Below are 72,089 nucleotides of genomic sequence, written 5' to 3' on the forward strand. Positions count from 1 at the left end.
TTGATAAGTATAACGCTCATATTTCCATGGTGTGGAAAACCATGTTTCCTTTGGATCAAGCACCCGAGACTTTGGCTGCTTTATTCAATCGATTCAAGACTCCGGAGAGGATTCGGTTATTGGTGCGGAAAGAACTTCTTGATGGGGCCGAGCTTGCGCTTGCCTTAGTTCTGGCGTGCCACCCGACCTTAGATTTGGAGGCCATAGCCAATGTGAACAGAAGATTAGACCAATATTACTCCATAGCCAGGCATCCTGCATATGTCATTATCTCTCGGATGGAGACAGGAGTCGAAAGAGATTTGAAGGCTCGAGAAGATCAAGAGGCCCTGCAATAAAGTTTTGTGTAATTTTATTAGGTAAAAACCCTTGCGTTGCAAGGAATATCCATGTATGCTTTCGATGTGTCTTTAAACATCATTTGTATTCGAACTTGTTAGTTCAATTTTTGAAAGGGGTTTGTCGATGGCAACTGAGTGATCAAGTCAGCTTGCTCGCTCGACGACTCTGTTGTAAGTGCATTATATGCAGAGTCGATTTGTAAGTTCTGTAAGAGCGACACCCTTCGAATAAACGAGGGATTTAGGCGCTTTTATTTATTTGGTCTCGTAACACGGTGCACCGGTATGATCCTTATTTGCAAGAAATGTTAATTCCATCGACTGCAGCACTCGAGAATACTCCTAAGGCTTGGATGGTTCAATGTTGTATCGATAACCATAGCTCCCGATGGGAGTATTAATTAATTATCGACACTATATGTATTTCTTTCAGCCCCCGAGTATTATCGAGTTAGCCACATAATGAATAACTTTAGCCAAAGGTCTCGATGGGAGTAGTAATAATAATAATAAGCTCGAACATCCGTTCAAGTGTAGAAACAATAATAATGATGATGAACCAGCAATTTTCATTCATAATAAGCAAAGCCTCTATATATCGAATAAAGGAAAATAGAACTTTAAGCATAAAATCGTCGGAAGTGTGCAACGTTCCATGGGTTTCCAACATCTTTGCTCGAAGCAGGATTTTTGAGACGATAAGCTCCTCCTGGTATTACTTCAGTAATGATAAACGGTCCTTCCCATGGAGATTCAAGTTTCAAAGTTCTCTCCTGCTTCAACCGTAGTACCATGTCACCAACGCTGAAACTTCGGTTGCGAATTCATCGACTGTGATAGTTTTGTATCGCCTGCTGATATACTGCCATTCTGGCTAAGGCAATGTCTCGAGCTTCATCAAGGAGATCCACGGCATCTTGCAATGCATGGATGGAAGTTGTCTCTGTGTATGCCGTTACTCGAGGAGCTTCGAAACGAACATCGGCTGACAAAACTGATTCGGCTCCGTGAACAAGGAAGAACGGAGTGTACTGGGTCGATCTATTTGGTGTAGTCCGCAGGTTCCATAATACAGATGGTAACTCTTCAACCCAGGCTCCAGTTGCGCCTGTAAGGTGTTTTTTGATACCATCACATATTAATCCATTGATCCTTTCTACCTGACCATTGGTTTGAGGATGTGCCACGGAAGCAAATTTGAGTTTGATACCACTATCATCACACAATTTATGGAATTCCTTGGAATCAAAATTTGTTCCGTTGTCCGTAATGATGCTATGAGGCATACCAAAGCGACAAGTTATTCCTTTGAAGAATTGAACAGCAGTTTTAGCTGCTTGGTCTCTTACTGGGACAGCTTCAATCCATATCTAGTGGGTTGAGTTTGAAATGTATGGAGTGATCCAACATCACCACAGTATTAGGGTCAATATGCCTAAATTCACATTTTGCTATGTTACTCTCGATGCACATGGCATCCTAATCTTTGAATTTCTGAGTCCCCACTTGCGCGAATGGGCCGATAGCCAATAGGTATGTGTCATTAAGGTCCGACCTGCTAAGCGCAGTAGCAAGGTTTTGGTGCAAAGACGTTGAAGAATAGCAGGTACATACACTTTTTCATCAGTTCACTGGCGTCGGATTTTGCTAGGTTGGCCAATAAAACCGTGCGTCTTAGAGCTTTAGGCTATTTCAAGAGCCCTACTAACAATTGATCATGGCAATAGCACCACAAGTTACACGTTCACTAGGTATCTACGTCGTCTAATAGAGCTTTTGTTGGTTCCAAATCTGGCAACTAGGCAATACACTTGCTTTGTAAAGAATACTCGAGATGCTGCGCTTATAAAGTTCACCATCCACTATGGTAAAGGCCTTGGATCGACGCACGGTATGATTAGCCTCCGTTGGATCGTCTGGTAATTTTCGCTCCATTAAGTATGATAGAAAAGGCTCTGTCCAAAGTGGTTCAAGGAGGAGAACCTGCTTTGCAGATTGCAGCGTAAGATCTTCGACATCTTCCTGGAACCCAGCTTCTGAATCAGCAGTCGACACTTTTGAAGGTGTCGAAACCTTTTCCTTAATTGATCGTTGGGAAATAACTTCATAGAAGACACAATCTGGAATAGGGGAGCAAGTGGATCCTTTGTTCGCCAAAGCATCGACTTCCTCGTTGCTGGCTCTGCCGATATGTTTTAGCTCGCAACCTTCGAACTTGGCTTCCATGGACTGGTACACTTGTCGATAAGCGATCATGTTGTCGCTGACCGCGTCGCATAAGTTCATTGACTGCTGTACCACAAGATTCGAATCTCCATATATTTCCAAACGAGTTGCACCGCACGCTTTAGCCATGTGCATCCTGTGTAACAGCGCCTCATACTCCGCTTCATTGTTTGTCGACAGTGGAAAATTCATCCTTAGAATATACTTCATCTTGTCCCTTGTGGTGAGATCAATACTACCCCTGCTCCTGCACCCGTACTCCGCTTCGATCCATCAAAATACATCGTCCAGGATCTAGACATATCGGGTGCCACTGGTATTTGCGACTGTATCCAGTCAGCCAAAAAGTCAGGGAAAACCTGAGATTTAATTGTTGTCCGATTGACGTAAGTTATATCATGTGGTGCAATCTCGATAGCCCATTGAGATACTCTACCCGTAGCTTCTGGGTTGGTGAGTATATTCTTCAATGGTGCTTCGGTTACCATGATGATCGGATGCTCTGCAAAATAATGTCGTAGCTTGCGCGCTGTTCTCCAAATGGCATATGCCAGCTTCTGATGATGGGGATACCTCTGCTTCGCTGGTGTGAGTATTCGCTGAGGTAATAAACAGGTCTTTGTACGCCATGAATTTTCCCTGCTTCTGCTCGCTCCACAACTAATACTGTGCTAAAAACCTGCACCGTTGCGGCTATGTACATAAGCATTGGTACTTTTTCCTGCGGAGTTACGAGTACTAGGGATGTCGACATAATCTTCTTAAGGTTATCAAATGATTCCTGTGCTTCAGTTGTCCACTCGAACTTTTCTGACTTCTTCATAAGCTGATAAAAGGGCAAGGCTTTTTCCCCTAGCTTGGCAATAAACCTGCTAAGTGCAGCCAACCGACCTGCCAACTGTTGTACTTGGTGCAGATTCTTTGGCGGTTCCATGTCGAGGATTGCTTTGATTTTCAGAGGATTGGCTTCTATCCCTCTAGCTGAAATAAGGTACCCTAGTACTTGTCCTCCTGGTACCCCGAATAAACATTTTTTCAGATTCAGCTTTATCTTGTACCTGTCGAGATTGTCGAAAGTTTCCCGCAAGTCGTCGATGAGGGTAACTGCATTTTTAGTTTTGACCACGATATCATCGATGTAGACTTCGATATTCCGGCCAATCTGCTCTCCAAGACATGCCTGCATACATCGCTGATATGTTGCACCCGCGTTTTTTAGTCCAAAAGTCATAATGTTGTAACAATAAACTCCGTGCGGAGTTATGAACGCGGTTAACAACTGATCCTCCTTCTTAAGCTTGATCTGATTATATCCTGAATACGCATCGAGGAAGGAGAGACGATCGCAGCCTGCTGTGGAGTCGACTATTTGATCGATGTGAGGCAATGGAAAGTGATCCTTTGGGCTATGCTTGTTGAGACTTGTGTAACCGATACACATGCGAAGAGCCGTCGTATATTTCTTCGGCACCATGACTGGGTTAGCTACCCACTTGGCTTCCTTGAGCTCCCGAATAAATCCATCCTTGCAGAGACGATTAACTTCTTCGCCAATAGCTTTTCTTTTTGGTTCTAAGAAGCGACGTAATGTCTGTTGTACAGGTTTAGCTTTGGGGTCAACATTGAGGGCGTGCTCAGCGAGTTCCCTGGGAATACCTGGCATGTCGGATGGTTTCCATGCAAATATTTCCCAGCGCTCACGGAGGAACTCGATGACCGCGCCTCCCTATGCGACAGCGAGATCTGCCAACGTGTTGACCGTTTTCTTCGGGTCAGAGGGGTGTACTTGCTATTTCTTTGCCTCCTTTGCGACATCAAATTCATCGGATTTCACGTTCCGATTATCGGCTGGAGGCTGTGTGTGATCTGTAACAACATCGATTGCATTGAGCTCCTCCTTAGCGCCAAACTTTGAAGCAATCTTCTGGAACTCCCTGTCGCAATTATCAGAACGAGAAAAGCTGCCGTGAACGGTTATTGTTGTCCCGTTATTGCCTGGCATCTTCAGCTTCAAGTATGCATAATGAGGTACCGCCATGAATTTGGCAAACGCTAGTCTGCCGAGGATTGCATGGTATTGTGGCTCCCAATCGACTACTTCGAATTCGAGTTTCTCCTTCCTGAAATTGCTAGGCGTGCCAAAAACTACATCCAGTGATATTTTACCAAGGGGATAAGCGGGTTGGGTCGGGATGATGCCGTGGAAACCTGTATCAGATTCATTTAGCATGTCAACCGTTAGACCCATTGCTTTCATTGTGCTTGCGAACAACAGGTTCAGGCCGCTTCCTCCATCCATGAACACCTTTCTCATACTGTAATCTCCAATCTACGCCTCAAGAACTAAGGCAGCATGACCATGTCTTGGAACGGCCGTCGGGTGGTCCGCCTTGCTGAATGATATGCTCTGGTCTAACCAGTCGATAAACTCGGGTACTTCAGCCATAGCAACCTCTGTGTACTTCACCTCTCGCGAGAATTTCTTGGCTTCTCTCTTCGAAAAACTAGTTTTATGGATCATGTTGACCTGTCCTCGAGACGCTGGGTATACTTCGGTTGGTACGTACACATCTCCTTCTTCCGGTACGTACTGTTGTGGTTGATGATTATACTCTACCGCCCTCTTTTCTGCCGAACGGGTTTTCGCCGCTGTCTCAGCCCTGAGGTCATTGCAGAAGCTCTGGAATTCAAGGAACTGCCGACAATTTCTAAGCAGATGGGTGGCTTTTTCGAGGTTATCCTTCGGGTCGATGTAAGAGTGTAAGTAACACGGTGCTTCAAGTTGCTCTATGGCTGATAAATAAGGTGTCCGAAGGCGGTTCTTGCTTGATTGCATACTACAGCTTCCCCGTTCATACTACCGAGGGCGGCTCGTAGCCCGCTCTTCTTCTTCACTGCGTGAATCCCTTCGTCTCTTCCTTTGCTCCTCTCTGCTACCGAAACTGCTTCGGCTGCTCTCGCCATTACTCCTTGGCAAGATTGCCAAAGCTGCTGGTGGTACGATGTCATCTGGAACCGAAGTTCTTGGGCTTGGTGCGCTTGAACTAAGTAGTCGAAGAAATCCTCTAGATTCGATGATGAAGTGAACACCACCGAAGGTTGTATCCATATTGCCGCGCGGCTCCGAAGAGATCGGATGCGAAGCCTCAGTGCGTGGTGTGAACTCGAAAGATCCGCAAGGAACCGAGTTTCTTGGACTTGGCGGCGTTGGCGATTCCAGTACGAACGCCGCAGATGTGACCGGAATTGCCGATGACATGCCTTGTGCCGACAGGTTTCCCACAGTCGGCGCCAATTGTCGAGGGTACTCCCCGGCAATGCCCTCCGTAAGGGGCTTAGGGTAGATGGAATCCTATAAGTTGACACGTTACATCGGTGATCAAACAAGCGGGGAGAGTGATTTACCTAGGTTCGGGGCCCTTGATGAGGTAAAACCCTTACGTCCTGCCTGTTTGATCTTGATTGCTTGAAATACCAATTACAATGGGGTGCCGAAGGTTTCGACTATGACTTTCATCGAGAGGCTAAGTTTTACGGCAACCTAGCTCTAGACTTATGGTGGTTCAGATTACTATGGTGGTTCAGATTACTATGATTGTGTGTCTCTCGGCAACCCCTCTCTTGGCCCTTATATTGGGAGCCAGGACTCGAGAGGTCTGTCTGGGTACGACTAGGTTACAAAGAGTCCTAGGTCTAAACGTTTCTTGTATTCTTCATCTTCTTGCCTTGTCCTTCAAGAATCCTTCTTTGGAATCGACGTAGTGGCCCACCTGGCCATCGAGTGCCTTCATGGGCCCCTGGTTGGGCCGCAAGAGGTAGTGCAACATTAGTTACCCGAAGGGTAATGCCCACATCAGGGGGGTCGGCCAGGGTTGCCCCCTTGGCCTATCTCTTGGGGCTAGCTGGCTGGGCCTCTTGGGCCTGCTGCCGCTGGCCCATGTGGCCCCTCCCGAGGTGATGGGCCCACCGGTGGACCTCTAGAACCTTCTAGAAGCTTCGGTCAAACACCAAAACTTTTCCCGAACCCCGGAAGATGACTTCCATTATATGAATCTTGTTCTCCGGACCATTCCGGACCTCCTCATGATGTCCTGGAACACATTCGAGATTCCGAACAATATTCGGTCTCCATCTCATATTTCATATCTACTTAAACAACATCGAACCTTAAGTGTGTCACCCTAAGTTCGCGAACTATGCAGACATGATTGAAACACTTCTCCGATCAATAACCAATAGCGGGAACTGGAGATCCATAATGACTCCGACATATTCAACGATGACTTCATGATCGAAAGAACAATTAACATATGATACTGATTCCCTTTCTCACGCGATACTTTACTTATCCGAGGTTCGATCATCGGTATCTCCATACCTAGTTCAACCTCGTTACCCATAAGTACTATTTACTCGTACCGTGATATGACATCCCTTGTGACCTAGTCACATGCTTGCAAGCTAAGTGGATTACATTCCACCGAGAGGGCCCAGAGTATATCTATCTGCCATCGGGATGGAGAAATCCCACTCTTGATCCATGCGCTTCAACTCATACTTTCAGAATACTTAATGCCACCTTTATAACCACCCATTTACGAAGTGGCGTTTGATGTCATCAAAGCATCTATCCGGTGTAAGTGATTAACACGATCTCATGGTCGAAGCATTAGGTTACTATATATTTGAAAGCTTATAGCAAGACGAACTTAATGACTTGATCTTATGCTATGCTTACTATGGGTGTGTGTCAATCACATCATTCTCCTAATGATATGATCTTGTTATTAATAACATTGAAAGTGCATGGAGCCCCCATGTGTGGTTTTGGTAATTAATGACAATCCCTATGGACTAATGTTTGTATTGAGTTATAATTGTAGGAGTTGTCCATAGGAAATCTTGGACCATATGTTGGCTTCAAGGTTGCAATAAGAAGAAATAAAATAAAAGTTCAAGATGATCCAACTCGAAGAGATCATATGCTTGAAGCTTGCATTTCATATGCTGATCATGGATATTTAAAGATGCGCCGAGGAAGAAGCTCTCCCATAGTGGAGTATGGGGAGCAATTAGCTAGACTTCATCAAGAAAGCACAATCAATAAAGGCATTCCATCTCGTTGCGGTCAAAATCATCATCACCGAGCTCAAGTGGAATGTGCAAGGTTAAGGTTTTATCTTTATAGGGTTCTTTCGTACCGGTCTCATGGTTTAGTTGGGAGACTGGGTTATAGCTTAGTTGCTGCACTATCAAGGTGCCCTCGAGTGAGTAACTTGATCGTATCGTTCGGACATAGTTCAAACCTTTGCATCCTTGCATCATCTTTCTTGCTTGTTATTTGTATCTTATCCATATGGTGTTTTAGAGCTTGTTCTTATTCTCATGGCAATCTTTAGTTCATCGAAACCGGATTCCACATGAAATACTTGTTGTGTTTTCGATATTGGAGTTTCTACCGGTTCTTCGTTTTGAGAGGTTTCACCTCTAAATGCATGGAAAAATCTACCCCACTTATTTTTTATGTTTTCACTCTTTGTGGGTGATACGTCTCAAACGTATCTATAATTTCTTATGTTCCATGCTGGCTTTATGACAATACTCACATGTTTTATATACACTTTACATCATTTTGATGCATTTTCCGGCACTAACCTATTAACAAGATGCCGAAGCGCCAGTTCCTGTTTTCTACTGTTTTTGGTTTCAGAAATCCTACACAGGAAATATTCTCGGAATTGGACGAAAGAAAAGCCCACGGTCTTATTTTGCACGGAGCCTTCCAGAAGTCCGAAGAGGAGACGAAGAGGGGCGACGAGGCGGCCACACCCTAGGGGTGCGCGGCCCCACCCCTGGCTGCGCCGCCCTATGGGGTGGGCCCCTCGAGCGTCCCCCGACTCTGCCCCTTCGCCTATATATTCTCTCCGTCGCGAAAACCCTATTACCGAGAGCCACGATACGAGAAAAGTTACTGTGACGCCGCCGCCAATCCCATCTCGGGGGATTCAGGAGATCGCCTCCGGCACCCTGCCGGAGAGGGGAATCATCACCGGAGGACTCTACATCATCATGCCCGCCTCCGGATTGATGCGTGAGTAGTTCATCCTTGGACTATGGGTCCATAGCAGTAGCTAGATGGTTGTCTTCTCCTCTTGTGCTATCATGTTTAGATCTTGTGAGCTGCCTATCATGATCAAGATCGTCTATTTGTAATGCTACATGTTGCGTTTGTTGGGATCCGATGAATATGGAATACTATGTCAAGTTGATTAATTGATCTATCATATATGTGTTGTTTATGTTCTTGCATGCTCTCCGTTGCTAGTAGAGGCTCGGCCAAGTTGATACTTGTAACTCCAAGAGGGAGTATTTATGCTCGATAGTGGGTTCATGCCTCCATTGAATCTAGGACAGTGACAGAAAATTCTAAGGTTGTGGATGTGCTGTTGCCACTAGGGATAAAACATCGATGCTTTGTCTAAGGATATTTGTGTTGATTACATTACGCACAGTACTTAATGCAATAGTCTGTTGTTTGCAACTTAATACTGGAAGGGGTGCGGATGCTAACCCGAAGGTGGACTTTTTAGGCATAAATGCATGCTGGATAGCGGTCTATGTTATTTGTCGTAATGCCCTAATTAAATCTCATAGTAGTCATCATGATATGTATGTGCATTGTTATGCCCTCTCTATTTGTCAATTGCCCAACTGTAATTTGTTCAACCAACATGCTATTTATCTTATTGGAGAGACACAACTAGTGAACTGTGGACACCGGTCCATTCTTTTACATCTGAAATACAATCTACTGCAATCTCTGTTCTCTGTTGTTCTTTGCAAACAAACATCATTCTCCACACCATACGTTTAATCCTTTGTTTACAGCAAGCCGGTGAGATTGACAACCTCCTGTTAAGTTGGGGCAAAGTATTGTGATTGTGTTGTGCAGGTTCCACGTTGGCGCCGGAATCCCTGGTGTTGCGCCGCACTACACTCCTTCACCAACAACCTTCACGTGGCCTTCATCTCCTACTGGTTCGATAACCTTGGTTTCTTTCTGAGGGAAAACTTACTGTTGTGCGCATCACACCTTCCTCTTGGGGTTCCCAACGGACGTGTGCATCACGCGCCATCAAGACTGTTTTCTGGCGCCGTTGTCGGGGAGATCAAGACACGCTGCAAGGGGAGTCTCTCACATCCAATCTCTTTACTTTGTTTATTGTCTTGCTTTACTTTATTTTATTTTCTGTTTTGTTTGCTTTCTTTATATCAAAAACACAAAAAATTAGTTACTTGTTTTACTTTACTTAATTTAGTTTGCTTTACTTGTTTTTATTATTGTTAAAATGAATACTCCTGAGAACACTAAGTTGTGTGATTTCACTAGCACCAATAATAATGATTTTATATGCACTCCTATTGCACCACCTGCTACTACAGCAGAATTTTATGAAATTAAACCTGCTTTACTAAATCTTGTTATGAGAGAGCAATTTTCTGGTGTTAGTACTGATGATGCTGCTGCCCATCTTAATAATTTTGTTGAAATTTGTGAAATGCAAAAGTATAAGGATGTAGATGGAGACATTATAAAACTGAAATTGTTTCCTTTCTCCTTAAGAGGAAGAGCTAAATATTGGTTGCTATCTTTGCCTAAGAATAGTATTGATTCATGGACTAAATGTAAAGATGCTTTCATTGGTAGATATTATCCTCCTGCTAAAATTATATCTTTGAGAAGTAGCATTATGAATTTTAAGCAATTGGATAATGAACATGTTGCCCAAGCATGGGAAAGAATGACATCTTTGGTGAAGAATTGCCCTACCCATGGACTAACTACTTGGATGATCATCCAAACCTTTTATGCAGGACTGAATTTTTCTTCAAGGAACCTATTGGATTCAGCTGCTGGAGGTACTTTTATGTCCATCACTTTGGGTGCCGCAACAAAGCTTCTTGATGATATGCAACTACTCTGAATGGCACACCGAAAGGACTCCTCAAGGTAAGAAGGTAAATTCTGTTGAAGAAACATCTTCTTTGAGTGATAAGATTGATGTTATTATGTCTATGCTTGTTAATGGTAGATCTCATGTTGATCCTAATAATGTTCCTTTAGCTTCACTAGCAAAAGTGCCCGTGCGTTGCACCGGGAGAAAAAAAACTCAATCGCTCCTACAAATCATCTGTGGTGACACTTTTTCCTTTTCTCACAATCATCTGATATATTATAGGTATATATAGGAAATATTCTTGTGTGTTGCAACTGAGAGAAAAATAATAATTTTCTAATGGCACACAAAATAAATTATCATCATGACGGAAAACCCAGCCAGTTTAAACAAGTTCACAGCGTGCTTCGTGGACATGTGTGCCACCACTTTCTACTCCACCCGTCGATTCACCCATGGCCAGGCCACCTGGCCTATTTGGTATTTCATCATGTAGGTGCCCTTACATCAGCTTCTTCAAGTTATTTTGTGAAAGAGCTCCTTAGATGAAACTTATCCAAGGGTATTTTGAAGATAATATCATTGCCAAACTATTGAATACCAATCTGCTGAATATAACTGAATTTCAGCGAGGTAAACTTCGAGTATGAAAAGTTGTGAGCATCAAAGGTACAAAATTCACTATATAGCAATTAAATTTCCTTTTGCTGTCCTCACCTTGGGTTAGCTATATGTTCTTCAAGCAGTAGCTATAGCTAGCTAGCAGACCGCATTCGCATCGATGAACATCCTCAAATTCTTACAGTAGCTGATTGTTTTTTTACTTCTCTTGAGAACTAACATTCTCACGGTTCTCTGGATAAAATAATTCTGCCCAGTCACCGGCCTCCTTGAGTCCCTCCATCCTGAATTCTTGGAACATCCTCCAAGAATGAGACATTAACATTTGCATGTCAATTGGAACAACCAGTGTGTATTCTATTTTGCGCGAATTTTATTAACCATATGAGCCCGGGGACATGTACCCCCAGGTGCGGGTGCTTGAACGAGTTGTTGTTGGCAGCATGCATAACCTACTCACCCGACCTATACGGACTTGCTTGAAAATATCCGCATGCATTTGAATCAAAGTATGTCATAAATATGCAACGGCTTACCGATTCTGAACCTGCACGTAAGAGATTGATAGCCTAAGAAAACGCTATCCCCGGAGCAGCGACATGTCCTCTCCGAACTCCCGATGCCGGCCTCGCGCCACTCGCAGGTGATGCGGCCAGCCTCACAGGCACACCATGATCGATGGTTGTCGCGGTGGGCGGGTGTGCACCGAGGCGTGCATGCTGCGCCTATGGCCAGAGATCATCGGCTTATGAGCATTCGATGGCTACTGTCACAACAGTGATGGTGATCTAGGATGTGCTGCTCTTCGTGTGGCAGCTGGGTTTCTTCTCCGAGTGGCCGCCAGGCTAGCGACGGTCCAAACCTGCGAGTCGGCCAATCTCGACGACTTCCGCGAGTCGCTTGGTGATGGGCTTCACCTCCTCGTCCACCAGCTGGGTCTCGACGCACTGGTCGTTTTGTCTATATGTTCGCCATCGTCTAGGATGTCGATCGGGATGTGGGCGTAGCCACATGCCCTGCGTAGTCCTTCGTCCTGATCTCCGTCAAAACTCTAAGTAATCATCTCGATCGATCAATCGATATCGCTTAGGGTACACGATTAAACCGATCGACATGCCCCGAGATGTAAACCGCAGATCCGCTTTCAATCTGTTGATCTTAAGTAGGCGAGCAAGAACTCATTGAGTCATTGTTGAGTTGGGGCCGAAATCAGAAATTCCGGGTCTTGGCTGGGAGAAGGAAAACACTAGTAATCACCCGGGGATCGCTCGCTTCCTTCCTCCGCATCGCGAGCGTGACACGCGTCCACGTGAGTGGACAACGTGGGTGGGCCCTCTCTCAAGCCTTATCCCGACCTTCTTCTTCTACCTAGCATCCGAGTACTACTACTTCCGATTCCCCAATCCTCTCAATCGCGCCGACACGGCCACCCACCGCCGCTATACCTCGTCCTCTTCTCTCCCGTCGGCGCGCCGCCAGCCTCCGGCACCTCGAGCGCGCCGTCCCCCTCCAGCACCTCGAGCGCGCCGCCCCCAATCCCTGCCTCTCCTGCCTCCTCAAATGTTCCTGCAAGCGACGGCGCTGTTGCTGTATGTCGGGCCGTCGGCCTTTTTGCTGCGAATCCTGCTGCTGCCCGGCGCTCATCTCGTCGACACAGTCGCCGCCATGTACAAGCTGCGGAGATGGGCACAGGAGGCTCCTACCTTTGGGGCGGCGCCACCGGCAGCGGCCATTCGTAGCAACTGCGGAGGCCGTGGTTAGCAGCGGCGGCGTGCGCCCGGCCGTGCTACAATTGGCGGCCGGTAGTAGCAGCCACCGAGGCCATGGGTAGCAGCGGCGGTGGCCGTTCGCAGCAACGGCGGCGGCTGTGGGTAGCAGCGGCGGCGATGCCTGGCCTTGCTACAATCCGCGGTCGATAGTAGCAGCGGCGACGACCGTTAGCAGCAACGGCGGTGGCCGTGGGTAGCAACGATGGACGCCGTTTGCAGCAACAACGGAGGCTATGGACAGTTGCGGCGGCGGCCATTTGCAGCAACGGTAGTGGCCGTGGGTAGCAGCAGCAGCGACAGCCGTGGGTAGCAGCGGTGGACGATGTTTGCAGCAGCGGCAGCGCCGGCCTCTATCGGGGGTTGCTCCAATGGCGCGGCCTCATTAGTGCACCGCCGTCGTTGCTCCCAGGCACATCGGAATGCTACCAGCGGAGGAGAGCCGTCGGCGTGCACGCATGGGGGAGGCAGAGCGGTGGAGGAGGGATTCGCAACGCGAGGAAGGCTTCTGCATCGACCACGACACTTTCAAAGTTCTCCGGTGACTCCACTCACGGCTTCTCCGGCGAATCCACTTTGGGCTTATCCGATGACGCCACCAGCGGGATGGACCAGTTGCGGGCAGCAGAGTTCCTGGACGAAGGCAACGGGTGTTCTTTTCTTTATTTTTCTACTAATGGAAGCGGTGCCCACGTGTACGGTTCTAATGCCTCGTATCGTACGGCCGGTGACCCGGGGGATCGGGGATTTGATCCCCCGGGGGACGCTCAGCACTGTCCCTGGGAGAAAGCAATCAAAGATCGGGACACAGAGATATAGCCTTTGGTAGAGATCACAGCCAACACAAATACGTATTGCGATCGACGATCTTTATACCAACACAAACACGTCCCGAATAGCTATTTGTTTGGTACTCGTAGGATCTCTTTCCTTTTGTAGCACCGATGGTTTCCCTTGTAGATCGATACACATCTGGTACAGATTGGGATTTCCTTCTTTTCCGGATCGATCCGATTCCTTCACGAGCACAAACGGATCGGGAGCGACGGGAGGGGCGTCGTACGACGGACGGACGAACGAGCAAACCAACGGACCAATGGACCAAACCAAGGAAACTCTTTTCCCTTTATTATTAGGTATAGACTAGTAAATGTGCCCGTGCGTTGCTACGGGTCGCCGATGGATGACAAGATGTCGTTGACATTGACGACCATAGTCTATTAGCCCCAAATAACACCCACATGGCAATAGATCATCCATTACACGTGATTCCGAATATTTTGCTTTTCCTTGAAGGACTATTATCGAATTCTTCAATAGTTGTGATCCATTATTCACAAACATGGGAAAAAAGTAAAAAAAATTAACATCCCATATGTCATTATTTATGACCTCGTCTTATCAAACACACTAATCAATTCAAATTACTTGAAACGCACATCCCAAGCATTGTGGTTAGCTAGGATTAAGAATCATAGTCAGCTTTGCATTGGAGAAGATAAAAGGTAAAGACAAAGCAAAAAAGGGTATATATAAGAGGTGAAGTTAGAGCAGCAACAATATATATTATTGAGTAGAATAAATAATGAAGTGAATAAGTACAGTAGTTTGACGGGCTAGAAAGTAAGCCGGGCTAATAAAACAACCCTTGATTCTGTCTCAAAATAATATTCTCTCTCTTTCTGGTTATCGCATACATGCACACCATGCGCCAGCTTGCGGAAATACACGCCCAGTAATTCATCACTAATTTCGAGTTCTAAATCCCAGTAATCTGGGAGGCAAACAGAGGAATTCAGACCACGGAAAAGGAGCAATTCAGACCAGCACATCAGGAGAAGTAGTTACCATAACTGGCAGTGTCACAGTTGCAGGCTATTCTAGATCATGTATTGCAGGCTGAAGTGCCGAGACGGCGGCCCGACAATGTCGAGCTGAGGCGGAAGTTCGGCCGTGGCTGTCCATCTTCGGCGGAACTTCCGACGGGATTTAGACCTGGGTCTCGATTTCGATCGAGGGAAGATTTCGACCTGGGGTTTCGATTTCGATCGAGGGATTCGTGGGACTTGAGTCCTTTTTAGGAGGGAACCCCATGGCCGCGAGGAGGAGCACAGTCCGTGTCAGAGCGGTCCAGAACAGTCCCTCTTGTGCGCTGCGTTGCTTGTGATATTGACCAAACAGACAACGTCATGTTTCTGTTCAAAAAAAAAAGACAACGTCATGTGATCCCATGAAGCCTCACCTGCAACATAAACATCCCATAACTGCAGTGCGGCCAAACATCGTGCTCGCAGAACATGTCAAATTCCAGCCCTACTTTGAGCCTGCATCCATAAACCCCATGTCACTATGTCCTTCACAAAAATAGCAACAGTTGATGACGCTGCCAAGAGCGACACATCAGAGCAAACACCCTCAGCATCTCCTCAAGTCCTCATGCACACAGGAAAGCCCCTCGAGGAAGGCTTTCACGTGCACTGCGTTGAACTCCCTCAGGCTCCCCACACGAGGAGAACAAGCGGTGAGAATGGCCGTATACGTGAGCCGGACGGCTTGATTCCTGCGGGCTGCGGTGCGGCGCGCGCTCGAAGGTCTCCGTTGAGGTGTCGGGTGATTGGCCGCCTTACTCTCCTGGCCTGACGGAGGGGAGCACACGCAGGAGTCCAACTCCGTCGCACGACACTGCATGTCGCCAGCGACAAGTTCGTCAGCACCGCATCTGGCTCCTGTCCGAGGCTCTCCTTCGCGACGGACCTCATCTTCCCGGAAAGGTGTTGCTGCAGTTCACTTGGTGAAGCCGCGCCAGAGATCTTGCGGAGTGGACGGTCAGCGCCGCCCAAGCGGCCAAGCGAAACCTGGAGCGGCGGAATACGGGCGGCCCAAGGCCAGGCCTCCGAAGCGTGGGGAGCCAGATCAGCACCACATCTGGCCACCGACAAGCGTGCTGTTTTCTAATAGCACAACTCACCAGCGAACCCCTTGCCCCGACAGAAAGCTCCTGGCCTGCGTGACCTCGATCGTAGCTCTCGAATTCCTCACCGATTCTGCCGCCCGGACAAGCATGACGGAGACGTGGCCTATGTGGACCTCGGGGAATCCCGCCTCGGAAAAGAACGCCAGAAACATGGTCCATGACGAGATCTCGGCAGGTCATGGCAAGGTACGTAGATGTCCTCTGGCCTGGTCCTGCCGTCCTGTTCCATGTAGATTTGGCAGCGGCGGCCATGAAAGAGGGCACCAAGAGCCAAGTTGAACTTTGATTGGATTTATTGCATGTATTGGCTGGCGCGCTTGAGCGTGGAAATCTCGGAGACGACGTCGGCGTAGCCGACCTTCAGCCGCATCGATGACGAACCTTCATCATCGCCGACGCTGTCGGGGAGGACGCTTTGCACGTATCCGAACCGATGGGCCTCAGGCCAGGGAGGGCAGGTATTTAACGACACAACAATCGTGTAGCTACAGGTCTGAGTCTTCTTGTTTTAAGTCGGTTGAGTTCCTTCTCCTGTCCGGATCAGGCCTTTGAACGTACATTACCAAACTGAGGAGAACGAAAAGACGGACGAAAACATATTTAGGTTGGACGAAAACGTATTAGGACGGACCAAACCAAGGAAACGTTAGCTCCTTTATTATTAGGTATAGATTGGTTGCTCAAGAAGAGCATGTTGATGTGAACTTCATTAAAAATAATAATTTCAACAACAATGCTTATGGGAATAATTTTGGTAACAACTATAGGCCATATCCTTCTAATAATGGTAATGGTTGTGGTAATTCTTATGGTAATTCTTACAACAATAGTAGGAGTGTACCCTCTGGTCTTGAAGCCATGCTTAAAGAATTTATTAGTACACAAACTGCTTTTAATAAATCTGTTGAAGAAAAGCATGGTAAAATTGATGTTCTTGCTTCTAAGGTTGATAGTCTTGCTGCTGATGTTGATCTTTTAAAATTGAAAGTTATGCCTAATGAAGATAAAGATATTAAGTCATTTGCTATAGCAAACGCTATCCAAGTTCGAATTAATGACAATATTAGATTGATGGCTGAATTGCATGCTAGGTGGGAAAGAGAAGAAAAACTTGCTAAAGAGAATAATGTAGCTAAAGTTTGGACTATTACCACCACTAGTAATGTTGATGCTTCACATGTTGCTAAACCTCCTACTATCAATGGTAAAATAATTGGTGTTGGCAATGTTTCTACTCCCAGTACAAAGCGTGCAAAATTGCCTGAAACTGCTGAAACTATTTGTGATAAAAGTGCTGAAATTTTTCAGAATATTGTGGACAATGATCCCATTGCTTTAGATCATAATGGTTTAGATTTTGATAGTTGTCATATCTCTGAAGTTATTAAGTTCTTACAAAAACTTGCTAGAAGTCCTAATGCTAGTACTATAAATTTAGCCTTTACAAAACATATTACAAATGCTCTCATTAAAGCTAGAGAAGAGAAATTAAAACTTGAAACTTCTATTCCTAGGAAGTTGTAAGATGGTTGGGAGCCCATCATTAAGATGAAGGTCAATGATTTTGATTGTAATGCTTTATGTGATCTTGGTGCAAGCATTTCTGTTATGCCTAAGAAACTTTATGATATGCTTGACTTGCCACCATTGAAAAATTCTTATTTGGATGTTAATCTTGCTGATAATTCTATAAAGAGACCTTTGGGGAGGATTGATAATGTTCACATTACGGTTAACAATAACCTTGTCCCCATGGATTTTGTTGTCTTGGATATTGAGTGCAATGCATCTTGTCCTATTGTTTTGGGAAGACCCTTTCTTCGAACTGTTGGTGCTATTATTGATATGAAAGAAGGAAATATTAAGTATCAATTCCCTCTCAAGAGGTATGGAACACTTCCCTAGAAAGAGAATGAAGTTGCCTTTTGATTCTATTATTAGAACAAATTATGATGTTGATGCTTCTTCTCTTGATAATACTTGATTTGCACTTTCTGCGCCTAGCTGAAAGGCGTTAAAGAAAAGCACTTCTTGGGAGATAACCCATGTTTTTTTTACTACTGTTTTGTTGTGTCTTGGAAGTTGTTACTACTGTAGCAACCTCTCCTTATCATGTGTTGTTGTGCCAAGTAAAGTCTCTAATAGAAGGTTGATACTAGATTTGGATTTCTGCGCAGAAACAGATTTCTTATCTGTCACGAATTCGCGTTTTTCTCTCTGTAGAAGAATCAAAAAAATCTGCAAAAATTCATGCGTGATCCTCAGAAATGTACGCAACTTTCATTAGTTGAGATTTTTCATCTGAGCCTGTTAAGTGCCTCGAAAAAATCGTCTTTACGGACTGTTCTGTTTTGACAGATTCTGCCTTTTATTTCGCATTGCCTCTTTTACTGTGTTGAGTGGATTTCTTTGTTCCATTAACTTTCAGTAGCCTTGAGTAATGTACAGAAGTGTTGGGAATGATTGTGTCCTCTCTGAACATATGAATTTTTGATTATGCACTAACCCTCTAATGAGTTTGTTTTGAGTTTGGTGTGGAGGAAGTTTTCAAGGGTCAAGAGAGGAGGATGATATAATATGATCAAGAAGAGTGAAAAGTCTAAGCTTATGGATGCCCCCGTGGTTCATCCCTGCATATTTCAAGAAGACTCAAGCATCTAAGCTTGGGAATGCCCAAGGCATCCCCTTCTTCATCGACAACTTATCAGGTCACCTCTAGTGAATCTATATTTTTATTCCGTCACATCTTATGTGCTTTACTTGGAGCGTCTGTTTGTTTTTGTTTTTTTGTTTGAATAAAATCGGATCCTAGCATTCCTTGTGTTGGAGAAAGACACGCTCCGCTTTTTCATATGAACATTGGTGTTCTTAGCTTTACTTTAATGTTCATAGCGAAGGTTGAAAACCGCTTCGTTGATTGCTATTTGGTTGGAAACAGAAAATGCTTCATGTGGTAAATGGTATATGGTCTTGAATAATTTGATACTTGGCAATTGTTTTGAGCTCTCATAGATCATGTTTAAGCTTTTGCATCATGTAGTTTAAACCTATTAGTTGAGAACTATCGTAGAGCTTGTTGAAATTTGGATTGCATTATTGGTCTCTCTAAGGTCTAGATATTTTCTGGTAAAAATGTTTGAGCAACAAGGAGACAGTGTAGAGTCTTATAATGCTTGCAATATGTTCTTATGTAAGTTTTGCTGTACCGGTTCATACTTGTGTTTGCTTCAAAAAACCTTGCTAACCAAAGCCTTGTACTGAGAGGGAATGCTTCTCGTGCATCCAAAACCTTGAGCCAAAACCCATGCCATTTGTGTCCACCATAACTACCTACTATGTGGTATTTCTCTGCCATTCCAAGTAAACTGCTTGCGTGCTACCTTTAAAATTTCATTCCTTGTCTTTGCAATACATAGCTCATGGGAAAATAGCCTAAAAACTATTGTGGTGATGAATATGTTGCTATGCATCTTAGTTCTTATAAGTTGCTTGTTGAGCGGTAACCATGTTTCTGGGGACGCCATCAACTTTTACCTTTGTTGAATATCATGTGAGTTGCTATGCATGTTCGTCTTGTCTGAAGTAAGGGTGATTTATCATGATTAAATGGTTTGAGTATGCATATTGTTAGAGAAGAACATTGGGCCGCCAACCAAAGCCATGTATCATGGTGGAAGTTTCACCTTGGACATTAATCCTCAATCTCTTATGAGAATATTATCTGTTGTTGAATGCTTAAGCATTAAAAAGAGGAGTCCATTATCTGTTTTCTATGTTGTCCCGGTATGGATGTCCTCAAGTTGAGATCTATCAAAACTGAGAAATCAAATGCGATCTATCTCCTTGGACCTTTGTACAGGTGGCATAGAGGTACCCCTTTGTGACACTTGGTTGAAACATATGTAATGCAATGATAATCCATGGAAATCCGAGCTAATTAGGACAAGGTGCGGGCACTATTGGTATTCGATGCATGAGGCTTGCAACTTATAGGAGGTTTTATGCATAACACATATGAATTATTACTACCGTTGACAAAATTGTTTCCATGTTTTTCAAAATAAAAAGCTCTAGCACATGAGTAATCCATGCTTCCCTCTGCGAAGGGCCTTTCTTTTACTTTATGTTGAGTCAGTTTACCTACATCTTTCTATCTTAGAAGCAAACACTTGTGTCAACTGTGTGCACTGATTCTTACATGTTTACTTATTGCACTTGTTATATTACTTTATGTTGACAATTATCCATGAGATATACATGTTACAAGTTGAAAGCAATTGCTGAAACTTAATTATCCTTTGTGTTTCTTCAAAACCTTCTATTAAGAATTTATTGCTTTATGAGTTAACTCTTATGCAAGACTTATTGATGCTTGTCTTGAAAGTACTATTCATGAAAAGTCTTTGCTATATGATTCAGTTGTTTAGTCATTATCTTTACCATTGCTTTGAATCACTTCATTCATCTCATATGCTTTACAATAGTATTGATCAAGATTATGATAGTAGCATGTCACTTCAGAAATTATCCTTGTTATCGTTTACCTACTCGAGGGCGAGTAGGAACTAAGCTTGGGGATGCTTGATACGTCTCAAACGTATCTATAATTTCTTATGTTCCATGCTAGCTTTATGACAATACTCACATGTTTTATATACACTTTACATCATTTTGATGCATTTTCCGGCACTAACCTATTAAGAAGATGCCGAAGCGCCAGTTCCTGTTTTCTGCTGTTTTTGGTTTGAGAAATCCTACACAGGAAATATTCTCGGAATTGGACGAAACAAAAGCCCACGGTCTTATTTTGCACGAAGCCTTCCAGAAGTCCGAAGAGGAGACGAAGAGGGGCGACGAGGCGGCCACACCCTAGGGGGCGCGGCCCCACCCCTGGCCGCGCCGCCCTATGGGGTGGGCCCCTCGAGCGTCCCCCGACTCTGCCCCTTCGCCTATATATTCTCTCCGTCGCGAAAACCCTATTACCGAGAGCCACGATACGAGAAAAGTTACTGTGACGCCGCCGCCGCCAATCCCATCTCGGGGGATTCAGGAGATCGCCTCCGGCACCCTACCGGAGAGGGGAATCATCACCGGAGGACTCTACATCATCATGCCCGCCTCCGGATTGATGCGTGAGTAGTTCATCCTTGGACTATGGGTCCATAGCAGTAGCTAGATGGTTGTCTTCTCCTCTTGTGCTATCATGTTTAGATCTTGTGAGCTGCCTATCATGATCAAGATCGTCTATTTGTAATGCTACATGTTGCGTTTGTTGGGATCCGATGAATATGGAATACTATGTCAAGTTGATTAATTGATCTATCATATATGTGTTGTTTATGTTCTTGCATGCTCTCCGTTGCTAGTAGAGGCTCGGCCAAGTTGATACTTGTAACTCCAAGAGGGAGTATTTATGCTCGATAGTGGGTTCATGCCTCCATTGAATGCGGGACGAGTGACGAAAAGTTCTAAGGTTGTGGATGTGCTTGTTGCCACTAGGGATAAAACATCGATGCTTTGTCTAAGGATATTTGTGTTGATTACATTACGCACAATACTTAATGCAATTGTCTGTTGTTTGCAACTTAATACTGGAAGGGGTGCGGATGCTAACCCGAAGGTGGACTTTTTAGGCATAGATGCATGCTGGATAGCGGTCTATGTTATTTGTCGTAATGCCTTAATTAAATCTCATAATAGTCATCATGATATGTATGTGCATTGTTATGCCCTCTCTATTTGTCAATTGCCCAACTGTAATTTGTTCACCCAACATGCTATTTATCTTATTGGAGAGACACCACTAGTGAACTTTGGACCCCGGTCCATTCTTTTACATCTGAAATACAATCTACTGCAATCTCCGTTCTCTGTTGTTCTTTGCAAACAAACATCATTCTCCACACCATACGTTTAATCCTTTGTTTACAGCAAGCCGGTGAGATTGACAACCTCACTGTTAAGTTGGGGCAAAGTATTGTGATTGTGTTGTGCAGGTTCCACGTTGGCACCGGAATCCCTGGTGTTGCGCCGCACTACACTCCTTCACCAACAACCTTCACGTGGCTTTCATCTCCTACTGGTTCGATACCTTGGTTTCTTTCTGAGGGAAAACTTACTGCTGTGCGCATCACACCTTCCTCTTGGGGTTCCCAACGGACGTGTGCATCACGCGCCATCAGTGGGTAGCTCTTGTCATCCTATTTCCAACTAAATTGGTTTCACCTAAATACGAGTTTTCCAATTCAAGTTGTTGCAATTTCCTTATTGGAGGTGTGACTGGTTTAGCTCTTATAGATAGGTTAAAACTTTCCCCTTTTGATCTTATACTCCGTGTTTGTACTGTAATGTTTCCCTGCATGATCTTGTAGAGCTTTTTGTTCTGATTCCAAAGACCCCAAGATCATCAAATTTGGAGTCCCGATAGAAAAATGGCGATGTTTTTGGTGTGCGGTGTGCTGCCAGCCGAAGTGGTCCGGCTGGGCCGGACCACTCCTTCCCCCAGTCCGGCAAAACGGTCCCGACTCTCAGATTAGTCGCTGGAATGGGTCTAGGGCTGGCCGGACAAGTCCAGCTGACCAGAGTGGATCGGCCAGGCCAGGAAGGTCCGGTCGGGTGTGAGAATTGAGCCCTTTTTCTCCAAACGGCTAGTGCTCCTCCTCCCATATAAAAAGGGGGCTTCTTTCCCATTGAGCGGTAGCTTCTCCTACTCTCTCTACTCCATTATTGACTTTCAGAAGCTTCCTCTCCCTCTAATCCCTCCATGATTCTTGTTCATATTTGAGGTAAAGATAGAGGAGATCTAGATCTACATCTTGACCAAACAAATCCCTCTCTTTGTGAGGAAATCCACTAGATATAGATCTTCGAGAAATTTGGTGTTACTCCTCCTATTTGTTATTCCTCTCTTATTCCCCCAATAGCTTTTGTAGCTGACGAGGGTGCTCCTCGACAATGCCCTCCGATTGGGGCTTAGGGTTGATGGAATCCTGTAGGCTGACACGAGACATCGGTTTGCAGACAAGCGGGGAGAGCAATTTACCCAGGTTCGGGGCCCTCGATGAGGTAAAACCCTTACGTCCTGCCTGTCTGATCTTGATTATGAAAATATCGGGTTACAATGGGGTGCCGAAGGTTTCGGCTGTGATCTCGTCGAGAGGCTAAGTGCTGCAGCGACCTAGCTCTAGACTTATGGTGGCTAAAGTTGCTCAGATTGATTGTGTCCCTCGACAGCCCCTCTCCTGGCCTTTATAAAGGAGGCCAGGTCTCAAGAGATCTGTCCGGGTACGACTAGGTTTACAAAAGACCTAGCTCTAAACTTTCCTTGTTCGGCTCCTTTTCGTCTTGTTCTTCAAGGAATCCTCTTCGGCACTGCCCTAGTGGCCCACCTTGCCATCGGGTATCTTCATGGGCCTCCAGTTGGGCCGCACATGATAGGGCAATGTCGGTTACCCAAAGGGTAATGCCCACGTCAGTAGTCCCCGAGTGTCTAGCCGAAGATTTTTCGGGTAGAGACTAAAGCATGCCTCCACTGAACGTTCTTCTGCTTCGATTGCTCTTGTCCATCTTGTAACAACTTCATCTTCTTTTATCGGGTGCGCGTCAGCGCTCCCGATGGGAGTAGCCCCCGAGTCTAGATACGGATGCTTGCAATCCGTGTGTAGACTCAAGTTGTGCCAGTCGAATGTCTTCTTCTGCCGAAGTTTCTTGCAAGTCTTCATAGGTCATCCGATAGATGCATGTCAGGGCTTGTACTTTTCAGTAAAGCTTGAACACGTAAAGGATATGGAGTAACGTGCCCAGCTTTGCTGGTTAACTGCCGTTGGCAAAACAATGTTACTCTACTCAGAATCAAGTCCCCGGGCATGATCCTGGAATACAAAAAAGTTTTGTCGAGTGTGCATCCAACGTTGTCGAATGCGCATCCAGCGCTCCCGATGGGAGTAGTCCCCGAGTCTGGGCGTGGGCGCTTGTGACCGGGTGCGGACTTGAGCTGAAAATACCACTCTTTTGTTTAAATACTTCTCCACGCCCCTTCTTCTTGGAAAAATCTTCGAGTCTTCTTTTATCGGGTGCGCGTCCAGCGCTCCCGATGGGAGTAGCCCCCGAGTCTAGGCGCGGATGCTTGCAATCTGTGCGTAGACTCAAGTTGACTACTCGACAGTCTCATTCCTTCGACTCCTCAACCAAGCTTTTACAACGCCATTGATGACGTAATCACTGCCATGGTTTGACTGAGAAGACGTGACCTGACGGGCCCATCCTAGTTCTGCGCGGGCAGTTTTTAGGAGATGACTAGTGCATGCGCATAACCGAGGTGCCTCCTCGATTTCCGCACATCGTGGGAATAATGGGCCGCCGGTTCCGCTCTCTGCAGAGTGACACGTGTATGACCAGATCCCATCCACTTCCCACGATGGCTTTAGGGTCATGGCCACGATCTTCCAGTGGTCTTACGGTATAAATAGAGGGCCTTCATTATTTTTTACTTTTCACGCCTCTGTACTACTCATCTTCTTCCTAGCCTTCCTCTTCACCTCTGTTCCTTTCCTCGAATGCTCTGGGCGCCATGGGCAAAGAGAAGAGCACCAGCACCTCGGGCACAACCAAGGTCAGCCGTGATTGCGGCGCCTCCACCATTACCAATCGCGAGGTGAGCAAGCTCCGCTCCCTCAGCTTCATCTCCTCTTCCGATGATGATATTCGTCTTCCAGGTTCTTCCTCTCGCCCAAATCCCCCAAAGAGCTTTACTGTCATGTTCGTCGCCTTTTTGTTCCGCGGGCTTTCGCTTCCTGCGCACGAGTTTCTTCGTTCCCTTCTGTTCTTCTATGGGATCCAGCTCTGGCAACTGACCCCAAATTCCATTCTTCACCTTTCCATTTTCATCACCGTCTGTGAAGCTTTCCTCGGCATTGATCCCCACTGGGGTCTTTGGAGGAAAATTTTCTATGTCAAGCATCATAATGACAATAATGCCCCCCCCATTATCGGCGGCGTCGGCTTCGTTGTCAGGAAAGAAGTTGATTATCTTAACTTCCCAATGAAAGAATCCGTCCAGGGCTGGCGCCACAAATGGTTCTACCTGCGAGACACTCCAGTGCCTGGGCGGCGTTCCAACCTTCCCCCCTTTGTAGATGTCTTAGTGGCTAAGCCGAAGAAATCTTGGTGAAACACCCTGTCTCCTGACGAAAGTGCTCTAGCCGACAAGCTGTTCGAGCAAGTCGTTGACCTGAAGAACGCATGAGGCCTGACGATGTGCGGCACTGAAGTAGTTTCAGTGTTTCTAAAACATCGGGTGCAGCCACTGATGTCCCGTCCTCTCCAGCTGTGGATGTATACTGGGGAAAGCGACAAGTCGAGAGTAAGCTCTGCCGACCTGTCGGATGACGACCTTCACGACGAAGTGCGGCGCCTTACTTGCTACAGCATGAAGGACACCATTGTCCTGACTTCGGCTCACTCTCCATATGATCACCTCCCAGCTGAGATATTTTTGTACCGTATTTATTCCTTTTTGCTTTTATCGTGTTGTTCTCCAATTTTCCACTGATCTTCTCTTGTTAACAGGCCTCCACCGTAGTCCGATGTTATCCTCCCACACCCGAAAGTGGTGTGGAGCCAGAGGATGATGAAGATTCCGAGGAGACCGATGATGCTCAACATGCCCTTGAGGACAGCGATGTCCACGAGGAAGAAGCCCCCGAGGACGACATCCTCACCAGGAGCAGGCGATGCAAGAGGATAAACGATGACTTGATCACAACGGCTGAATCGAGTCCTAGCGGACAATATCATGATGCCGATAAAACTGCATCGCCTCCTTCTGCCCCAAAAAGTTTGGCAGGCTTTTTTGCTGTCGAAGACGACTTAGACCTATGAGTAATTATTTCTCTTTTGTAACTTCTTGTCTTCGCGAAGCCTTCCTTTATTCCGTACGATTTAACATCCTTGCTTTCCCAGCAGCTCTGATGATGATGACGATATTCCTCTTGCGAAGAGGGCTAAGTTATCTTTCGGGAGACCCGAATTAGGCAAGGAGTCAAACCCTTCGCCTGCCAGACGAACGCCGCCCTCAAGGACGGTCGTGGAGAAGATCCCGGTGTCGAAGGTTATTCCTTCTGGCAACGTCTCCGTTCCGTCAGCTGCTCGTGACCACGTCAGTGGTATATCTGTTTTGACCTTTGATGCATTTTCATATTCGACTGAGATTTATTGATTCTTTTCTTTGTATCCAATTTACGCCACGGTCGACGCTGTGGCAGAGTTTGCCGAGCAATTCACCCGCCTGGAATCCGAAAACGCTCATCTTCGGAAGTCCATCAAGACTTCTGCTGACCAGGTGTTGGAGGCTAACAGGCTTGCCGCTGATACTCAAAATGAAAATATCCTGCTAAAATAGGAGCTGAAGAAGCTGAAGCAGAAAATGAAGGATGATCAAGATCCTAGGCGCAAAGCTGCGATTGCTGCCGATGAGAAGGAAGGCATCCTCCGTGAATCCATTGCAAACTTAATGGGTAAGTTTCTTCCACGTATATCTTTTTTCCCAATGTTCTCCTTCAAGCTGCTTATCTATCTTCCTTTAGGCGCTGCCGATCTGAGCATCAACCGATCTCGCAAGCTTCGAGAGGATTCCATGATTGATGCTTTGTCACTCGCTGCTGAATCCAACATCCAAGTCCTTGGGGTTTTGCAACGGACTAAAGGGGCATTGTCGAGGTTATTCTCGATGATATTGCCAAAGATGAAGCAGGACAAGACCCTAGGCGAGATGGCGGATGCTTTCCTCATTGACCCTTCAGAACCTGTGGAGGTACTTAAACGTCGTTCCCGTCTGTTCGGTGCGGTACTTACTTTCCAGCTGCTGATGGGTCATGGGCTAGGCTCAGACTTAGAAAAGTTGTCTAAGGCATTGCCTGTAGATGAATATGATTGTCTAATCAATCTCGAGCCCTTCAAACAATCAGCAGTAACGTGTGCTAATCGACTCCTCAAGCTGGTTGACGACGCGAAGGCCAAGACTGCTCCCGAAGCTGCCCCTGGCTCATCATCGGCTGCTCCTTGAATGAAAACTTGCTTTATCAGTCTGTAATTAATGCCCGATACAATTTAGCCTAGTCCTTTTTTTTAATTTCTGGCTCTGTTACCAGTACCAGCAATCTTTTGAATGTAATATATACGCTGCAGCGCTCCCGATGGGAGGTTTTTTTATTAATGCTGTTCTGAACTGGGACTTATGCTGCAGATGCCTTCGTCTTCTTCATCTCGTGCCGATCCTTCTTTAAATCTTTCGGCTAATGACGAATCTGATCTTGTTCGTCGTTTGCGCAATCAAATATCTCGATTGAATAAAGACATTACCACCCTTCACGCAATGGCAGCGTTGGTGAAAAGAAAAGGTGAGATTGCGACCGCGGTTGAACAACATGCCCTCGATCGTCTCCGTGTTGCTACTGAAAGCTTGAGCTGTAAGTGTCTATCCATCCTTCAGTTTTCATCTGATTTCGATTGTCTTGTCGTTGATGTTTGTTTCTTCACAGTCGCAGCTCCTGACGAAGACGAAGAGAACAAGAGGATCCATGAGAAGATTGAAGCAATGGCCGACGCTGCTCACCCGAAGCACGAGCTATGGTCCAATCGACCAAAAGCTGTCGTTGTGGCCAAATTCGAACATCGGGCAGAGAAGGTGCACTACTACTTCAACAAGTTCCACGCCCATCTCATGATGGTTTGGAGGACATTGTTTCCTCTGGACGAAGCACCCGAAACTTTGTCTGCTCTGTTCACTCGATTCAAGTTGACGTGGGCATTACCCTTCGGGTAACCGACATTGCCCTATCCCGTATTGCTTAATTGGAGGCCCATGAAGGCACTTGGACGGCGCACCAGAAGGTTCCTTGACGAGCAAGACAAAGAAGCGGCTGAACAAGGAAAGATTAGATTTAAAACTATTGTAAACCTAGTCGTACTCGGTTAGACCTCTTGAGACCTGGCCTCCTATATAAGGGCCAGGAGAGGGGCTGCCGAGGGACACAATCAATCTTAGCAATCTTAGCCACCAAAAGCTTAGAGCTAGGTCACCATAGCACTTAGCCATCTCAACGAGATCTCAGCCGAACTATTCGGCACCCCATTGTAATCCATTATCGTCATAATCAAGAACAGAGAGGCATGACGTAAGGGTTTTACCTCATCGAGGGCCCCGAACCTGGGTAAATCGCTCTCCCCGCTTGTCTGTGAACCGATGTCTCGTGTCAGCTTGCAGGATTCCGTCAACCCTAAGCCCCAATCGGAGGGCATTGCCGAGGAGTACCCTCGACAATTGGCGCCGTCTGTGGGAACCCTGTCGGCACAAGATCGGTCATCGGCAGATCCAGTCATGTCATCGGCAACTTCATCGACACCGTCATCGCCAAACCTGGGAAGCCCGATTCGATTCGGCTCCTATGAATTCACCCCGCACAGCAACTCCTCCCGCTCGACCTTCTCAGATCTACAAGGAAACATGGAGATGACCTTCGGCAACGTCCACTACAACGTCAACACAGAAGGAATCCTTCGGCTGCTGGAATCGTCCACTTCCAGATCGACGAGTCCAAGCACGTCATCATCACTCGACCTTTCGGCTGGCCTGACAGGCTCGACGAGTTCACCCGCGCCCTCGACTCCCCGTTCAGCGTCTTCCATGTCGGTAGGATCCGACGATCCCACATCTTCGGAGTTAACCTCATACTACTGCTTGAACTGCGACACCATGCACGGGCTGGGATCGAGCGATACACCGTTCATCTGCAATGCCCAGTATTCATCGGGTGAGGACAGTGTCGACAGCATCGTCCAAGGAACCACCCGGAGAACGGCATACCACCAGGTTTATGTCGCTAATAACACGGGAAACACAAGGCACAGAGGAAACGGAGATCACACTCCCCGTTCCAGTAGAAGAGCAAGTTTTGAAAACAGCGCCAGCAACCGCAACAACGATTACACCATCACGGACGAGGAGTGGGCAGCAGCCAAGGCAGCCGTACTTAACAACACGCCGCTCCCCGCAGGAACCTCGGTCGGAACCCTCAACGCCTATCGCTCTATACTAGAGAAAAACCGGGAGCACCTATCGAAAGAGCAAGCCACCCTCGAAAGACGCCTATCTGCGGCAGACCGATCCAGCGAACGACGAAGAGGCTCGCAAGGAAGCGCCTCTCGAAGTACTCAAGGGGCAGGCAAGCACCGATCGAGACTATCCAGACTTTCGGAAGATGACGCTAGAGAAATAACGTCGAACCTGACCAAGTCCTTTATGACCACGGACACCGCGGGCATGCCACGGCCGAAAACCGTTGCGGGAGCAACAGCCAACCTTGCTGCATACCTCATCAACCAGCGCCCTGAAGGATCTATGGCTCAAGCCCACCGAGGTGCCCTAGAAAGTCTCGCGATATTGGGAGATAATCTAGTTCCGCGAAAGGAAAAGACCACGTTGCAGGCTAGTGGCCCAAAGCATCATGCGAGAGATGCTCGGGATGAAATCACCCAGAGCAGGATCGACAAAGCAAGGCGACGACGCGCCGCTAGGGAGGAGTATGACAGTGATTCTTCGGATGAGAATCAGGAGAACGACGACGAGCTCAGGGGAGCTGATTATTTAAGTTACAAAATCCGTGAGGCGATGCCACCCAGAAAGTTCAAGCCCACCCCTACTGACGCTGCCAAATACGATGGGCAGCAGGAGCCAAGGTCCTGGATAGACGACCATCTGCAGACTGTGATTATGCATAAGGGGAACCAGATAGCAGCAATGCAGTGCTTGCAGCTTTACCTAAAGGATTCATCGCGAGCCTGGTTAAGGGGTCTGCCGAAGGGTTCCATCAAATCATGGGACGACCTAGTAGATGCTTTCGTTGCCAATTTCCAAGCAACATACAAGAGACCCGTCGGGATTGAAGAGTTACGGCATTGCCAGCAAAAGCAGAAGGAATCGATGCGTTCATACATCGGGAGATTCACCAAACTCCTAAACGCTGCCGAAGATGTATCTGCCGACAGAGCAATCGACGCCTTCAGCGATGGCATCCGACGCGAAAGCTACATAGAAGAACTCGGACGCAAAAAACCAAAAACCATAACCAAGTTAATGGAAATCGCCAACAGCTGGGCTGATGGCGAGGACAACGTGCGAAGGCCGCGACAGCGTAGTGACGACGAAGACGATGACCAGCCGAAGCACGACTCGGGTGGTCGAAGGGATCGTCACAAGAGAAGGAAGAACCGCAGCTATGATGACAACAACCTGGTAGCCGCAGGGTACTCCGATCGGCAGGACGATCGATATGACGATAGAAGAGACGATCGACATGACGGTAATCGGAAAAACTCTGAGAAACGTGGCAATTATAAACCACAGCAGCAGAGGACTCCCGAACTGCCCTACGCCGGGCAGATCAACGCTCCCTGTTACTTGCACTCGTATGTCGATTCTAAGGACGGCAAAACGAAGTCGAGCCACTTGCTCAGGGACTGTCGGCAGTTCATTGACATGCACAAACTCATCCAGCAGGCAGGCCAGCAACCACCACCACCACCACCACCACCTCCACCGCAGCATCAAGTCCAGCAGGCTCAACCTCATCAACCCAACGAGGCGTTTCCACCACCACGTGGGCAGATGAGCATGATCCATAAGACAGGTGTCTCGAGAAGAGAAATGAAGAAGCTCACCCGAGAGATTAACCTGGCAGAAAGTATCATGGCGAACATCCCCGAGTATGTCGAGTGGTCCTCTCAGAACATCACGTTCAGTCGAGCGGACCACCCGATGACCATACCCAAACCAGGACACGCTGCCTTAGTCGTCGAGGCACAAATCGGGGGGTTCAAGATGAGCAAAGTCTTCATGGATGGTGGAAGCGGGCTAAACCTGATATTCGTCGACACAATCAAAAGTATGGGGATCACCATGAGGACGCTAGAAGAAACAGACACTTGCTTCCATGGGATTCTTCCAACTTCACCGGGGTACTCTCTTGGCAAAGTTCACCTGAACGTCGTCTTCGGCAAAGCCGACAATTTCAGGAAGGAAAAGATCGAGTTTGAAGTAGTGAACTGGGAGTCACAGTATCACGCTATACTCGGAAGAACAGCTTATGCCAAGTTCATGGCTGTACCGCACTATGCATACCTCAAGCTGAAAATGCCTGGGAACAACGGGACAAACATCACAGTCTATGGAAGTTTTTCACGCTCGGACAATTGTGATCGCGACTTTCAGAGGATTGCTGCGAAGTTCGGGTTACAACAGGAAATTGTCGACCCTCCGCCCAAGTTATCGATACGCGAAATCAAGGAAGAAAAACATGTCAGGGAAACCAAGAAGAAGCCAGCCGACCTTGCTCTAGAAGCTTCGGCAGCAAAAGCTTCGGCAGAAAAGGCTTCGGCAGTTGATGGCACAAAAGACATAGGAGATGGCAAGACACTGGCAACCATTGTCCAGGCCCCTGGCGAAATCAACAACGCTGCGGCAACCACTAACGTGGTGAAAAAGCCAGAAGATGAGAAGAACCCCTTCCTTGTTTAAGCAGTTCACTAGCGTCTAATTTTTTCCTTTACCTTAAACAGGGCCTTCTTTTTTTCGCCCTTTAGTCTCGTGCTTACCTTATTAATGAGAACTTAAGTTTCGATCCCTTGTTAAGCATTGCAGTAATTCAAAGCATCTATGGCCGCATCACCGTGAACCTTGCCTACAAGCGACGGTGCAACGTAGTACGCGGCAGAAGATCGTGCTTCAAAAGAAAAGCCTCTACGAGTGCTAAAAGATGCAAAGTAAACAAGGACATTAATCCTTCCCTCTGCTATAGATGCCTCTACGAGTGCCGTAAAAAGCAAGAGTTTGGAAATACAAACACAACCCACGTTCGATATTTTACTTGTGGAAATATCAAAGAACAACGGGCTCATCGACAGAATCATTGCACCCGAAATATTCGGGAGTGACTGTCGAAACATACATCGGTTGAAAGCAAAGTTGCGCATACAACAGGTTTAGCAAAACCTGCAACACGAGCTGATCACTCAAATGATTTGCTGACCAACGAGTACACATACATCTAAACGGACAATTAAGATTTGCTCCTTCAAAATTTGCCAACGGCATCAACACGGTAAAAGTACATATACATGTATCTACCGAATAAAAAGTTTTGGCTAAACAATCCTAACACTTGGATGAAGTAGCCAAAATAACCTATTTACAAAACAACCTTAATCCCTGGAATCACCCTTGCGGAGTTTCTCTTTCCTCAGGTACCTTTGAATCCTCCTCAAGCTGTCGACAATTATATTGGCGGGCAGCAATACCTTCGGATACAGAGTCTCCAAGTCACCAACCGCGTTGGCTATAGCGAGCAGATTTGTTGAGGGGTAATGTGCAAGGACAAGGGCAAGTGTAAACCTGGCCCCTGCGAAAACATGAGCTCGCACCAACTCTCGAATCTTCTTGGTATTCCCAAACTCAGACATCAGAGTCAACAACGTAGGGGGGACCGTGTTCAAAGGGAACATAGTCCTCCAAATTACCCTCAGGGCTTTGTAGCACTTGTCGAAGAAATGGTGGACTTGTTGGACCCGATCCTGAAATTGTGCGACAGCCGAAGCCTTCGAGTTTTCCCGCCAGAAAATTTCTTCGGCTGATGACAACTGGGTCAATGCGTGCACATGCTCGTGAATCCGCTTGTTCTCTTCCGCACGGTTCAAAGCTATGACTGGCAAAGGAATCAATAGAGGATCAGACAATGCATTGTTGACAAAAGAGTGCAAGGACCAAGAAACTTACAGTTCAAACTCTCGGTGGCTTTATGCAGTTCAGTAAGAGCGTACCGCTCTACTTCGGCTGCAATCTCGCTCTTCTTATTGACAATAGCAGCTAAGGCATAAGTGCTGCGCAGATCTTTCTCCATCCGAGCGATTCGATCCTTCATACGTTGGATTCGGTCACCTTCAGGAAGGGCACTCGAAGAGTCGTCGACAAATGCAGGCACTGGGAAAACCTGCAAGAAACAGCGTTAAAAGGGATGACGGATCGGGTCAATTCATGCACCCGAAGTAACTCCCATCGGGAGAAGTGCAAGTAAAAATATCATAACAAAGGTGTACTAGCAACATTGCTAGCATGGAGTTTATTACAAACATAAGTTTTGCAACAGAACATTGTTCCACATCAGTTGAAAGAAAAGCTTGTTACAAAAATCAAAGAGCTTGGGTCTGAGTCGATAAACTGGGGCCAGCCGATGTCTTCCTTGATGAAACCAGTTGAAGGAGCTGGCGAGCACACTTAAGGGCCGACGTTTTGAAGACGCTTAAATCAATGAACCGCCCATCTTGCTCTTTCGGCAGCTCCTTAGACATTTCTTCGATGTCGGCCTTAAAGCCGTGACCGATCATAAGTTGGAAGGCAAGGAGGGCACCATAGGTACGCGAAGTGCGTTTGAATACCTCGATAACCTCCTTGGTGTCAACCGCGAAGGCGTCGATCAACTGCCCTAGAGTTTTGTCTTGCTTGATCTTGGGGAAGATCATCGAGTGCATTCGCGCCATGGCACCTTTCCCCTTTTCAAGAAGCTCCCGCGTAAGCTGGCGGGAGGCGAGAGTCATCGATACACCATTTGCAGGAGAGTTATTTGAAATTTTGTCCAAGGCATTGGCGGGGATGCTGGCGGCTTCTGCAAAAGAATAGAATGGAAAAGATCATTGATAAAAGATCGAATTCGTAAAGTACAATAATCGACAGAGAAGTATAAAAGAGATTACCAAGCAAAGCTAACGAAGACTGGCGAAGGAGTTCATCTTTTTCAGCTGCCTGAGCTTCGGCAGCCAGCCTCGACGCTTCTTCTTCCTTCAGCTTCTCCTTCAGCTTGCCCAGTTCCTCCTTCAGGGAGTCGACTTCTTGGCGAGCTGTGGCGGCCTTTTTAATGGCGCCATCCAACTTCAAGGAAGAAGATTTAACTTCCTCTTGCAGCCGAACCTTGTCCGCCTCCAGAGAAGTGAATTGGGAAGCGAAGGCCTTGTTATCACCAGAATTTGACCGGATCAGAGGTGGGCCGCGATTGAAGATGGACTTGAAGAATATACATAGAAGAAATACATGAATCGGCCTTCTATACCAAGTTTGGGCTAGTTTGCCCGTGTATCTGTAACATAGTAGGATACGTGTCGTTTAGAAGTTAGAGTTTAACCCGTGCACGGTTAGGTGCACGCCTGAATTAGAAAGTCCCCTGGACTATAAATATGTATCTAGGGTTTATGAAATAAACAACAACCAACGTTCACCACAAACCAATCTCGGCGCATCGCCAACTCCCCGTCTCGAGGGTTTCTTCCGGGTAAGCACCATGCTGCCTAGATCGCATCTTGCGATCTAGGCAGCACACGTTTATTCGTCGTCCATGCGTTGCTCGTACTGAAGCCTTTTTGATGGCGAGCAACGTAGTTATCATAGATGTTCTAGGGTTAGCATTGTTCTTCGTATCATATGCTATCGTCGTGCAACCCTTAGGCATCTAGCCGCCCTTACACCTATCTTGGGTGTAAGGGCGGCACCCGCTTGATCATTGTTTAGTAGATTCGATCCGTTATGATTGCTCCTTGTTCTTCAAGGATTAGTTTAATATCTGCATTGTTAGGCCTTACAAACGGGTCGAAGGATCCGATGGCGCGTAGGGTGTAGTTTGCTAGCCCTAGACAGGATGTTCGAGGATCAACTTCGTGTTGGTTTTTAGGCCTTGTCTAGGGTCGGTTTACGATCACCGTGCGTGGCCGCGAGGCTCGATCACGAGTAGGATGTTCCGATTATGCGGTGAAAACCCTAAATCGTAGTAGGTCGTTTTAGCTTTATCTTGATCAAGCAGGACCACCATCCGATCGTACACCTCGTACGCATCATGGGTGGATCGGCTCTTTGAGCCGATTCACGGGACAACCTCGAGAGCCGATCGAGGCTCGTATTTAACGTTTACGTGTATGCCATGCAGGAAACTAAGCGAGGCATTCTCCAACACCTTCCTGACCAGGTATAGGTCAGGTGGCACGCCCTTGCATCAGCATCGGACGTGCGTACCGAAGGCTTTGCGGGCCGTCGCTCGGAGGGACCAGGGCCAGCCGCAGATCTCGGGAGATTCCCGGCTCTACGGTGTTGCCCGTCGCTGCCCGCCGGTGGGTTTCCGACCGCAACACATTCGGCACGCCCGGTGGGACCATCTTCGACATCAACCGCATCGCCATCTACATCTGAGATGGCGGAAGGCACTCCGGTCAAGTACGAGGATCCGGCCGAGGAGCTCAAGAAGAAGCATGACGAGATCAAAGCAGTCCTCGAAGCCGACCTCATCGGCTCTTTTCACGGAACCCGCTCACATGGCATCGGGTGGAAAGGGTTCTCACCTGAGCGCGCTCGATGGAGTGGACCTGTCCACCCCGTCAGAAGAACGCACCAGGTCGCTGCGTCAAGAGATCAACTTCATGGTGGCTCATTCGCTGCACCGCCACTCTGAGAGCCTGGTGAACACTTTGGAGCGTGTCGCTCTGCGCGTGATCCAGGAAATCATGAGCCATCGGTATTCTCCGTCAGGACCAGCTCTGGGGACTTACCAAGGAGAGATGCCACTCCAGTCCCGTCCACCGCTGCCGTTCGCGTTGGTAGCACCAGAAGTGCCGGATTCACCGGCATCCGCCGTTAACATGGTGGGGCTCACTTACCCTGGAGGGTGCCAGCCAAGATCCTCGTTCAACATCAACATGATAGGGTTCGGGCACCACCCTGGCAAGGACAGCGACGAGGGCAGCTGCCCTCGCAGCGAAGGCAAGGAGGAAGCTGTTCCACGCGATCGGCCCCAACACCTCCAAAAAGTCCTGGTTACAATCAAGATGAAGGCCGATGCCAGCGATCGGCCCGCATTATCCGTACCACACGCTCTCCCTGTATTTGGTGTCGACCTCACAGGTGACGGAAAGCTAGGATATGGGTTTACATCGGCTGATGAGCTAGAAGAAGTCGACATCGGTCCCGGGGATAAGCCGCGACCAACTTTTATCAGCAAGAAGTTAGATCCACATCTTAGGGGTCAGATGATAGCTCTGCTAAAAGAATACCCAGATTGCTTTGCGTGGGATTACACAGAGATGCCTGGGTTGGACAGGAGCATCATTGAACATCGGCTTCCCCTCAAGAAAGGGTTTCGGCCGTTCCAACAACGAGCATGTCAGATGAAGGCCGAAATTCTGGAAGAAGTCAAGAAAGAGATCGAGAAGATGTTGGCCGCCGGGTTCATCAGGCCATGCAGGTATGCTGAATGGATCTCCAGTATCGTTCCCGTAGAGAAGAAAGATGGCCGATGGCGTGTGGCCATCGATTTCCGAGATCTCAACAGAGCCACTCCAAAAGATGAATATCCGATGCCTGTGGCAGAAACGTTGATCAATGCAGCTGCTGGCCATAAGGTGTTGAGCTTCATGGATGGCAACGCCGGCTATAACCAAATTTTCATGGCTCCGGAAGATATACACAAGACAGCATTCAGAGTACCAGGGGCAGTAGGCTTGTTTGAATATGTAGTCATGACCTTTGGGTTGAAGAACGCTGGTGCAACGTACCAGAGAGCCATGAATTATATATTTCACGACCTGATCGGCAAGTTGGTGGAAATCTACATTGATGACGTGGTAGTCAAGTCTGTCTCCATGGAGGGACACTTGGATGATTTGCGACGCATCCTAGACCGAACTCGGAAGTTCGGACTAAGAATGAATCCGAAGAAGTGTGCCTTTGGGGTGACGGCCGGTCAGTTCCTAGGTTTTCTGGTTCATGAACGGGGAATTGAGATCGGCCTGAAAAGTCAGGAGGCAGTGCGTACCATGCAGCCGCCCACCACGAAGAAAGAGCTCCAACGTCTTATCGGCAAAATCAACTTCGTCCGACGATTCATCTCTAACCTGTCAGGACGAATCGAGCCGTTCATGGCGCTGGTGAAGATTAAATCTGATGACGAGTTTCACTGGGGGGCGGAACAGCAGCAGGCGTTTGACGAGATTAAGCGGTATCTGACGACGCCGCTCGTGCTAGTTCCACCCCAACAAGACAGGCCGTTCTATATCTACTTGTCGATAGGCTGACACGTCCATCGCTTCGGTGGTGGTGCAACTCTATGAGGGTGTTGAAAAGGTCGTTTTCTACCTCAGCAGAAGGATGTTGGACGCGGAGACAAGGTATCCTGAGGTCGAGAAGCTTTGCCTCTGCCTGTTCTTCACCTGCACCAAGCTTCATCACATCCTTTTGACGGCAGAGATCATCGTCATCTGCAAGTCAGACGTTGTCAAGCACATGCTGTCGGCCCCTGTTTTGAAAGGCCGGCTTGGTAAGTGGATGTTTGCGTTGACGGAGTTCGATCTTAGGTATCAGCCTGCGAAAGCAGTCAAGGGACAAGCGTTGGCCGATCTTATAGCTGAACGGATTAATACTAATATAGCGGCACTATCCGTACGTGCGTGGGCTATGTTCTTCGATGGATCGGCTTGTGACGATGGTTGTGGCATCGGCATTCTGCTCGTGTCGCCTCGGGGGCAACATATTCTTTCGCCATCGGGCTATCCGCCCCTTGCACCAACAATGTCGCTGAGTATGAGGCGAGTGCGCAAGGGAATGGAGTTGCTTTTAGAAGCCGGGCAGAGGCGAGTGGAGCTTTTGGAGACTCGAAGTTGGTGATCTCTCAACTCACGGACGAATACAAGTGCGAGAGTGAGTCACTTTTCCCATATTGGGTAGAGTGTCGTGAGCTGATGACACATTTTCGGTACATCAATTTCAATTGGGTCCCAAGGTCTCGGAATACCGACGCCAATGATCTCGCACGGATGGCATCGGGATACAAGGACATACCCGACGGGTCGAAGTTCGAGTGCGGTTCTGGAACAGGATGATTGGAGAACCGATATCTTCAATTATTTGAAGGATTCGGCTCGGGGGCACCCAAAAGGATAAGATACAAGGCTATGAAATATGTCCTTATAGGAGATGACATGTTCTACAGGACGTTGGAAGGGTTACTACTCAAATGCCTGGGACCAACTGAGTCTAATCGGCTCTTACATGAGGTGCATGAAGGCGCCTGTGGAACTCACCAATCGGCCCATAAGATGAAGTGGTTAATTAGGCGATCAGGGTTTTATTGGCCTACCATGCTAGAAGACTGCTTCAACTACTACAAAGGATGCCAAGCGTGTCAAATGTTCGGAAAAATCCAGATGGTACCCGCATCAGCGATGAACCCCATCATCAAACCTTGGCCATTTCGAGGTTGGGGCATGGATATGATCGGCAAGATACATCCTCCGTCAAGCAAGAACCACGAGTGGATTCCGGCCATTACGGATTATTTCACCAAGTGGGTGGAGGCCGTTCCCATGAAGAAAGTAAAATCGGAAGATGTTATCCAATTTGTCAAAGAACATGTCATTCATAGGTTCGGGATTCCCCAAACCATCACGACCGATGGAGGTTCGGTCTTTGTCTCTAAAGAATTCAGAAAGTTCTGCGATGACATGGGGATTAAGCTAATCCGATCATCTCCATACTACGCTCAAGCCAACGGGCAAGCCGAAGCATCCAATCAAAGCCTCGATCAAGCTGATTAAGAGGAAGATTGAGGAGAACCCCAGGGTGTGGCATGAGACGTTGTCAGAAGCTTTGTGGGCCTATCGCATGTCATGCCATGGAGCTATAAAGACTTCGCCGTACCAGCTTGTCTATGGGCAGGAGGCCGTATTACCTTGGGAAATTACGGCCGGATCGAGACGTGTCACGTTTCAGAATGACCTGACGCCTGAAGAATATGCAACCCTGATGAGTGACACTGTTGAGGATGCAACGGAACTTAGACTTTGGTCGTTAGAGAAGATTAAAGAAAACAAAGCCAGGGTAGCTCGGGCATACAATAAAAAGGTAAGACCAAAGGAGTTTCAAGTTGGTGATCTAGTATGGGAAGTCGTGTTGCCACTAGGAACCAGGGATAAAGCATATGGCAAATGGTCTCCTAATTGGCACGGTCCTTACAAAGTCATCCAGGTTCTAAAGGGCAATGCCTACATGCTTGAACAGTTGGATGGTGTGAAGTTCCCAGTGGCCGTCAACGGCCAACATCTCAAGAAGTATTTCCCAAGCATGTGGGAGGATGGGCAGTGAGATGTGGAGGCCGATTTTTAGATCGGCCAGTAAAAAAAAAATCACAGCCGATGTATAGACATCGACTTGAGAAAACATGTGGAGACAACAGTATGCTAACAGCCGATGCACGGGCATCGACTTCAGAATAATAAAAGCCGATGCATTACCATCGACTCTAGAGGAACAAGCTCAATTAAGATCATAATATTTGGGATAAATCTCCTAGTGGTTTGTTGAGGAGTTCAATCTGCACGTTTAAGATGGTTTGGACGGGAGCTAGACCTGTTGGACCGTGTGGATAGGCAACGGCTTGGCCTCAAATCGCGTTTGTAGTACAAGCCGATGCCCTGTCATCGGCTCTTTGTACAGCGACTTCGTTCGACGATCGGCAAAGTTGACAAGAAAGCAAGACTAAGTGGGGAATATTCTCTTCATTAATAGTGGGATTTCTTACAAAGAAAGAGCCGATTGCTCGGGGAAGAAAGAACAAAAGCCGACTACTACTACTAGTCCCTAATCTAAGGGCCGTTGCTGCCCTCGTCGTCGTCGTCACTGCCGCCGGCGCAGCTGCTGATGGACTCCTCATCGCTGCTCCCGTGGCCTTCTACGGGAGCCTCGTCTTCCTCATCGTCGTCATCACTATCGTCGTCCCACCAGGCGCGGAGGCGCTTCGCCGGTGGGTAACCTTCGAGGGAGTCGTCGTCGTCATCCTCCGCCTCTTCCTCGGAGGAGGTGAAGTCGTCCCAGGAGAAGCGGTCGTCCTCGCTCTCCGCCTCCTCCTCCCCGTCGACGAGGAAACGAAGGTCGTCCTCTCCGTCAGTCAAGGATTTGTCATCTTCAGACCAGATGGAGGAATCGTGTTCCTCCTTGTCCCACGTCGTTGGGGCGAGGATGTCGTGCGCCGCCAACGAGCCCCACTCTGGCGTCGGCTCACGGAAGGGAGATGATGCATAGGAGAGGTTTGAGGAGGCAGAAGAGGAGGAGGAGGAAGAAGACATGGCTACGGAGGAATGGGGGGTTTGTTCGCCGATGGTTAGTACGGAGAAGGAGGGTGAAGGGGCGAACTGCTCGACGCGGTTAAATAATGGGATATTGGGGAGAGTTAATGCTACAACAGTTTCCGAGGAAATGGTGCCAACGGATTGTCGAGTCGTGCATAGAAGTCGAGAAGGCAAGGCATCATGGTGAAGGATACTGCGGCGGTTCTGCTCTGCCATGACATGACCCGACGAAAGAAAAGCATAATGATTTTGGAAATGTCATTTCCAAAACCAGGGGGGCATGTGTTATCACCAGAATTTGACCGGATCAGAGGTGGGCCGCGATTGAAGATGGACTTGAAGAATATACATAGAAGAAATACATGAATCGGCCTTCTATACCAAGTTTGGGCTAGTTTGCCCGTGTATTTGTAACATAGTAGGATACGTGTCGTTTAGAAGTTAGAGTTTAACCCGTGCACGGTTAGGTGCACGCCTGAATTAGAAAGTCCCCTGGACTATAAATATGTATCTAGGGTTTATGAAATAAACAACAACCAACGTTCACCACAAACCAATCTCGGCGCATCGCCAACTCCCCGTCTCGAGGGTTTCTTCCGGGTAAGCACCATGCTGCCTAGATCGCATCTTGCGATCTAGGCAGCACACGTTTATTCGTCGTCCATGCGTTGCTCGTACTGAAGCCTTTTTGATGGCGAGCAACGTAGTTATCATAGATGTTCTAGGGTTAGCATTGTTCTTCGTATCATATGCTATCGTCGTGCAACCCTTAGGCATCTAGCCGCCCTTACACCTATCTTGGGTGTAAGGGCGGCACCCCGCTTGATCATTGTTTAGTAGATTCGATCCGTTATGATTGCTCCTTGTTCTTCAAGGATTAGTTTAATATCTGCATTGTTAGGCCTTACAAACGGGTCGAAGGATCCAGTGGCGCGTAGGGTGTAGTTTGCTAGCCCTAGACAGGATGTTCCGAGGATCAACTTCGTGTTGGTTTTTAGGCCTTGTCTAGGGTCGGTTTACGATCACCGTGCGTGGCCGCGAGGCTCGATCACGAGTAGGATGTTCCGATTATGCGGTGAAAACCCTAAATCGTAGTAGGTCGTTTTAGCTTTATCTTGATCAATGTTCAAAAACTAGGCCGATTCAACGATTACTAGGCCGATTAATCGATACTAGGGGCCTGACCGTGTCGATTAACATTAATCTCTTGTATTAATCCTTTAGCCCGATTAATCGTACAGAAAGTCCGATTACTAGGTATGTTCCCGATTAACTACTGCACTTGGTCAAAAAAGTTATAAAATTTTCAATGCATATAGCTAGTACAGGCGCTACCCCTCCCTAATAAAGTAGGTTTTGCAAAGCTCCCGCTTGATTGCAGCCTCCAACAGCTCGAATTCCGCTATCGCCAACTAGTTCCTTGCCCTGCCAAACCAGTTACTCTCAGTTGCCTAGATACAAGATCTCGACCACCTTGAGTAGCTCGTGCAGGAGCTCAAGAGCGCCTTCGATAGGTTAGGTGGTTGAGGTGTAAGAGGGGTCGTACCCTAGGTAGGTGGTGGGAGAAGATAAAATTCAGATGTGAGAGGATAAGAAGTGAAAGGGAGAAACGCGGCTTCGACTAGTGGATCCTGATTCGCTCGTGACCTTGAAGATTAGGTCACGAAGGAGAAGCATACATGTTTTTCTGGGATTTTAGACTCTAGAGAAGTAGGGGCAGACATATAGAGGCTCATATACTATTATTTTTCTTATATAACTATTTTTACGTGCTAATTTATGTAGGTTACACCGATTAATAGCCGACCGATTAAATCAATTAATCGTCCGAATTCCGATTAATCGGTACTCCTAAGCCGACCGAGCAGTTAACGATTACCGATTTCCTTACCATTGATCTTGATCAAGCAGGACCACCATCTGATCGTACACCTCATACGCATCATGAGTGGATCGGCTCTTTGAGCCGATTCACAGGACAACCTGAGAGCCGATCGAGGCTCGTATTTAACGTTTACGTGTATGCCATGCAGGAAACTAAGCGAGGCATTCTCCAACACCTTCCTGACCAGGTATAGGTCAGGTGGCACGCCCTTGCATCAGCATCGGACGTGCGTGCCGAAGGCTTTGCGGGCCGTCGCTCGGAGGGACCAGGGCCAGCCGCAGTCCTGGGAGATTCCCGGCTCTACGGTGTTGCCCGTCGCTGCCCGCCGGTGGGTTTCTGACCGCAACAGGCCTCCAAAGAGGAAATAACACCTCGCAGGTCCTTAAGGAAGAAGGATGTTTGACAAAGAATCATTAGACAAGGCACACTCCAAGAAATTCGCGTTGTAATCAAAAAGGACTTACAGAAGGAGGAGTCGTCGCGGCAGTACTTGAAGGAACATCTTTCCCCTTGGAAAGGGAGGAAGCAGTCGATACCTGGGCCGCGGGGGCTGCCTTAGGAGCCGAAGCTTCGGAAGCCGCAACGTCCGGTGGAGCAGCGCCAGATTTGGCTTTCTTAGACGGAGGCTCAGTGAAACCTTCATCACTTCAAAAGGGAAATGATTGACAGAAGTTATGAAAAGAATGCGAGAAATAAGGGGACAAAATATGGCATCAGGGAAGAAGGTGCTTACATATGGAAGAGATCGTCTTCATCGGCAGAGCCGCCGGTTGATCTCTTCACGGGTGAAGCCCTGGTCTCCTCCACAGCTGCATTAACAAAGGCATCACGATCAGCGTCATCATCACGCACTGATCCCTCTGTGTCGCAAGCATCATCGGCTGAGGGAGGAAGATCGGTGTGAACAGCTTTAGAATCTATCGGATCATCGCGTTCGCTCTCTGGGCCTGTGTGCTCGACAGTGTGAAAATCAACAGGTACTGAGGAGCCTCTTCCCTCAGAAGTATCATTTGGCGAATCATGCAAGTTTCCAGAGACTATGGGGATCTGTCGAAGAGAAAAACAAATCTATACCTAATAATAAAAGCAAAAGGGCTTCTTGTTGGTCCGTTTTTTACTGCCCCCGAAGTTGCTTAAAATTACATCCAAATGCCACCGGTAAGTCAGAAAAAACGTTTGGACAACGAATTTTGTCCCCTACCTCCGTCGGTTCCTCCGCGTCCGCGTAGGCCGCGCTGACTCCTAGGCGTCCCCGACGGATGATTCCTAGGCGTTTCCTATGGATCCCTGTTCCGATCCTCCCCAAGCTCACCAACGGCCGCGGAATCCGCCGATCTAGACGCCGAGCAGGGCTTCGCGCCGCTGGCCTCACGCGCCGGTCCCGCCAGAACCCTTGCGCGCCGCCCGACCGGGAGCTGCTGGTGGAGAGGCAGGCGGCCGTCCCCATCGCTCCTACCTCTGCTCCCCGAAGAGCATTTGGCCGAGCTGAAACACCCCCACCGATCCCGCGCTTCTCCCCACATGTGCCCCACCTAGCCACCTCGCTCATACTCGCTGTTGCGCAAGAGCCACCGAGGAAAACTCCGCGCGTGAGATGGAAGATGCGCAGGTCGCCTCCGACCAGCTCAAATCGAAGCTCATCCAGCCGCCTTGAGCTCGGCACGTCCCTCAGTCTGCAGATCATCCAGTCTGCACACGAGGATGACAGAGGCTGCATCTTCTATTTCACAACAGAGCTATCAGCCTCCTCTCCTCAATTCATCCATGCTCTCCCGTCAGATAACTCTGCACAAGTGATTTGCTCTCTCTTTCTCGATTTTTACAGACGGATTATTTGTTTGCACGCCTGCCTCTTTAATCGGCTGTTCGACCTTCTTGGGCACGAATAAAAGCACAACATTGTGTCTGCCTGTATGTGGCCTTGATCTGAGTAATTCTTGCCCTGTCAATTTTGGGAAATTGTATTTATTTGCAGGAAATTAGGGGAAAGTGTTAACTTACCTATCTGCTTGATTTCCCGTTGTTTATGCGGTACAAACAATGGATTTCTAATTCTGCTCCATATTTTAACGTGTATGTGACGATGGGCGGAAGAGAGACCTCGAGGTGAGGACGAGGGGCGGAGCAGGAGGCGGTGAAAATGAGGATGAGACATTGAGCGAGAGTGACAAGGATTTGGATTGCATTGAGGGGATCGTGGGAGCTGAGAGCAATGGATACTTTTGCTGGCTACTGCTTATTATGTCTTTTTAACTGACACTGTTTTGCCATATTCATGCTACGCTAGCTGTGCTTCAGCTGCTAGCTTTTTTTAGCTACTCGCTCTGGTGCTCTACTTGCTGTTGTGTAGCTTGATGTAGGTTCATGCTTGTTGTATTCTGTAAGTTGCTGCTTTGTGCAACGACGACCGATAAGATAAGCGCATGGGGGCTAGGTAGCAATGAAACTAATAATGAGCTGCGACCTGCAATGATGGATATTCGCAAAAGAAAAAAAAAAGACTGCAATGATGGATAACTGACACAAAGGATTCAGAAAGTTTCATTGAGAGAAACGCGCGTATTGAAAACGCTTACAGGTCAAAAGAAATCAGTCTAGGAGACTCCTTTGTGTTGCGAGGTTGCTCAATCATTCGTGGATGTTTGCATTACACTTCCGGATCTGAAGCCCAATGACATCATCATGCTTAGAATGGTAAGATCGTCACTACTCTTATACGGTGCCTTTTATTTCAGTTTCAGCGTTGCAGCAGCAACCCAACAAGAGGTGATTGTCACTCTCTACAGGCCGAATCATTGCAAAGCACAAATATGGCTAGAAGGGATTTTTGCCAGTGTTGAGGTAAATTACCTTGATCTGCACAATTGTAAGTAAGTTGAGCTTTACTTGATTTGCACAATTCTTTTAAGTGTTGCCGTATTCCATGAAATCGGTGCACATATGTAGCAGAGTTATCCCTAAACAAAATTTATTTTATGTAGGTACTAAAAATCTCGGGCTAGAAATTATTTGATAAGCACATTTGCTTTTTGCCATGCGGTGTTTTTCCTTAAGCCGGTGCAACGCACGGGCATTTTTCCTAGTAAGAATAATAGTAATTATGTTGACTAAGTGGAAGCAGCGTAATAAGGATGTGAGAAGGAAAGATACCTCTGATGGTGGATGATCGGCATCAAGGGGAGTATAAGAAGATACCAACCGAATCGAGTCTTCCTGACTAAAGAGAGTAAGGCGACGGACTTTATCAAGCAGCTCCTTTTCCGACAATTCAGCGATATTTATCCTGGTTTCATCCTTTGCACCCGAATATAACCACATCGGGCGGATTCTGGCTATGACTGGTTGGACTCGACGCTTCAAGAACACCGCTGCTACCTCTGTACCGATCATAGTTTGACCATCAGCCTCTTTGATCCGAAGAAATTTGGCGAATAATTCGTCGGCCGCTGTCTTTTCGTCGGGAGAGAGAGTGTTCTTCCAAGAATCCCTCGGATTGGCTTCAAGGGCATCGACAAATCAAGGAAGCTGGGAATCGGTTGTTGAAGAGTCCTTGACATAAAACCATTTCAGTCTCCATCAAGGAAAAAAATAGCGCGCTATAACAAAATAGCGTGAGTCTAAAAATACGCTATTAGCACGTTATAGCGTGCTATTAACGTGAATAGCGTGCTATAGCGCTGAAATAGCGTAGCGTCGGCTCTCCAGATATGCTATAGCGTGCTATTAGCGTTGGAATAGCGCGCTATTTTTTTCCATGGTCTCCATCCTTGCACGGATTCTTTCATTGGAAAACTGAAATAGTTAACGTCTGAACGAGCCACAAACCCCACTCCTCCGGTGACAAAGGATCCATTACTACTGTTGTACCTTTTAACATAAAAGATCTTTTTCCACAACCCAAAGTGGGGTTCAATGCCCAAGAATGCCTCATAGAGGGTGATGAACAGAACAACGTGAAGAATTGAGTTAGGGGTGAGTTGCCACAGTTGGATTTCGTAAGTCCGCAGAAGATGGTGAAGAAATTCATGGGCAGGAAGCGAGAGACCCCGATACAGGAATGACAGGAACACCACGGAAAAACCAGCAGGGGGATTGGGCCGAGAAATCGCACCTGGAAGAATCACGTCCTCCTCGTCGGAAGAGATTAACCCAAGGCTTCGGGCCCTCTTCTCATCACGCTTCGTGCTGGAGGATGCTATCCAATCCCCAGGTTTGGCCATCGAGCCTGGCGGCGCTGGCGGCGCCGGAGCCGGAGGAGGAGCATCTGGAGCGCTCCTCTTCGGAAGATTCGAGGAGGATTTGGCGGCGGCGCCACCGCTAGTAGAACTGGCGGCGGCAGTGAGGCTCTTCTTCTTCACCATTGCGGGATCTGGGGAAGATCGGAAAAGCGGTGGTGGCGGCGCAGCAGTTGCAAAGGAAGGAAGAAGAAGAAGGGCGAGGAGATGCTACGGCAAATATGGGAGAAGATTAGAGATTTTCGTCCTTTGGAGATTTTAAGAAAGGGAGAACTTGAGGGCTGCGTAGGCACGTGTCATTGCTGCCAGTTCATTAAGTGGATCTTTTTCCATTGAATAGCGGAAATCGAGGAGGCGCCTTGGTAACTATGCGAGAAGGGTGGATTATGCTTAAAAAATAGGGCCAGACAGAGAAAGCATGGGCCCAGCGGGTCACGTTTTATCAGTCAAACTCAAGATATCAGTAAAACGTCATCAATGACGTCATGAGGAAGGCTCAAAGCATTCGAATGAATAAAAAGGTATCGGATGGTGAACTTGAGTCTTGATACGTCTCCAACGTATCTATAATTTCTGATGTTCCATGCTAGTTTTATGACAATACCTACATGTTTTGTTCATACTTTATGATGTTTTGATAACTAACCTATTAACAAGATGCCGAAGTGCCGCTCCTCGTTTCTCGCTGTTTTTGGTTTCGAAATCCTACAAAGGAAATATTCTCGGAATTGGACGAAATCAACGCCCACGATCTTATTTTCCATGGAAGCTTCCAGAGAGCCGGAGAGGCACCAGAGGGGAGCCCTGGGGCCCCACCCCACAAGGCGGCGCGGCCAAGGGGGGCGCCCCCTATGGTCTGGCTCCACCAAGACTCTCCCGAGGCTGCCCTTCCGCCTATATAAAGCCTCCGTCGCAAAAACCCTAAAGAAATAAGCCACGATAGGAGAAAAGTTCCAGAGCCGCCGCCATCGCGAAGCCAAGATTCGGGGGACAGAAGTCTCTGTTCCGGCACGCCGCCGGGACGGGGAATTGCCTCCGGAAGGCATCTCCATCGACATCACCGCCATCTTCATCGCCGCTGTTGTCTCCTATGATGAGGAGGGAGTAGTTCTCCCTCGAGGCTGAGGGCTCTACCGGTAGCTATGTGGTTAATCTCTCTCTCATGTACCCCAATACAATGATCTCATGAATTGCCTTGCACGATTGAGATCCATATGATGAGCTTTGTATCACTATCAATCTATGTGCTACTCTAGTGATGTTATTAAAGTAGTCTATTCCTCCTTCATGATGTAAAGGTGACGGTGTGTGCATCATGTAGTTCTTGGCATAGGTTATGATTGTAATCTCTTGTAGATTATGGAGTTAACTATTACTATGATAGTATTGATGCGATCTATTCCCCCTTTCATAGCTATTGGTGACGGTGTGTATGCTATGTTAGTTCACGGTCTAAATTGCAATGATCTATTATGCTCTAAAGGTTACTTAAATATGAATGCCGAATGTTGTGGAGCTTGTTAACTCCGGCTTGAGGGAGCTCTTGTAGCCCTACAATGAATGGTGTTTGTTATCAAACAAGAGTATATGTAGCACAAGTGAGGAGAAGTTATTTATTTGTTATGTGATCAATGTTGAGAGTGTCCACTAGTGAAAGTATGATCCCTAGGCCTTGTTTCCAATACTGCAAACACCGCTTACTTACTGTTGTACTGCATGTTTACTTGCTGCAATATTTACTTCATATCGCAATTACCATCTACCACCATCTATATCATCTGCGTTTTAATATCTCTTCGCCGAACTAGTGCACCTATACATCTGACAAGTGTATTGGGTGTGTTGGGGACACAAGAGACTTCTTGTATCGTAATTGCGGGGTTGCTTGAGAGGGATATCTCCGACCTCTACCTCACCGAGTTCGATAAACCTTGGGTGATTCACTTAAGGGAAACTTGCTCGCTGTTCTACAAACCTCTGCTCTTGGAGGCCCAACACTGTCTACAGTGAATAGAAGCGTGCGTAGACATCAAGCTATTTTCACGGCGCCGTTGCCGGGCGAGGTAAGGTAAAAGGTATTCACATCCTCCGACTACTAAGCTATTTCCTAGCATTGTTGCCGGTGTGTGAGTGCTCGAAGCTATTTCCTTTAGATCCTGCAATTGCATCTTTTTGTTTCTTGTTCACTAGTTAGGCATAATGGAAAATAACAGTGAGCTTTTTAATCTATTTCCCAAGTTAAGACATAAATTGTGTGATGCGACAATTAAAAAACCTATGGAACCTTATTTGCATGCTAGTAGCAATGTTATTAGTATGAACACCATTGTTGATAATTCTATGGAAGAATTTAAGCTTGGGGAAGCTGGTTTTGATGAGCATGATATTTTTAGTCCCCCAAGCATGGAGGAGAAAAATTACTTTGATGATACTTTACCTCCTATATATGATGATTACAATGATGAATATGATATTTTCAGTCCACCTACTATTGAGGAGAAAATTAATTATGATTACAATATGCCTCCTATATATGATGATTATGGTGATGAGAATAATAATGATGGCTATCTTATTGAATTTGCTCCCACTACAATTAATAGTAATGATTATGCTTATGTGGAGAGTAATAATTTTATGCATGTGAATAAGAATGCTTCATGTGATAGTTATATTGTTGAGTTTGTTCATGATGCTAATGGAAATTATTATGAGGGAGGAAAATATGGTGGTAGAAATTTTCATGTTACTAAAACACCTCTCTACATGCTGAAAATCTTGAAGTTACTCGTGTTTTATCTTCCTATGCTTGTCACTTTGTTCTTCATGAATTTGTTTATTTACAAGATTCCTTTTCATAGGAAGTGGGTTAGACTTAAAAGTGTTTCTTATTTGCTTTTGATGCCCTCTTTTGCTTCAACTGTTATTTCTTGCGAGTGCATCATTAAAATTACTGAGCCCATCTTAATGGCTATAAAGAAAGCACTTCTTGGGAGATAACCCATGTGTTTATTTTACTACAGCAATTTTTGTTTTATATTTGTGTCTTGGAAGTTGTTATTACTGTAGCAACCTCTCCTTATCTTTATTTTATTGCATTGTTGTGCCAAGTAAAGTCTTTGATAGTAGAGTTGATACTAGATTTGGATTACTGCGCAGAAACAGATTTCTTAGTGTCACAAAATTGAGCAGCCCCGTCTGTAGGTAACTCAGAAAATTCTGCCAATTTACGTGCGTGATCCTCAGATATGTACGCAACTTTCAGACTGTTCTGTTTTGACAGATTCTGCTTTTTATTTTGCATTGCCTCTTTTACTGTGTTGAATGGATTTCTTTGTTCCATTAACTTTCAGTAGCTTTGTGCAATGTCCAGAAGTGTTAAGAATGATTGTGTCCTTGCTGAACATGTGAATTTTTGATTATGCTCTAACCCTCTAATGAGTTTGTTTTGAGTTTGGTGTGGAGGAAGTTTTCAAGGGTCAAGAGAGGAGGATGATATACTATGATCAAGAAGAGTGGAAAGTCTAAGCTTGGGGATGCCCCCGTGGTTCATCCCTGCATATTTCAAGAAGACTCAAGCATCTAAGCTTGGGGATGCCCAAGGCATCCCCTTCTTCATCAACAATTTATCAGGTTTCTTCTATTGAAACTATATTTTTATTCGGTCACATCTTATGTACTTTACTTGGAGCGTCTATGTGCTTTTATTTTCGTTTTGTTATCTTAGTTCTCTGAATAAATTGGATCATACCTTGTGTGGGAGAGAGACACACTCCGCTTTTTCATAAGAACACTAGTGTTCTTCGCTTTTACTTTTAATGTTCAATGGCGAAAGTTGATCGCTTCACTTATTGCTATTTGGTTGGAAACAGAAAATGCTTCATATTGTCTTGAATAATTTGATACTTGGCAATTGTTTGGAGCTCTCATAGATCATGTTTAAGCTTTTGCATCATGTAGTTTTAAACCTATTAGTGGAGAACTACCGTAGAGCTTGTTGAAATTTGGTTTGCATGATTGGTCTCTCTAAGGTCTATATATTTTCTGGTGAAGTGTTTGAACAACAAGGAAGACAGTGTAGAGTCTTATAATGCTTGCAATATGTTCTTATGTAAGTTTTGCTGTACCGGTTCATACTTGTGTTTGCTTCAAACAACCTTGCTAGCCAAAGCCTTGTACTGAGAGGAAATACTTCTCGTGCATCCAAAACCTTGAGCCAAAACCTATGCCATTTGTGTCCACCATATCTACCTACTATGTGGTATTTTCTGCCATTCCAAGTAAATACTTCATGTGCTACCTTTAAACAATTCAAAACTTTATTACTCCTTATTTGTGTCAATGTTTTATAGCTCATGAGGAAGTATGTGGTGTTTTATCTTTCGATCTTGTCATTTACTTCTGACAGACTTTCACCAATGGACTAGTGGCTCATCCGCTTATCCAATAATTTTGCAAAAAGAGCTGGCAATGGGGTTCCCAACCCCAATTAATTAACTTTCATTAATAATTCTCTTCACATGTTTTGCTCTGATTCATCAGTAAGCAACTTAATTTTGCAAATAGACACTCCTCCATGGTATGTGAAATGTTGGAAGGCACCCGAGGATTCGGTTAGCCATGGCTTGAGAAAGCAAAGGTTGGGAGGAGTGTCATCGCTAAATAAAACTAAAATAAATAGACACCCCTTCATGGTATGTGATTGTTGGAAGGTACCCGAGGATTCGGTTAGCCATGGCTTGTGAAAGCAAAAGGTTGGAAGGAGTGTCATCCATAAATAAAAAAAACTAAACTAAAGTACATGTGTAAACAAAAGAGAAGAGGGATGATCTACCTTGCTGGTAGAGATAACGTCCTTCATGGGAGCCGCTCTTGAAAGTCTGGTTGATAAGGTAGTTAGAGTACCCGCTACCATTCGTTGACAACAACAAACAACTCTCAAAACTTTACTTTTATGCTCTCTATATGATTTCAAAACTTGAAAAGCTCTAGCACATGATTTAATCCCTGCTTCCCTCTGCGAAGGGCCTTTCTTTTACTTTATGTTGAGTCAGTTTACCTACTTCTTTCCATCTTAGAAGCAAACACTTGTGTCAAATGTGCATTGATCCTTACATACTTGCTTATTTGCATTCATTATATTACTTTATGTTGACAACTATCCATGAGATATACATGTTACAAGTTGAAAGCAATTGCTGAAACTTAATCATCCTTTGTGTTGCTTCAATGCCTTCTACTTTGAATCTATTGCTTTATGAGTTAACTCTTATGCAAGACTTATTGATGCTTGTCTTGAAAGTACTATTCATGAAAAGTCTTTGCTATATGATTCAGTTGTTTGATCATCATCTTTACCATTGCTTTGAATCACTTCATTCATCTCATATGCTTTACAATAGTATGATTAAGATTATGTTGGTAGCATGTCACTTCAGAAATTATTGTTTTTATCGTTTACCTACTCGAGGGCGAGCAGGAACTAAGCTTGGGGATGCTTGATACGTCTCCAACATATCTATAATTTCTGATGTTCCATGCTAGTTTTATGACAATACCTACATGTTTTGTTCATACTTTATGATGTTTTGATGCATTTTCCGGAACTAACCTATTAACAAGATGCCGAAGTGCCGCTTCTCGTTTTCTGTTGTTTTTGGTTTCAGAAATCCTACAAAGGAAATATTCTCGGAATTGGACGAAATCAACGCCCACGATCTTATTTTCCACGGAAGCTTCCAGAGAGCCAGAGAGGCACCAGAGGGGAGCCCTGGGGGCCCCACCCCACAAGGCGGCGCGGCCAAGGGGGGGGCGCCTGATGTCTACGTGTGCTTCTATTCTTGTAGACAGTGTTGGGCCTCCAAGAGCAGAGGTTTGTAGAACAGCAGCAAGTTTCCCTTAAGTGGATCACCCAAGGTTTATCGAACTCAGGGAGGAAGAGGTCAAAGATATCCCTCTCAAGCAACCCCGCAATCACGATACAAGAAGTCTCTTGTGTCCCCAACACACCTAATACACTTGTCAGATGTATAGGCGCACTAGTTCGGCGAAGAGATAGTGAAATACAAGTGGTATGAATGAATATGAGCAGTAGTAACGGCGCCAGAAAAGTGCTTGCTGGCGTGCAGTTGATGGTAGTAATATTGCAGGAAGTAAACATGCATTAGAACAGTAAACAAGCGGTGTTTTCAGTATTGGAAACAAGGCCTAGGGATCATACTTTCACTAGTGGACACTCTCAACATTGATCACATAAATAAATAAGTTCTCTTCCTTTGTGCTACATATACTCTTGTTTGATAATGAACACAATTCGTTGCGTAGGGCTACTAGAGCACCTCAATGCCGGAGTTAACAAGCTCCACAACATTCGATATTCATGTTTAAGTAACCTTAGAGCATAATAGATCTTTGCAATTTAAACCGAGTACTAACATAGCATACACACTGTCACCTTTACACTATGAAGGGGGAATAAATCACATCAATACTATCATAGTAATAATTAACTCCATAACCTACAAGAGATTATGATCATAACCTACGCCAAGAACTACACGATGCACACACTGTCACCATTACACCATGAAGGAGGAATAGACTACTTTAATAACATCACAAGAGTAGCACATAGACTAATAGTGATACAAAGCTCATCATATGGATCTCAATCATGCAAAGCAATTCATGAGATCATTGTATTGGGGTACAGAGAGAGAGATTAACCACATAGCTACCGGTAGAGCCCTCAGCCCCGGAGAGAACTACTCCCTCCTCATCATAGGAGACAGCAGCGGCGATGAAGATGGCGGTGGTGTCGATGGAGATGCCTTCCGGGGCACTTCCCCGTCCCGGCGGCGTGCCGGAACAGAGACTCCTGTCCCCCAGATCTTGGCTTCGCGATGGCGGCGGCTCTGGAAGGTTTCTCGTACCGTGGCTTTTTCGTATCGAGGTTTTAGGTCAGAGACCTTTTTATAGGCGAAGAGGCGGAGTCGGAAGGCTGACGGGGCCACCACACAATAGGGCGGCGCGCCCAGGGTCCGAGCCGCGCCACCCCGGCGTGTGGCCCCCTGTGGCTCTCCTCCGGTGGCTCTCGGGTGTTCCGGAAGCTTCGTGGAATTCTAAGATGCTGGGCGTTGATTTCGTCCAATTCCGAGAATATTTCCTTACTAGGATTTCTGAAACCAAAAACAGCAGAAAACAGGAACTGGCACTTCGGCATCTCGTTAATAGGTTAGTTCCGGAAAACGCATCAAAACGATATAAAGTGTTAACAAAACATGTAGGTATTGTCATAAAACTAGCATGGAACATAAGAAATTATAGATACGTTTGAGACGTATCAAGCATCCCCAAGCTTAGTTCCTACTCGCCCTCGAGTAGGTAAACGATAACAATGATAATTTCTTAAGTGACATGCTACCAACATAATCTTGATCAACATTATTGTAAAGCATATGAGATGAATGCAGTGATTCGAAGCAATGATGAAGACAATGAGTAAACAACTGAATCATATAGCAAAGACTTTTCATGAATAGTACTTTCAAGACAAGCATCAATAAGTCTTGCATAAGAGTTAACTCATAAGCAATAAATTCTTAGTAGAAGGCATTGAAGCAACACAAAGGATGATTAAGTTTCAGCAATTGCTTTCAACTTGTAACATGTATATCTCATGGGTAGTTATCAACATAAAGTAATATAACAAGTGCAATAGGTAAACATGTAAGAATCAATGCACACAGTTGACACAAGTGTTTGCTTCTAAGATAGAAAGAAATGGGTAAACTGACTCAACATAAAGTAAAAGAATGGCCCTTCGCAGAGGGAAGCATTGATTGCTATATTTGTGCTAGAGCTTTTATTTTGAAAACAAGAAACAATTTTGTCAACGGTAGTAATAAAGCATATGTGTTATGTATAAGATATCCTATAAGTTGCAAGCCTCATGCATAGTATACCAATAGTGCCCGCACCTTGTCCTAATTAGCTTGGATTAACATGGATTATCATTGCATAACATATGTTTCAACCAAGTGTCACAAAGGGGTACCTCTATGCCGCCTGTACAAGGGTCTAAGGAGAAGGTTCGCATTGGATCTCTCGCTTTTGATCATTCTCAACTTAGACACCCATACCGGGACAATATAGACAACAAATAATGGAATCCTCTTTTAATGCTTAAGCATTCAACAACAGTTAATATTTCTCATAAGAGATTGAGGATTTGTGTCCAAACTGAAACTTCCACCATGATTCATGGCTTTAGTTAGCGGCCCAATGTTCTTCTCTAACAATATGCATACTCAAACCATTTGATCATGAAAATCTCCCTTACTTCAGACAAGACGAACATGCATAGCAACTCACATGATATTCAACAAAGGTAAAAGTTGATGGCGTCCCCAGAAACATGGTTACCGCACAACAAGCAACTTATTAAGAAATAAGATACATAAGTACATATTCTTCATCACAATAGTTTTTAAGGCTACTTTCCCATGAGCTATATATTGTAAAGGCAAAGAATGGAAGTTTAAAGGTAGCACTCAAGTAATGTACTTTGGAATGGCGGAGAAATACCATGTGGTAGGTAGGTATGTGGGACACAAATGGCATGGATTTGGCTCAAGGATTTGGATGCACGAGAAGAATCCCTCTCAATACAAGGCTTAGGCTAGCAAGGTTGTTTGAAGCAAACTCAAGTATAAAACGGTGCAGCAAGACTCACATATGAACATATTGTAAGTATTATAAGACTTTACATCGTCTCCTTGTTGTTCAAACACCTCAACCAGAAAATATCTAGACTTAGAGAGACCAATCATGCAAACCAAATTTTAACAAGCTCTATGTAGTTATTCATTAATAGGTGCAAGGTACATGATGCAAGAGCTTAAACATGATCTATATGAGCACAACAATTGCCAAGTATCAAATTATTCAAGACATTATACCAATTACCACATGTAGCATTTTCTGTTTCCAACCATATAACAATTAACGAAGCAGTTTCAACCTTCGCCATGAACATTAAAAGCTAAGAACACATGTGTTCATACGAACCAGCGGAGCGTGTCTCTCTCTCACACAAGGATGAACTTATTCAAACATAAACAAAAATAAAAGCAAACAGACGCTCCAAGTAAAGTACATAAGATGTGACCGAATAAAAATATAGTTTCAAGAGAAGAAACCTGATAAGTTGTCGATGAAGAAGGGGATGCCTTGGGAATCCCCAAGCTTAGATGCTTGAGTCTTCTTGAAATATGCAGGGATGAACCACGGGGCATCCCCAAGCTTAGACTCTTCACTCTTCCTGATCATAGTATATCATCCTCCTCTCTTGACCCTTGAAAACTTCCTCCACACCAAACTCAAAACAAACTCATTAGAGGGTTAGTGCATAATCAAAAATTCACATGTTCAGAGGTGACACAATCATTCTTAACACTTCCGGACATTGCTCAAAGCTACTGGAAGTCAATGGAACAAAGAAATCCATCCAACATAGCAAAAGAGGCAATGCGAAATAAAAGGCAGAATCTGTCAAAACAGAACAGTCCGTAAAGACGAATTTTACAGAGGCACTTAACTTGCTCAGATGAAAATGCTCAAATTTAATGAAAGTTGCGTACATATCTCTGGATCACGCACGTAAATTGGCAGATTTTTCCGAGTTACCTACAGAGAACCCTGCCCAAATTCGTGACAGACAGAAATCTGTTTCTGCGTAGTAATCCAAATCTTGTATGAACCTTGCTATCAAAGACTTTACTTGGCACAACAATGCAATAAAATAAAGATAAGGAGAGGTTGCTACAGTAGTAACAACTTCCAAGACTCAAATATAAAACAAAAATTGCTGTAGTAAAATAAACACATGGGTTATCTCCCAAGAAGTGCTTTCTTTATAGCCATTAAGATGGGCTCAGTAATTTCAATGATGCACTGCCAAGAAATAGTAGCTGAAGCAAAAGAGAGCATCAAAAAGCAAATTCAAAACAAATTTAAGCCTAACATGCTTCCTATGAAAAGGAATCTTGTACACAAATAAATTCATGAAGAACAAAGTGACAAGCATAAGAAGGCAATACAAGCGCAACTTCAAAATTCTCAACACAAAGAGGGGAAACTTAATATTATTAAGATGCATATAACCATATTTCCCTCTCTCATAATAACTTTCAGTGTCATCATGAACAAACTCAACAATATAAGTATCACATAAAGCATTCTTATTCACATGCATAAAAGTATCATTACTCTCCACATAAGCATAATAAATTTTATTAGTTGTAGTGGGAGCAAATTCAACAAAGTAGCTATCATTATTATTCTCATCATCAAATATAGGAGGCATATTGTAATCATAATTAAACTTATCCTCCATAGTAGGCGGCACCAAGAGACCACTATCATTATAATCATCATAAATAGGAGGCATATCATAATCAACATAAACTTTCTCCTCAATACCCGGAGGACTAAAGAGACCATTTTCATCAAAACCGACCTCCCCAAGCTTAAATTATTCCATAGCATTAGCAACAATGGTGTTCAAAGCATTCATACTAATAACATTCCCATTAGCATGCATAAGTTCCATGGGTTTTTTAATTTTCTCTTCAAACACATCATGTCCTAATTCAAGATAAAGTTCATAAAGATCTCTCATTTTGTTGTTGTCTTCCATTAAGCCTTACTAGTGTAAAACAAGAAACAAAAAGATGCAATTGCAGGATCTAAAGGAAATAGCTTCGAGCACTTACAACGGCAACGAGAAAATAACTTAGTTACCCGGGACCGGAGTGTGAGTGCCTTTTACCTTTCCTCCCCGGCAACGGCGCCGGAAAAGTGCTTGATGTCTACGTGTGCTTCTATTCTTGTAGACAGTGTTGGGCCTCCAAGAGCAGAGGTTTGTAGAACAGCGAGCAAGTTTCCCTTAAGTGGATCACCCAAGGTTTATCGAACTCGGGGAGGAAGAGGTCAAAGATATCCCTCTCAAGCAACCCTGCAATCACGATACAAGAAGTCTCTTGTGTCCCCAACACACCTAATACACTTGTCAAATGTATAGGCGCACTAGTTCGGCGAAGAGATAGTGAAATACAAGTGGTATGAATGAATATGAGCAGTAGTAACGGCGCCAGAAAAGTGCTTCTGGCGTGCAGTTGATGGTAGTAATATTGCAGGAAGTAAACATGCATTAGAACAGTAAACAAGCGGTGTTTGCAGTATTGGAAACAAGGCCTAGGGATCATACTTTCACTAGTGGACACTCTCAACATTGATCACATAAATAAATAAGTTCTCTTCCTTTGTGCTACATATACTCTTGTTTGATAATGAACACAATTCGTTGCGTAGGGCTACTAGAGCACCTCAATGCCGGAGTTAACAAGCTCCACAACATTCGATATTCATGTTTAAGTAACCTTAGAGCATAATAGATCTTTGCAATTTAAACCGAGTACTAACATAGCATACACACTGTCACCTTTACACTATGAAGGGGGAATAAATCACATCAATACTATCATAGTAATAATTAACTCCATAACCTGCAAGAGATTATGATCATAACCTACGCCAAGAACTACACGATGCACACACTTGTCACCATTACACCATGAAGGAGGAATAGACTACTTTAATAACATCACAAGAGTAGCACATAGACTAATAGTGATACAAAGCTCATCATATGGATCTCAATCATGCAAAGCAATTCATGAGATCATTGTATTGGGGTACAGAGAGAGAGAGATTAACCACATAGCTACCGGTAGAGCCCTCAGCCCCGGGGGAGAACTACTCCCTCCTCATCATAGGAGACAGCAGCGGCGATGAAGATGGCGGTGGTGTCGATGGAGATGCCTTCCGGGGGCACTTCCCCGTCCCGGCGACGTGCCGGAACAGAGACTCCTGTCCCCCAGATCTTGGCTTCGCGATGGCGGCGGCTCTGGAAGGTTTCTCGTACCGTGGCTTTTTCGTATCGAGGTTTTAGGTCAGGGACCTTTTTATAGGCGAAGAGGCGGAGTCGGAAGGCTGACGGGGCCACCACACAATAGGGCGGCGCGCCCAGGGTCCAGGCCGCGCCACCCTGGCGTGTGGCCCCCCTGTGGCTCTCCTCTGGTGGCTCTCGGGTGTTCTGGAAGCTTCGTGGAATTCTAAGATGCTGGGCGTTGATTTCGTCCAATTCCGAGAATATTTCCTTACTAGGATTTCTGAAACCAAAAACAGCAGAAAACAGGAACTGGCACTTCGCCATCTCGTTAATAGGTTAGTTCCGGAAAACGCATCAAAACGATATAAAGTGTGACAAAACATGTAGGTATTGTCATAAAACTAGCATGGAACATAAGAAATTATAGATACGTTTGAGACGTATCAGCGCCCCCCTATGGTCTGGCTCCACCAGGACTCTCCCGAGGCTGCCCTTCCGCCTATATAAAGCCTCCGTCGCGAAAACCCTAAAGAAATAATCCACGATACGAGAAAAGTTCCAGAGCCGCCGCCATCGCGAAGCCAAGATTCGGGAGACAGAAGTCTCTGTTCCGGCACGCCGCCGGGACGGGGAATTGCCCCCGGAAGGCATCTCCATCGACATCACCGCCATCTTCATCGCCGTTGCTGTCTCCTATGATGAGGAGGGAGTAGTTCTCCCTCGAGGCTGAGGGCTCTACCGGTAGCTATGTGGTTAATCTCTCTCTCATGTACCCCAATACAATGATCTCATGAATTGCCTTGCACGATTGAGATCCATATGATGAGCTTTGTATCACTATCAATCTATGTGCTACTCTAGTGATGTTATTAAAGTAGTATATTCCTCCTTCATGATGTAAAGGTGACGGTGTGTGCATCATGTAGTTCTTGGCATAGGTTATGATTGTAATCTCTTGTAGATTATGGAGTTAACTATTACTATGATAGTATTGATGCGATCTATTCCCCCTTTCATAGCTATTGGTGACGGTGTGTATGCTATGTTAGTTCTCGGTCTAAATTGCAATGATCTATTATGCTCTAAAGGTTACTTAAATATGAATGCCGAATGTTGTGGAGCTTGTTAACTCCGGCTTGAGGGAGCTCTTGTAGCCCTACACGATGAATGGTGTTTGTTATCAAACAAGAGTATATGTAGCACAAGTGAGGAGAAGTTATTTATTTGTTATGTGATCAATGTTGAGAGTGTCCACTAGTGAAAGTATGATCCCTAGGCCTTGTTTCCAATACTACAAACACCGCTTACTTACTGTTCTACTGCATGTTTACTTGCTGCAATATTTACTTCATATCGCAATTACCATCTACCACCATCTATATCATCTGCGTTTTAATATCTCTTCGCCGAACTAGTGCACCTATACATCTGACAAGTGTATTGGGTGTGTTGGGGACACAAGAGACTTCTTGTATCGTAATTGCAGGGTTGCTTGAGAGGGATATCTCTGACCTCTACCTCCCTGAGTTCGATAAACCTTGGGTGATTCACTTAAGGGAAACTTGCTGCTGTTCTACAAACCTCTGGTCTTGGAGGCCCAACACTGTCTACAGGAATAGAAGCGTGCGTAGACATCAAGTCTATGCACAGATTGCGAAGCATTTGCACTTAGACTCGGCGGCTACTCCCATCGGGAGCGTTGGACGCGCACCCGACAGAATGAAGACTCAAAGAAAAAAGCCTTGAAGGAAGAGACAACTGCTCGACTCGAGTCTGCACCCGGTTGCAAGCACCCGTGTTCAGACTCGGGGGCTACTCCCATCGGGAGTGCTGGACGCGCACCCGATAGAACTTTTCTGCACTCCAGGATCATGCCCGGGGACTTGATTCTGTGTAGGGTAACGTTGTTTTGCCATCAGCAGTTAACCAGCAAAAAGTTGGGCACGTTACTCATTATCCCTTGCATGCGGAAAATATATCGGATGACCTATGAAGACTTGCAGAAAAACTTCGGCAGAGCAAAATGTTCGAGTGGTACAACTTGAGTCTACGCACGGATTGCAAGCATCCGTACCTAGACTCGGGGGTTACTCCCATCGCGAGCGCTGACGCGCACCCGACAGAAGAAGATGATGCTAGTTCAAAATGAACAAGGACAATCAAGGAGAAGAACATCAGAAGAAGACATGCTTCAGTCTCTACCCGAACTATGTTCGGCTAGACACTCGGGGGCTACTGACGTGGGCATTACCCTTCGGGTAACCGACATTGCCCTATCCCGTATTGCTTAATTGGAGGCCCATGAAGGCACTTGGACGGCGCACCAGAAGGTTCCTTGATGAACAAGACAAAGAAGCGGCTGAACAAGGAAAGATTAGATTTAAAACTATTGTAAACCTAGTCGTACTCGGTTAGACCTCTTGAGACCTGGCCTCCTATATAAGGGCCAGGAGAGGGGCTGCCGAGGGACACAATCAATCTTAGCAATCTTAGCCACCAAAAGCTTTAGAGCTAGGTCACCATAGCACTTAGCCATCTCAACGAGATCTCAGCCGAACTATTCGGCACCCCATTGTAATCCATTATCGTCATAATCAAGAACAGACAGGCAGGACGTAAGGGTTTTACCTCATCGAGGGCCCCGAACCTGGGTAAATCGCTCTCCCCACTTGTCTGTGAACCGATGTCTCGTGTCAGCTTGCAGGATTCCGTCAACCCTAAGCCCCAATCGGAGGGCATTGCCGAGGAGTACCCTCGACACAAGTCCCCTGAGAGGATTCGGCTGTTGGTGTGAAAAGAGCTCCTGGGTGGTGCTGAACGCGCCCTTGCTTCAGTGTTAGCATGTCACCCGACCTTAGATTTGGAGGCCATTGCGAACACCAACAGGAGTTTAGACCAGTACTATGACATTGCCAGAAATCCTGCGTATACTATCATCTCTCGGATGGAAGCAGGTATTGAAAGGGATCTGAGGGCCCGAGAGGACCACAGAGGCCTGTCATGAATAATAACCTTGTACCTGCAAGGGATAATCTCATATAAATTTAATGTGCGTTTTGTACACCATGTACTTTTGGTGAATTTGCTAATTCGATTGATAATTTTCTGTCGGGGGCGGCTGAGTGATCAAGTCAACCCGCTCACCCGACGACTCCGTTGTAATCGCAAGTTTATTGCGGAGTCGATATGTAAGTTCTGTAAGAGCGACACCCGTCGGATAATCGAGGGATTTAGACGCTTGGCATCATCACGCGGTGCACCGGTTTGAGCCTTTTTTTTAATGATATAGTGGGTCCATCGTCTGCAGCGCTCGCGTATTTTCTCGAGGCTTGGATGGTTTGTCGTGTATCATTAACCTTAGCTCCCGATGGGAGTATTTAATTAATGAAACTGTGCGCACATGTTTCTGGCCAGCACTCCCGATGGGAGTAAGAGCCAATAACAAGGGCCCCGAACAATTTGTTCGGATGATGAGGCCTGGAACAATAAAGGTAGAAAACCTGATTAGAATTTTATTCATAACATAAGACAGGCCTTAAGAGCTGTCGAATAACAGAAGGGGGATGGCTATATCCTATGTGTAGAAACTTCGCAAATGTGCAACGTTCCATGGATTTTCAACATCTTTTCCCGAAGTTGGATTCTTGAGACGATAAGCTCCTCCTGGTATCACTTTAGTGATGATGAACGGGCCTTCCCATGGAGATTCGAGTTTCGATGGTCTCTCCTGCTTCAGTCGCAATACCATATCTCCAACATTGAAGCTTCGATTGCGTATTCGTCGACTGTGATAGTTTTGTAGCGCCTGCTGATACACCGCTGTTCTTGCTAAGGCAATATCCCTTGCTTCATCGAGGAGGTCCACATCATCCTGCAGCGCGCTATTGGAGGTAGCTTCCGTGTACGCGGTCACCCGAGGGGCTTCGAACCGGACATCGGCTGGCAGCACTGCTCGGCTCCGTATACCAGGAAGAACGGGGTGTACTGAGTTGATCTGTTGGGTGTGGTACGCAAACTCCAAAGCACAAATGGTAGTTCTTTGACCCATGCTCCAGATGCACTCGTAAGGCGTTTCTTGAGGCCATCTCCAATGAGGCCGTTGATCCTTTCGACCTGCCCGTTTGTCTGGGGATGGGCTACCGATGCGAACTTTAGCTTGATGCCACCATCGTCGCAAAACTTGCGGAACTTTTTGGAGTCAAAGTTGGTTCCGTTGTCTGTGACGATACTGTGAGGCATGCCAAATCGACAGGTTATTCCTTTGAAGAACTGGACGGCAGTTTCGGCTTCCTGGTTTCGAACATGCACAACTTCAATCCATTTAGTAAATTTGTCGACTGCGACTAATAGGTATGTATGACCTCCAGGTGATGACCTTGGTAGTGGTCCAACCTGGTCGAGTCCCCACTGCGTGAAGGGCCACGGAAGTGGTATCGTCATCAAATCTGTTGCGGGAGCGTGAGGTCTTGGCGTGAAACGTTGACAAGGGTCGCATTTCATGACCAGGTCCCGTGCGTCCGAGGCTGCCGTTGGCCAATAGAATCCTGCTCTGAAGGCTTTTGCCACGAGGGCCCAGCTGCCTGCATGGTGCCCGCAGGTTCCTTCATGTATTTCCCGTAGCAGAGCTTTTCCATCGTCGATGGCGATGCACCTTTGAAATATACCAGAGATACTTCGCTTATAGAGCTCTCCGTTCACCACGGTGAAGGCTTTCGACCGCCTCACAATTCTCCTGGCTTCCACCAGATCCTCCGGTAGCTGTTGATCTATCAAGTACGCTAAAACGGGCTTGGTCCACAAAGGTTCGAGTAAGAGGACCTGCTCTGTAAGTCGAGGCAGAGATCCTTCGACGTCTTGCTGTGAACTAGTCTCTGAATAGTTAGCCAGCGGTTTTGGAGGTGCCGATGTTTTTTCCTTTATCGATCGTTGAGTGATGACTTCGTAAAACACCCCGTCTGGAATGGAAGAGCACGTGGATCCGATGTTTGCCAAGGCGTCGACTTCCTCATTACTGGCTCTGCCGATGTGCTTAAGTTCACATCCTTCAAACTTGGCTTCCATATTTTGGTATAGCTGGTGGTAGGCTATCATGTTGTCGCTGACCGCGTCGCATAAATTCATCGACTGCTGCACCACCAAGTTCGAGTCTCCGTAGATTTCCAAGCGAGTGGCGCCACATGATTTCGCCATATTCATTCCATGCAACAGTGCGTCATATTCTGCCTCATTATTTGTCGGCAGGGAGAAATTCATATGTAAGATGTACCTCATCTTGTCCCCTTGTGGCGATATCAATATCACCCCTGCACCTGCACCTGTACTCCGATTAGATCCGTCAAAATACATTGTCCAGGAGCCCGACATGTCGGGTGCCGCCGGTGTTTGTGACTGGATCCAGTCTGCCACGAAATCAGGAAGGACTTGAGATTTAATTGCCGTACGGTTGACGTAGGTTATGTCGTGTGGCGCTATCTCGATGGCCCATTGAGACACTCGACCCGTGGCTTCTGGGTTAGTGAGTATATTCTTTAATGGTGCTTCACTGACGACGATAATCAGATGCTCAGTGAAGTAGTGGCGCAACTTGCGAGCCGTTCTCCATACTGCATATGCTAACTTCTGGTGGTGAGGATACCTTTGCTTCGCCGGTGTAAGTACTTTGCTGAGGTAATAGACGGGCCTTTGCACTCCGTGGACCTTTCCTGCCTCCGCACGCTCAACGACTAGGACGCTGCTGAAGACTTGCACTGTTGCTGCTATGTACATGAGTAGTGTTTCTTTTTCATGTTGGGTTACGAGTACTGGGGACGTTGATAAGATCTTCTTCAGATTGTCAAAAGATTCCTGCGCCTCGTCCGTCCACTCGAACTTTTCTGACTTCTTCATCAGGCTATAAAATGGTAAAGCTCTTTCTCCCAACTTGGCAATGAACCTGCTGAGTGCTGCCAAACGTCCTGCCAATTGCTGCACTTGGTGCAGATTCTTTGGCGGATCCATTTTGAGAATTGCTTTGATTTTTAAGGGGTTAGCTTCTATCCCCCTGGCTGAAATGAAATACCCAAGTACTTGTCCTCCCGCACCCCGAAGAAGCATTTCTTCGGATTCAGCTTGATTTTATACCTGTCTAGGTTGTCGAAGGTTTCCCGCAAATCGTCGATGAGGGTAGCGGCGTCCTTTGTTTTTACCATGATATCATCGATGTAGACCTCAATATTCCTTCCAATCTGTTCTCCAAGACAAGCTTGCATACATCGCTGATATGTTGCTCCGACATTTTTCAACCCGAAGGTCATGACGTTGTAGCAAAATACGCCGTGCGGAGTGATGAACGCGGTCAGCTCTTGATCTTCCTCCTTGAGCTTGATCTGGTTGTAGCCGGAGTATGCATCGAGGAAGGAGAGGCGATCGCACCCCGCTGTGGAGTCGACTATCTGATCGATACGCGGTAGAGGGAAATGATCCTTAGGAAAGTGCTCGTTGAGGCTTGTGTAATCGATACACATGCGAAGAGCAGTCGTGTCTTTCTTCGGTACCATGAATGGGTTGGCCACCCACTCAGCTTCCTTGAGCTCCCGAATGAATCCGGCCTTGCGGAGCCGATTAACTTCTTCACCGATTGCTTTTCTCTTTGGTTCCGAAAACCGGCGCATGGACTGCTGTACTGGTTTGGCCTTCGGGTCAACATTGAGGGCGTGCTCAGCGAGCTCCCTGGGAATACCTGGCATGTCGGATGGTTCCCATGGAAATATTTCCTAGTGCTCACGGAGGAACTCGATGAGCGCGCCTTCCTATGCGACAGTGAGGTCTGCCGAAACATTGACCGTCTTCTTCGGGTCGGAGGGATGCACCTGCAGCTTCTTTGCTTCCTTCGCGACATCAAACTCATCGGATCTCACATTTCGGTTGTCAGCCGGTGGCTTTGTCTAGTCTGTGATAGCATCGACTGCGTTGAGTTCTTCCTTAGCCCCAAACCTTGAGGCAATCTTCTGGAAATCTCTGTCACAGCTGTCTGAGCGGGAGAAGCTCCCGTGCACGGTTATCGCTGTCCCGTTGTTGCCTGACATCTTCAGCTTTAGGTACGCGTAGTGGGGGACCGCCATGAATTTTGCGAATGCAGGTCTGCCGAGGATGGCGTGGTATTGGGATTCCCAGTCGACCACTTCAAACTCGATTTTCTCCTTCCTGAAGTTGCTGGGTGTGCCGAAAACTACGTCCAGTGATATCTTGCCCAGGGAATAGGCGGGTCGAGTCGGTATGATGCCGTGGAATCCTGTATCGGACTCCCTTAGCATGTCGACTGTTAGGCCCATTGCTTTCATCGTGCTGGCGAACAACAGATTCAGGCCGCTTCCTCCGTCCATGAACACTTTGCTCATATTATATCCCCCAATCTGCGCCTCAAGGACTAGGGCTGCGTGGCCAGGCCGTGGGACGGCCGTCGGGTGATCTTCCTTACCAAAAGTTATACTTTGATCTGACCAGTCAATGTACTCAGGTATGTCGACCATAGACACTTCTGCGTACTTTACCTCCCGCGAAAACTTTTTAACTTCCCTCTTTGAAAAGCTGGTTTTATGGATCATGTTGACCTGTCCGCGAGACTCTGGAAACACCTCAGCTGACATGTACTTGTCTCCTCCTGCTGGTACGTACGGTTCTGGTATGTACGGTTCTGGCGGGTAGTTGTAAGATGCCGCTCTTCTCTCCATTGTATGAACTCTTGTTGCACCTTCCGCTCTGAGATCGTCGCAGAACTGTCGAATTTCAAGGAACTGCCGACAATTTCTGAGAAAATGACTGGATTTCTCAAGGCCATCTTTCGGGTCGATGTAGGAGTGTAGATAACACGGTGCTTCAAGTTGCTCTGTGGCTGATAAGCAAGGCGTGCGAAGGCGATTCCTGCTTGATTGCGTGCTGTGGCATCCTCTTTCGTACTGTCGGGGGCGAGTCGCGTATTGTTCCTCCTCTTCTCGACGTGAGTCCCTTCGTTGTTTCCTTTGCTCCTCTACGGCGCCGTGGCTACCCCGGCTTCCCTCTTCTGCACTCTTGAATAGGACTGCCGAAGCTGCTGTTGGCGTCATTGATACGTCTCAAACGTATCTATAATTTCTTATTTTCCATGCTAGTTTTATGACAATACCTACATGTTTTGCTCACACTTTATAATGTTTTTATGCATTTTCCGGGACTAACCTATTAACAAGATGCCGAAGTGCCAGTTCCTGTTTTCTGCTGTTTTTGGTTCCAGAAAAGCTGATCGGGCAATATTCTCGGAATTCGACGAAACAAAAGCCAAACCTCCTATTTCTCCGAGGGACACACGAAGCCAGAAGGGCAAGCCAGGGGGAGGCCCATGGCCTCCAGACCATAGGGGGCGTGACCAAGGAGGGAGGCGCGCCGCCATATGGGGTGGGCCCCTCCGGCACCCCCTCGCGCCGCCCTTTCGCCTATATATTCCCTCGCGACGCGAAAACCCTATATCAACAGATCATACTCCAGAAAGACTCCCGGAGTGCCGCCGCCATCGCGAAACATAGTTTCGGGGGTCAGAAGTTCCTGTTTCGGCACCCTGCTGGGACGGGGATCGACCCTCGGAGCCTTCTCCATCGACGCCACCGCCTCCATCATGCTCCGTGAGTAGTTCCCCCATGGACTACGGGTTCTAGCAGTAGCTAGTTGGTACTCTCTCTCTCTCTCTCTCTCATGTACTTCAATACAGTGATCTCATGAGCTGCCTTACATGATTGAGATCCATCTGATGTAATCGGCGTTGTGTTTGTTGGGATCCGATGAATTGTTACATTACGATCAGTCTATCTATATAAGTTTGTGAAGTTATTGTTGCTGCAATCTTGTTGTGTTTAATGCTTGTCAGTAGTGCACGAGTGGCATGATCTTAGATTTGAGCTATATAATTATTGCTTAGATTGTATCTACAAGTTGTTTGCACATGTTTATGTCCGGAACCCGAGGCCCCAGAGTGACAGCAACTGGGATAACTGGAGGGGGATGGCTTAGATATGAGGATCACATGTTTTCACCAAGTGTTAATGCTTTGCTCCGGTGCTCTATTAAAAGGAGTACCTTAATTACCGATAGATTCCCTTGAGGCCCGGCTGCCACCGACTGGTAGGACAAAAGATGTTATGCAAGTTTCTCATTGCGAGCACGTATGACTATATATGGAAAACATGCCTACATGATTAATAAACTGGATGTTCTGTCTAAATGCTATTTCAATCCTATCAATTGCCCAACTGTAATTTGTTCACCCAACACTTGTCATTGGAGAGTTACCACTAGTGTAATTTTTTTGAAGCATATACAGTAGGGAAGACCCCTAGTGCATCATTTTTCATATAAAAAGCAAAAAGGCAAACTGTACATGGTAGTGCACTTACATGATGTTCACAATGTATCTAACCATTGTTGCATCCCATCCTTTAGGCTAGGCTTTGCTCTATACATAATCAAGGCAAAAGATTCCCTAAACATAGCAAAACACCTATCTTGACTAATAGGAATATTATCAAAGATAAATTTATTTCTGTGATTCCAGATTGTCCAACAGCCAATAATCATAGCCTCCTTGAAGTAGATACTGTTATTCCTCTGCTTACCATCTATGAGCATTTCAATTAGTGTGAGATCAGTGTCCCATTCCAAACCCAACCTCCACCAGAATGTCTGACTAAAGTCGCACTGGAAGAACAAATGGATCATATCTTCATATAGATCATTCTGACATAGAACACAGTCAACACTTTCAACAAAAAAATTCTTTCTTGTCATCAAATCTTTTGTGTTGAGTCTATCCATCAGAAGAAGCCAAAAAAATAATTTATGCTTAGGTAGGCAACAAGATTTCCAAATCCATCTAAACGGTACAGCTGCCTCAGGTGGATTCAAGATAGCTTCATATACTTTTTTTGCAGAGAAGAAATCCCCCCATTGGAAACCCCATATATCCTTCTCTGTATTGCCAGCAAGATCAACCAGATTGTTACTCAATGTATTACACTGCTGCATAGCAATGGTAGATAGGGGTAAATGAAAGAGCTGATAGAAATCTTCTGTATTTCGTTGTATAGCATTGCTGACAGAAATATCCTTATTCTTGGCAAAGGAGTGTAGTTGAGGAAAAATTGTTCTCATTGCATCCTCCTTCCAGATATCGTTCCACAGCAGGATAGTGTTGCCAGATCCAACTTTACATTTTGCAATCTTCTTAAAAGTATCAATGAATGCAGTGCAGTCCCTCCACCAAAAAGATCCTTTCGTAGCCTTATCATGTGGAATCCTTTCATCATTATAATGTGCCTTCTAGATTAATTGTACCCAAGGTATATCATGCCTATTGAAAAATTTATATAGAAATTTGATGACAAGAGCTTGATTCTGTATCCTTAAGTTAAGAACCCCAAGCCCTCCATTTTTCTTCGGCAAACAGATATCATCCCATTTTGCTAGACATTTACCATGCCTCTGTATATTCTTATCATTCCAAAGAAATACTCTGCATGACTTTTCTATATGATCCAAGATAGTAACTTGTACTAGAAGAGTGCACATAGCAAAAATAGGCATGGCCGAAATAGTAGATTTGATTACCATTAGCTTACTGGAATATGACAGAAGATTAGCAATACCAGCAAGCCTCTTGTCAACTCGATGAGCAATGTAAATGAGATTTTCAATCTTTGGTCTAGTAGTACCCATAGGTAGCCCAAGATAAGTAAAAGGAAGGCTTTCAGCTTTGCATTGAAATAAATCTGCAAGTTCTTTGCATCTATCAGAAGTAATATTAATAGGCACCATAGATGTTTTGTGATAATTAATTCGAAGGCCAGTAGAATTGGAAAATCTATCCAGAATCTCCTTGAGCTTGAGTAACTGGTCAGGATCAGCAGGGTAAACAATTAAAGTATCATCTGCATATTGTAGTACAGGATATTTTTGTTCATAAGATCTGTCAATAGGCAGAGCAATATCACCATCCTCCCATGCCTTGTTAATGACAATTTACAATAATTCTGCAGCAAGCACAAATAAGATGGGTGAAAGTGGATCACCCTGTCATACACCCCTCTTACATTTAATAATTTTTCCAGGAACTCCATTAAGAATGATGGAGGTAGTTGCACTTTCAAGAATCTGCTTTATCCATCCTATAAATTTATCACCAAAACCCAAATACTTCAGCATGTAGAGAATTGTACTGAATTCTACTTTATCAAACGCCTTCTCAAAGTCAATTTTGAGTATAACAATCTCCTTTTTTGATTTATGGCAAATATCCAGATATTCAAATGCCCATGCAAGACAATCCTGTATATATAAATCCATACTGGTTTTTGTGTATAAGAGGAATGATCACTTTTTGCAACCTATTTGCTAGTAATTTGGTAATGATTTTCAAAGCCATGCTAACAAGTGAAATAGGTCTGAAATCAGAAACAGATTCAGGACTTGCAATTTTTGGTATGAGGGCAATGTATGCCGTATTAATGCTCTGAAGATCAAGGTTTCCTCCATGGAAAGAAGAACAAAGTTGATAGAATTGATGCTTAATAGTATCCCAACTCTTCTTCATGAATTGCCCATTAAAACCATCAGGCCCTGGCGACTTGTCATTTGGCATATACTTAATAATATCATCAATCTCTTGATGAGAGAAAGGTGCTTCCAATTCAAGGAGATCAGTATTTGCCAAATGCTCAGTAAGCTCAAAAAGGATATTGAGATTTTCAGTTGTGCCCAGTCTATCCTTGTAAGCTTGCCAAAGTAATGCAGCCTTTTGCTCATGTTCAGTAACTATTCTTCCATCCTCAGCTATTAAACTAGCAATATAGTTGTGCCTATAATTCCTAGTAGCAATAGCATGAAAAAATTTGGTGTTTTCATCACCAAGCTTTGCCCATTTAATGTTTGCTCTTTTTCTCCATTATTTCCTTTTTGCTTCCAATAAATTCAGAGTATGTTTCTTGAGAGCATTTCTGAAATTTCTTTCAATAACAGATAGAGCTCTCTGATCCTCCAGCCCATCCAACACAGCAGTAACATAACAGCAATTGTGTATTATCTTGCTTAGCTGAGAGATATTTTTACTCCACTTCTTTCATCATCAAATACTCACTCTGTCCTGTATGCCATTAGAAGTAGTATCAACTATTTTCTGGTGCCATTGTCTCTATGTTACTGCTACTGCTGCTGTGTTACTGTTACTATTGCTCTCATATTACTGCTGCTTTCACATCACCCCTGTTACTAGTGCTTTTCCAGGTGCAGCTGAATTGACAACTCTGTTGTTAAGGCTTATAAGTATTCTTTGTCTCCCCTTGTGTCGAATCAATAAATTTGGGGTTTACTTCCCTCGAAGACTGTTGCGATCCCCTATACTTGTGGGTTATCAAGACTATTTTCTGGCGCCGTTGCCGGGGAGCATAGCTCTACTCATAAGTTCACCTGGGGAGTACACTCTACCCCTCTCTCTGTTTTTCTTTATTTTGTTTTGCTTAGTTTACTTTTGTCTAGTTTATTTGTGATTAGTTTATTTCTGTCTAGTATTATTTTGCTTAGATTACTTTTGTCTAGTTTGTTTTTGTCTTGTTTTATTTTTCTTATATACCCGAAAATCCATAAAAATTTGAATAACCGAAAAATTAAAAACTGTTGTTATGGAAGAACCCACAATCTGTATGGAGCTTATAGAATTATATATGAATTATAGAGAATCAAGAAAGGGTAAAGTCATGAGTGCCGTGTTAGAAAAATTGAATACAATTGCTAAAATCTTGCTTAAACGCCATGATATAAACTGTTGCTCTAAACATGATACTAAACATCTTAAATTCCAATGTGGCTTTAGTGAAGAAGTTTTAATTGTGAACTATCATTGGAATAACTATATTCATCTTGGGTTCGAAGAAGTAGAACAATTTGTTTTATTTATGGGAGCTTCTGAAATAGAATCCTTCATGTCTAAAAATTATGAAACCTTTGTTGCTTGTAATGATCTTAAAGATTATGTATCTTCTATCCTTGATTATTGCATAGAACATTACAGCAATAATTCTTATATCATTGATTATAAAGAGAGACTCATTCATGCACAAGAATGCACTCACAATTTGCAGGAACCTGTGGAAGAAGAAATTGCTGAACCAGAAAGCTCATTAGATGAAAAAGAGGAGGAGAGTGATGAACAAAAGGAGGAAGAATGGATTAGCTACCCACGCCAACCTTCTAATGAGAGTAACTCTTTATCTCTTAAACTATTTGATTGCCCTCCATACTTACCAAAGGAGGATGAATGTTATGTTCCTGTGGATTCTCTTGAAATATTTCCTATTAGTAAAACTTGTGAGAATAATTATGCTACTGTTATCTATGATAATCCATGCTATTTTGATAAATCTTATGATAATGCTTTGTTTGTGCCTGATATCTAAATGCATGGTACTAAAGAGTTTTGCTTAGCAAATGTTTATGATAAAGCTCTAGATGATGGTCCTATGTTACTGGATAATATTTATTGTACTACTAATGAAAATGGGATTGGAAAGGTCTCGACTTTATCTAGGAGTCCCATATCTCTTGAGAATGATCAATCATCTTGTTATAGATTTTTTAAAAGTGGGTTTGAAAGTTTTGATCCCACTATTTTTGAGCTTGATAAAAATTATGTGTTTGTAGATCATGAAAAGCATGCTGTATGTGATAGTTATATTGTTGAGTTTGTTCATGATGCTACTGAAAATTATTATGAGAGAGGAAAATATGGTTGTAGAAATTTTCATGGTACTAAGACACCTCTCTATATGCTGAAAATTTTGAAGTTACTCGTGTTTTATCTTCCTATGCTTGTCACTTTGTTCTTCATGAATTTATTTGTGTACAAGATTCCTATGCATAGGAAGAGGGTTA

The sequence above is a fragment of the Lolium rigidum genome, chromosome 3, assembly GCF_022539505.1.
Source record: "Lolium rigidum isolate FL_2022 chromosome 3, APGP_CSIRO_Lrig_0.1, whole genome shotgun sequence".
In the NCBI taxonomy this organism is placed as follows: domain Eukaryota; kingdom Viridiplantae; phylum Streptophyta; class Magnoliopsida; order Poales; family Poaceae; genus Lolium; species Lolium rigidum.